A 72,089-nucleotide genomic window follows, 5' to 3' on the forward strand; every position below is an offset into this window, starting at 1 on the left:
ACAGTAAACACACGGCAACCGGGCACTCTTCCTAGCAACACTGTCCAAAATCCAAAGAATGATGCACACTGTATTGCAATCACTACTCGGGGTGGTAAGGAAACCATTGACCCACCGATGCCATTTTCTGAGGAAAATGTGAGAAAGAATAATGATAATGTGGAGAAGGGTAGTGGTGAAGCAGAGGAAAGTAATGGAAAAGAGGCAGAATTACCTAAGAAGGTAACCCCCATGCCTAGGCCACCACCACGTTTCCCTCAGAGATTAGTGAAAAAGACCGAGGATGGTAAATACCGGCGTTTCATAACAATGTTGAAGCAGCTTTCTATCAATGTCCCTTTGGTAGAAGCTTTAGAACAAATGCCCGGTTACGCCAAATTTATGAAAGATCTGGTCACCAAGAAAAGATCGGTTACTTTTGAGGATGATGATAGATTACAGCATTGCAGTGCTATTGCTACAAGATCCCTAGTACAAAAGAAAGAAGATCCGGGTGCATTCACTATACCTTGTACAGTTGGGTCATTATATTTTGCGAAAGCATTATGTGATCTGGGGGCAAGCATAAATCTCACGCCCTTCTCAATTTACAAGAAGTTGGGTTTGGGGGATCCAAAACCCACTGCGATGCGGCTACTGATGGCTGATCGGACAGTTAAACGACCTATAGGGATACTCCATGATGTGCTAGTAAAAGTGGAGTCATTCATCTTTCCGGGTGATTTTGTTATTCTTGATTGCGAGGTCGATTTTGAAGTGTCTATCATTCTTGGGAGGCCATTCCTTGCTACAGGTAGAGCCTTAGTTGATATGGAGAAGGGACAGATGACATTTCGGTTGAATAATGAAGAAGACACCTTCAACATTTGTAGGACCATGAGACAGAGTGGTGAGCTCCAATCGGTATCTGCCATATCCCATAAGGAAAATATGAAGAAGGAGACTGAACAAAAAAATGCAAAACAAGAGTTTATGGTTGGGGATTTGGTGCTTGTAGACAGTTCTGGGGTGCCTTGTCTTCCGGGCAAGCTCAAGTCCAAATGGACTAGCCCTTACTTGATTACCCAAGTATTCCCTCATGGGGTCGTTGAGTTAAAAGCCAAAGAGGGAGTGCGGTTTAAGAGGAATAGAGATAGAATAAAACTTTATTTTGGGCATAAAGCATCGGGGAATAAACTGATCGAGTCATACCATCTTGATGAAGTCTGAGTAATCAAGTGGCCCCAGTCGTGCCGCGACGTTAAATCTGGCGCTTGTTGGGAGGCAACCCAATACTTATCGTCTTTTTAATAATGGCAGCATTTTTCTATAAATGGGTTTTAAATTTGCAGGCACATCAGCAGGAAATTCTGCAGAAAACTACTCCGCAGTAGCCACTGACGGATACAACGACGGACCGTTGCGACTGAAATGTACCGTCGTATGCATCCGTCACACCAGGTACGCATTTCTGTCATTTTTGAAATTAGGGCACACACGACGGAACCCACGACGGGGCGTCGCATGTGCGACGGACCGTCGTCGGGGAACCGTCGCGCGATTAATGAAATTAACCCGACTCGACCCGGCTGGACCCCTTTTCAAAATTTGACCGTTTATACTCCCCACCCCTCCATATTCCACCCCATTACTTCCAACTTCCTCTCATCTCCCCTCTCTTTTCCACTTCCACACTTCCCCCACTGATCATTACTCCCACAATCTCCCCAAACCTTATCACTATCATCTACTTGTCGGTGTTGCTGCTTTCGGTATCTACCTTGCCACCTGAATCATTCCCCACTTGTGTTTTCTCCATTTCCAAGGTATGTGTCTCTAAATTTATACTCATTTCTCTTGTATTTTTGTTTATTAGTTAGTATTAGATTCGTTCTTAGACGTATCTTGTTTCCTTTATATGATTATGCCTAGACCTAGGCTCTAAATGTTTGAATTTGCCATGTTAATAACCCTAGACATAGGTGATTTCACATTAATAGTTTCCTAGGTAGTTGGGATAGACACATATAGATCCACAACACTACAAGACCATGTGGGTTCATTGGGGTTGCTTAGGGTACCTACAGTTCTGTCTCTGATATTCAGAACGAGACCCCGATGATGGTCCGTCGTATACACGACGGACCGTCGTAGGGTCCGTCGCATAAGCCCTAGCACCCTCCCCAACGACGCCTGTGACGGACCGTTGTCTTCACGACGGTTCGTCCTGCACGACTGTCGTGATGGTCAGAGACCCCTCTGAAAAGGGTCTCCAAAAATTTTCCAAGTGTCCAATGACGGACACTTACGACGGACCGTCACACCCACGACGGTCCGTCCTGCACGACCGTCATGATGGTCAGAGACCCCTCTGATAAGGGTCTCCAAAAATTTTCCAAGTGTCCAACGACGGACACTTACGACGGACCGTAACACCCACGACGGTCTGTCCTGCACGACCGTCATGATAGTCAGAGACCCCTCTTCTAAGGGTCTTCCATCATTTTCAAAGTGTCCTACGACGGACTCTTACGACGGACCGTCATACCCCAATGGTCCATCCTGCTTTACCGTCATGATGGTCAGAGACCCCTCCTTCAGGGTTCCTTATATATATATATACCAAGTATAACACGACGGACCTCATGACGGTCCGTCATAGTCACGACGAGCCGTCATAGGCCCCGTCGTGTGATACAGTTTCAATATTACTAACACACTATTTTCAAAGTTTAATGTCATATGAGCTTGCCTGTTTTGATTGCCACTACTCATACTAATATTGCCCCTTTACAGGTACTATCGACTATGGCACCCAAGCAAGACCGCACTTATGCACGCGGGCGATCTAAGTCTGTCGCCCCGTCTGCCCGCATGGTCATCGGCTCTGATGATGAGCAGGACCCTGAATACATGCCCCCAGGCACCTCCGCCCCTTCCCGTGCTACACGTGCCCCCAGAGCCACACCCAAGACGGTGGCGTCCGGCGTAGTCACTGCCTCCCAGTCTGATGAGGAGCGCACACTGACCGGCACACCCTCTGGGTCGGCCACAAACGAGGAAGAAGCGTCTGGCTCCTTAGGAGTATCCTGGTCCGAGGAAGCTTCAGGGTCTGCTGAGGTTCCCGCACCCGCCACTGCTGCAGCGTCGTCCTCGTCTGATGAGGCTGACAGTTCAGACTCTACATCCGGCGCACCAGCCCAGGTCCCCACCCCAGCCTCTGACCAGCCAAACCGGTGGTGCATTGAAGGCCAGTTTCAAGTTTACTCCAACGCGAAGTTCTTGACCGATAAAGGAGTAATGACTCGAACACTCACCCTGGAGTAGCGACTCTCCGATCACAGATCGACAGGCGGGCTGCTCCCGCTAAATAGGCCCCATTGGAGCGTGTTCTAGTCCGGGGCGGGTGCAGGTTGACGTTTCCCTGCCTTCCATCCGCCGGTTCCTATACGGTGAGAGTGCAGATGCTACTCGGACCCCCATCACTGTCGAGTTTGACTACCGCTGGCAGATAGTGAAGGATGGACAGTTCCTGCGAGAGCCAGCACTGAGGGAGACCACCAAGCGGTGGATGGCCCTGCACTTATCAGTCGATGGAGGGGGTGTCGATTGGGTCACCGAGCCGAAGGGGGCCATCAAGAAGGCCAACCTCACTGCTTTTCCCCACAGCTGCTGATAACATAGTCACCTGGGATCGAGCAGGGCTGATGGCGGCGATGATAGCCGGCTTTGAGGTGGACTATGCATGGCTTCTTCTGGCAGTCATGCACGAGAGGGCATTCAAGGTCACTACCACCTACCCGTTTCCGTGCATGATCTTTGCCCTTTGCAGGTCTGCAGGTGTGCCCATATGGCACATAGATCAGTTGAGGACCCCACCGGGTACCGTTGACGTCAGCCTCATCAGAGACGAGGCCAATGAGTTGGCCCCACGTCGAGGGCCCCGTCCAGAGTTGCCACCACTATCTGATGATCTTGCGGACACGGTGTCCCAGGCCCGCACAGCTACACAGGCATCCACGGACACTACATTGGTCGAGTCTATCTCGGGTAGTAGCACAGCCCCTCTACCAACACCGGCCCCGCTTGCTCGAGTCCAAAAACTGGAGGCACAAATGGCCACTCTTCTGCGTCATATCAAGTCGTGGATGCAGAAGTCTATTGCTGAGTCTGAGGCGCGTATGGAGAGGCAGATGCAGCGGAAGATTGTTGAGGTTAACCAGCGCCAAGATGCCTTTGAATTGAGAGTATTAGCTCGACCAGCCCCTCCGGTAGATGTGTCGACTCTTCAGGCTGCAGTCGACAGTCTTCGTGCAGACATTGACACGATCCTAGGGGCAAGAGTGCTGGAGTCTGTCGAGCCTGCTGAGGATACTGTATTGGCGGCCCTGTTTCCTACTCCAGACATTCCCCCATCTTCCCCTCGAAAGAGTGCCAAGAGGCGTAGGGGTCGATCAGAGGATGAGGCGCGAGCAAGGAAGAAAGAGCGCCGAGAGATGGAGGCCGCGAGGAGAGCCTCACTTGCTGAGGCGGAGGCACACCAGATCAGAGCATCGCAGATAGCGGCTGGGGTGTCTAGCTCCCGCACTGTAGAGACAGCAGGAGGCACTACTGAGGGTGCGGTTGTTGCTGAGGACATCACTGAGGGTGTCCAGATTGCAGAGGGTGTGGGTTCTAGGAAACCAGACCCACCAGCTTGTTGATCGACGGCGCTATGCGCCACAGGTTTGCTTCACCTACCCCTCTAATCTTTAGATTTTTTTTATGCATTGAGTACAATTGCATGCTTTTTTGTTGGGGGTGGGGTAAATGGAAAGTGAGTGTTAGGGTGAAGTCTGAGTAGCCCAACTCACTATCCTCTTTTGGGGTTTTCTTGCCTGTGTTCTTTTTCCCCAAAAGACTGATTACTTTTTCTGTTGAACCGGCACGTTATATCTTTTGTACATAGTTTAACTCTGAAGCATGATGGCTAAAATGATATCCCGATAAAACTGGAAAAGTTTGCATAAAAAGGCGTAGTAACTGATAATTGTGTGGATCTAAACATGAAATAGAGTTACACCATTGCACTACCCTAAATCTTCAAGCCGAACTAGGTGTCTAATAATCTGGTATAGTGATGAGATGTCAAGTGAGTGTGAGGAAAGTTGAATAGTCCACTACTGATACTGAGCTAGAACTTGCCTGGTTAGTCCTGCTAAAAGTAAGCTGTAACAGACAATTAGGAAAGGATCATAGGCCCTTATTAGATATAGCCCATTTCTAGCCTAAATAAAAGAAACCAAATGAAAGTTATCCTTCTTTGATCCAAATAATTTGAGCTTAAAATTAGACCTTTCTTTTTCATCCCAACTGATCTTTTCTGGGAACAATATGTTGGCCCTGGTCCCTCCTTGGACATGTGCACCTCAGCTTATGCCAAAAGCATAAGTTGAGGGTGGCTAATGTATAAACAACCTTCGTTATGGCCCTGACCCGACTTTGGGTATTGTGTACCTTGACTCATGGCAAAGCCATGAGTTGAGGGTGGCTGTTTTGAGGAATGCTCTGGAAAGTGGAGTTGAAAGAACAAAGAGAGAGAAAGAACAAAAGTAAAGTAACTCAAGAACTCTTTTAAAAAAATAGAAATATTCAAGAATTACAAACGAGAAAAGAAAAGAGTTACTTACACAAATGAAGAAAGAAGGAAAACAGCAAGGTGAAAGAATAGGAGAAACTGGGTGAGATAAAGTGATAGAAAGTGGAAGGTTTTAGCCGATATGTCAAGGAGGGCAAAAAGTCACTAAAGTATACCTAAATATACCCTACCTGACTCTGAGCCTACGTTACAAGCTAAAAAAGTCCTATCGTGATCCTAAGGGTTGTATAGCGAACTTAAGGCAGTGAAAATAAGGGCAAGCTTATGGCAATAGGTATGAATGAGTGTGACTTTGTTCTGAGAGCGAGTGTTGAAATGTAATCCTTATACTCAAACTGAAATCATTGTGTGAAAAATGAGGATTTTGTTCTAAAGTGAGGACACTAGTTGCTATACCGGAATTGTTAGCCTCTCGGTGAGAAATTGAAGAGAATAGTGTTAGTGCATGTTGAGTCTGTGTCATGTTCGAATCCCACAAAATTCAAGCCTAATAGTGATAGCATGCATAGATTTGATGAGATTAATCGGGATTGGTAGCCAAATGATTGCAAAGGATAAAAACATGAATACTATTGTACAAAGATTGTATAGTGAGTCATAGTGCGTCGCTTGAGGACAAACAACGAATTTAAGTTGAGGGTGTTGATATACCGTGGTTTCACGGTATAATTAATACTTTTTCCTTAAGTTTAGTGTGTCCGAAAGCCCTTTTTGTGCTAATTTTGATATAAGTTTCTCTTTGTTTTGCAGGAAATCTGTCTAAAGCTGAATGCGGAGATTTTGAGAGAAAAAATGCAGAAGAGACCACCTACGGAGCTTATGACGGTCCGTCGTGCCTGTGACGGTCCGTAGGTGGCAGCGTAGAGAAGCTGCTGAAGGAAGATGGGGAAGTCTGACCAAGTGTGGGATTATGAAGCTTGTGACGGTCCGTCATGGCTATGACGGTCCGTCCTGCAGGTTCGTCGTGGAGATAGAAGAGGTGATCCAGTACCCAGATTCCAAGAGTTGAAGTATTTTGAAACGAGACCCTCGATGGACCGTTGTGCTTATGACGGTCCGTCACACTTGCCGTCGAGGGGAATGAAGAAAGCAGCAGAAGAATTGCACCAAGTATGGGACGACGGAGTCCACGGCGGTCCGTCATGACCACGACGGTCCGTCGCGTGGTCCGTCGACCCAGCCGCGTTTTGGTAGATTTCTAGTAATTAGAATCCTTGTTTAATTAGGTTTTTATTTTTTTATAAATAGTTCGAAAAACCTCGTTTTTGAGGTTAGACTCTGTGATATTAAACATTATATTGTGAGACTTTGTGTTTTCAGTGTTTGATTGTTAGAGATTCTTACAAGTGATTTTTGGTGATTAATCAAGCAAATTTTCAGACTTTATTCTTTCTCATTGAAGTAAGTACATGAATTCTTGTTTACCATATTTGAATATTGTGTTTATGGCTATGAGGAACTAAACTCCATACCTAGGGTTGTGGGAACCATACGCAAATAATGAGATAAACCCTAGCTAAAATAACAATTCTAGAATCGTGTCTTGCATGTATTAATAATTCTTTCGCTTAGAAGTCTTTTTAACGGATGATCAACATTAGAACTCGCCTTAATGCTACTTGCCGGACCAAGGAGGTAGATAACAGGAAAAGAATTATTAACATAGATTTAGTGTATACTATCTAATAGGCTAGTATTGATTGGTACGAGGTAATAACTTAGTCAAATATCGAATACGATGCTTAATATGAGGTAAGGATAAGGGTTAGGAAAGCAACACACGTAGCCGGACCAAGGTGAGGAGTGAGATTTTCTAGATGCCGGACCAAGAATTTAGAAATACATAACTTATCACTTTACATGCAAGATACTAGGAAAGAATTGTTATAGTTAGAATTATCAAGTTATGAACCTGTGGGGAACACGTAAACCAGTTACTTTGATTACTTGATCAAAACTCAACATTAAAAGCTGTTAAGTGTCTCTTTCAAGTTCGTTAGTTATTTTTGCTCATTAGGAAATACAAACTCCCCGTTTATGCTTTTAGTTTCTAAGGAAGTCATCAACCGAACAATAGTAATAACAAGTTGAAGTTAAGTCTAGACTATTTTCCTCGTGGGAACGATCCCAACCTCACTAGTTGGGTTATTTACTTGACACGACCGCTTTACTTCTCATTTGAGAAGTAAGTTTGAGCGTATCAAGCGTCATGTACAACGGGAAGTCTCGTCATATACGACGGAGACATAACACTGTAAGATAACTAAATTCTAGTGTAATTATCACAATTTACTATGTAAAGTCAAGCGATAATGTGTCAGATCCACTAACGAAAAGCCTAGTGAGAGAGACAGTTGAAAGATCATCTAAGGGAATGGGTTTGAGGCTTAGGACAAGTCAGCATGATGGTAACTCTATCTAGAAGACTGGAGATCCCAAGAGCTAGATTCAAGGAGAAAAATAAAGTTGTGGCTGACGGTTCGACATTGTCAATTAACTCAATCCATTCTCATGATGAAGACAGTGTTCAGGAACAAGGTTAAGACTTTAAGGCTTGTTAATGACTTAATAAGCTTAAAGTTTGTAATGATTTACTAAGTTTGGCAGATTTGACCAAATAGTGTATCTATGAGATGAAACAGTTAGAAATCACCTATGTGAGTGTGAAGTAAAAGTCGTTTCAAAGAGATTTTTTTTGTCAAAAGCCTATTCTCTATACACTCATGAAACAAGGAGATGTTCATGGCTGAAACGAACACTACCGTAAGAATCATAAATAGTAAAGGATTAATTGTGTGACATATGTTTCTCTAGGTATACACCAAAGCTCGACGGTTCAAAGATATCACATCTACCAATTGACCGAGTATATCTGACATATGTTCACTACGGAAAGTTCAAGGGGAAACCTACTTATCCAGATGCAATTAATGCTTGCCTGTAAAGTACATAATTATTCATCCATTCCTATGTTATAAACATTCCCCATCAATATGGGATATTGTTGGGTATGTAGCAAGAATTGATGGGAAATAGAGGGAAAGATAGGAACTTGAAAGAGTTAGGAACTTTAAAAGGTCTCTTATGCTTTAATGAAAAGGCATTTGTCCCTAATCGGTGGTGGAAAGAAAAATAGGTGAGTTTAAATATAGAAACACTCCTATTAATTTTTAAGAGGGTTGGAAAGAGGGACCCCCTTGCGCCATCGTTGTCGTCGCTTAGTCGGCTTCGGCTTCGACTTTGTATTTGGATTTTGCTTTGGATTTGAATATTACTTTGGAAAATGATCGATAGAGAGATTATTTTTTTGGACAAAGTTTGTTTTAATTATTTGATTAATTATTTATTTAATTAATTAATTAATTAAATAGCGAAAGTGTTTTCAATTAATTAGTTGGTAACAGAAATGTTTTCAATTAATTAGTTGGTAACAGAAATGTTTTCAGTTTCAACTTTTTAGTTGATTAACCCGACCCGACTCGGATCCGTACGCGACCCATTTCATTTAAAAAACTTTCTCGTTTTATTTAAATTTCCCACCATGACTGTTCTGGAAGGTTGCAACTTTCAGGAACAATCAGTATCATTTGAAAGGTTGCAAACTTTATTAATGGTCGTGTGGATTCTGAAAGGGTTGCAACCTATCGGAGCCTGTTCCTATTGCCTATAAATACCATTCACTCTTTAGAATTTTTCCTTAGAAATTTTTCTGATCTCTTCTTCTTCTGCACAAAAAATTAGTTCGTATATTTTACTGTAATTGACTGGTTCGCTGACACCAGAGTTTTTGGTATCTATACTCTAGTGTTGAGATCATTTTACCCTGGGAGGTCATATTCCAAATAAAACCTCGGATACTATAGGGAAATAATTTCCTTAAGGGGGCATTGTGAGTTCAGTGGACTTGATATTTATCTGTTCAAACTTTTCCAAATTCTGGTACATTACAAATTTTAAGTTTTTTCTTAATTAATTTCTACTCATGTCTTGTACTGTAGTAAACTTTGGTTACTTCGTGTTTGTGCAAAGTCTTATCAGAATTAGTAATTTTGTTTTCAAACACAGATTGGCAACATCCCATACCACTAACTAAACTTCATAGAACTTCTCTAATGCTAATAGTTATCCCACATGATAAGAATAGGCAATAACAGACATTGACCATGGTAGCAAAGCATGGAATCAGGAGTTGTAACCTAATCCGATGGAGGGTGTTCTACTTGCCAATGGTAGAAGTTGGACACATCCCATGTAGGTACATGGTTAAGGAATATGAAGGGCTTACTTTGTATTCTAGCCTCATACTTTAACTAGTACTAATTCTTACCATACTCACTCGGTGCTAGCCTTTGTTCTCATAGAGTAATTCACATTAAAGGTTCATGCAAAGCGGTTTCATATCAAGTTCATTACCCAATGACATTTATCCTACAAAAAAAGTCCCCTAGGTCTGCCTTACAATGGCGACAAGAAGCTCATAATGACTTTCCTATAGATTGATATGATGTCGTTCCAGCCAATCAACCTTAAGTCCACCATTCATTACAAGAAGGATACCATGACGGCTTTCGACTTCAAGGTCCATAACCTTACCACCAGGTTCAAGGTTTCACATAAAGGACCCTCTTAACATCATTCAAGGTCTCATGTCATTCATACATACAATACTAAGAGGCTTTAGCATCCTAAGTCAAGACATCTCATATTCACATTCATATATGCATCAAGTAAGGGACACAAATCTACCAAGACAAGTCACAACATACTTTATTACATATAGAATATCATTCTTTGAAGCACTTAAAAATGACATTTATCATATTTATTTCATCTTATTCATTACTATAACATCATCAATATAACCACTATAGACTCATATAGTCAAATAGGAACAACCATGCATCAACTCTAAGACTACACGCATGAACACATAGTCATAGTCTAACTTGATCACCTAACAACTTCAATAGAAGAAGCCACATACTTTCACATTACTTCACATGTAGGTAGATATGATCATACTTCACATAATCAACTACATAAATCATCATATTACTTCAAGTAGTTGGCGACAAGTGATATACCGTGGTTTCACGGTATTTTTAATGTTTTTTCCTTAAGTTTAGTATCTGTCCAAAAGCCTTTTTGTATTGAATTTTATGTAAGTTTCTCTTTATTTGCAGGAAATCAGTCCAAAGATGAACGCGGAAGTTTTTGAGCAAGAAATGTAGAAAAGTTATCACCCACGGATCTTATGACGGTCCATCGAGCTTGTGACGATCCGTAGGTGGCGTCGTAGTGAAGCTGCTGAAGGAAGATGGGGAAGTCTGACCTAAGTGTGGGATTATGGAAGTTTATGACGGACTGTCATAGCCACGACGGTCCGTCCTGCTGGTTCGTCGCAATGATCAGAGAGTAGTCCCAGTACCTAATTTCCAAGAAGTTTAAGTGTTATGAAACGGAGACCCTCGACTGACCGTCGTGCTTGGAACGGTCCGTCATACCTGCCATCGAGGGTAATGAAGAGAGCAGCAGAAGAATTTGTAAAGTATGGGACGATGGAGGCCATGACGACCCGTCATAACCACGACGGTCCATCACGAGGTCCGTCGACCTAGCCGCGTTTTGACAGATTTCAGTAATTAGAGTCCTTCTTTTATTAGGTTTTTGTTTTTTTATAAATAGTTTAAAAAACCTCATTTTTGGGGTTAGACTTTTGGTTGTTAGACTTTTTGGTGTTAGACTCTTTGTTAGTAGACTCTTTGTTATTAGACTTTTTGATTGTTAGACTTTTGGAGAATCCTTAGTCCTCGATTAATTTCAGTAATTGAGACACTTTTTCTGGAATTGATTGTTGGTGCATTTTTTATTAATCAAGTGAACTTCTAGATTTTATTCTTTATCATTGAAGTAAGTGCATGAATTCTTATATTATATATATATATATATATATATATATATATATATATATATATATATATATATATATATATATATATTTGCATACATATATATATATATACACATATATATATATATATATATATATATATATGAATATTGTGATTATGACTATGGGTAACTAAACTCCATAACTAGGGTTGTGGGAACCATGAGTGAATAATGAGGTAAAATCTAACTAAAATAACAATTCTAGAATAGTGTCATGCATGTATTGATAATTCTTTCGTTTAGAAGTCTTTTTAATGGATGGCCAACGTTAGAACTCGCCTTAATGCTACTTGCCGGACCAAGGAGGTAGATAATAGGAAAAGAATTATCAACATAGATTTAGTGTATACTATCTAATAAGCTAGTGTTGATTGGTACGAGGTAATAACTTAGTCAAATATCAAATACAATGCTTAATATGAGGTAAAGGTAAGGGTTAGTATAGCAACACCCGTAGCCGGACCAAGGTGTGGAGTGAAATTTTTTAGATGCCAGACCAAGAATTTAGAGATACATAACTTATCACTTTGCATGCAAGATACTAGGAAAGAATTGCTATAGTTAGAATTATCAAGTTAGGAACCTGTGGGGAACACTTAAACCCTAGTTACTTTTATTAATTGATTAAACTCCAATATTTGAATCTGTTAGTTGTTTACTTTAATTTAGTTAGTTATTCTCATTCATTTAGAAATAAAACCCCCCTTTTTATTGTCTTTTGTTTTATAAGGAAATAATTGACTAAATAATAGTAATAATAGATTAAAGTTAAGTCTGAACTATTTTCCTCCTGGGAACGATCCCAACCTCATTAGTTGGGTTCTTTGCTTGATACGACCGCTTTACTTCTTATCTGAGAAGTAAGTTTGAGTGTATCAACAAGGTCTTATCATCATAATACATAATAATAACGCCGACAAGGCTACATTAATCACATCACACAACCACTATAATTGGACCATATCAATGACAACATAATTAAAGTCTAATTAACATAAATTAAAGAGAATTAGGTCAGTGTACCACCAATCCATTCTCTCCACTTCAATCCATGTCTAATTCATCCAATTCAATACCATAAGGCCCTTACGCATGGACATGAACATCAATTCAATACATAAATCATAATACTCAATGAAACTAGGTTATATATTTATCAATCTAATACAACCTATACATCAATTCTTACATCATTCAATAGCCAATAGAAAACTACACTAGAATTCATAAGCATTAAGACAACATCACTTAACCCATAAAGTAGTCAAAAACTAAGGTTCATCAATTACATGAGTTCATAGTTAATTAAGTTAAAATCATCTAATTTACAACAATTCAATCAATATACAATGCTTAAAAACCTTAAATGTAAGAACCCATGGATTGATCATAAAATTGGACAAGTTCATATTTGAAAACATTAGAAAACTTCTTTGAATTTGGGTTCCTTGATGAATAGAGTGTCATGGATCAAAAACCATAACTCAATGATGTTAATCCTCCAATTTGCTGAAGAATAACCACTCAAATCTCCAATCCAAGTTCTTCCTTGACTTTTGGCTTCAATGGAGTTCTAAGGGATTTTTGGTTTTGATTTTGAAGAATGAATTTTTCTAAGTGTTAAAGACTTATATACATGTTTAAAATACCCAAAGACACTTAAATAAATGCCAAAATTATAATATGAGCGTGGTATGAATTTACAATTTCACCCCTAACATTACAGTGAAATGCGCAGGAAGGCAGTCCTCACAGACAAATGGTCATCGACGGCCCGTTCATTAACCAACGGACCGTCCTGTTGGTCCGTGGTTTGGGAATGAGGCTGGTATTTGGATTGGCCTCTACCAAGACTAAGTGTCCACCTACACCCCCTCACCTACGGGGCATCGACTGACCCACAGGGGGTCGACTGCCTCCGTAGGTTGGGCTGGTTTTTGACAGCTTGGCCACTCTTGAAGGGTCCTTCCTCAAGGATTCTTGAATGGTCCTTAGGGATGTTTGCCCGGACGTTTCCAACCTAAATATGTTCGTATACGAGTTTAGGAACTCTCACATGAATTTCACCCAAATAGAACACGTAAAACTTGACGATACATGCTTAGACACATAAGGTCATTTCAAGGTAAACATTTCGAACGTCATGGACGTTCTTGGATGTTTGGCCTCCAAACTTCACGAGCTTGACATAATACCTATATACATCATAATAAATCTTTTAATGACCTTATAACCTCATGAATCACACATAAAAACACCAAACCACATATGAGGAATATAGGTGAGTTAGTCGTCGAACGTCTTAGTTGTCCCTTGACGTTTGACTTTCAATGTACCTATACTCTTAGAGACTGACTCTATACCACATTATAGAAAAATTTAGGACCTTAAACCATCATAACAACCATGTTAGGCTCTAGTCCACCTAAGTCATTTTTGGGATCTTACAGATAATGTTGGTTGGTTTAGCGGAAATTGTGTGCCTCTAATTATAGCTAGATCATTTATTATGATAACAAATATGTAAAATAAAATTTGGTATGATACAAATTTATTTTACATGTATGCATCAAACCAACAAGGTTCTCCCAACACAATTGGTTCAAGGTCAGGAACCAAATAATTTCCATCTAAAAGTTTGATATGTGCACATATTATTTAATTGTTCCACCACGCATAAATATGGATCCCCAAATGAGGTTGAGGGTGAATGTTAGATTTCTTAACATTAGGGGGAGATATGTGTAGCAGCTGAAAATTATGAGTGAGTGAATTATCTAGACCCTCGTTATAAAAAATGTGAACTTTAAGTTCAAGAGATAATTCATTTCCAAAATTTTGCAAGAAATTTGGCTGACGTATTTGGTAACCCAATATTTTAATTAAGATGCAAATGATCCAATAAATAATCCTTGAAGGACATAGTGTATGGTACACTAAAAACGTAATAGACTAATCGATTCCACACATGAAACTACTTGGGAAAGGAGAGGAGCAAATTATCAAAATGGTCATGATAATGAGGTAAGTGCTTTAAAAGAGCACTATGACATAACACTTGATAAAACCTTTGCAAAGGTTCATATACCTGAAAAAGATTGAAAAATGAAGAGATCTTGATAAGTTATTTCATATTGGAATTGATATCAAAATTACCACCGACGATATATTTGATACTTAAATTTGAATTTGGCATTAGTGTTGACAGATAAAGGATTAGCCAAATAAAATGCACTATTCAAGTATATTTTGTTTCACTTAGAAAAGTGTATTTTTTAACTTATAGTTCATAGATCAAAATATTTGTCAGTGGGGTACAAATGAATCATTATGCAAAAGTATAATCGAAAGACATAAAGTACGATTTGTGCCTCGTGAACACAAAAGGGTTTTCGCAAAAATCCTGACATTATTAAATGGAGATATACTCTCTAGTGGTGTATGCAATAAGACATGTTTCAGTCTGGCAATAGATGGAATACATGAATATACATAATGAACTATTAATATGTCTAACTTGACGATGAAGGTTTAATGAAAATTTTTGAAGGATTTAAAAGGTGTTAAAGAAATTTCATTGAGTACCTAATGGTTTTGAGACTGCTTAACACAGAGTAAGAATCTTTTTGATCTCATGAAAATGAGTTAAAATGTCATGTATTAGTGTAATTGGTGCACTTATATATTTTTGGTTATGCAAATGCTAGAAGATTATTTGATATACATAACGAAAGTTATTTAAAAATATTGTCATAGTATCATTCAAGTTATGACAAGAAACTAACAAAGCTAGTGACTCAACACATAGAAGATGTGTGATTTTTTTTCAGAAGAAAAGACGAGTTTTAATAAAATTAAAATGATCAATTTCCAATTCAAAAATAATTTGATTATATTGATGCAGAATATTTGTTTGATCTGCATAAAGCTCGATTGCAAATGGACTAATATTTACATATGGAGACACAATAATTCAAAGAATCACACTAGTAACCACTTCTTCAAATCATGCAGAAATAATATTGAGCTATAAAGTAAGTCAGGAGTGTGTTTGGTTGGAATCATGATCTATCATATTCAACCAATATGTAATTTTCCTTTGGCAAATGATATTCCAGCAACTATATACGAAAATAATATTGAATGGAGGATACAATCAAATGAGATCAGAACCAAGTATATTTCATTTAAAATCTTTTTCACACATGATCTTCAATAAAATGGTGGTCAGATAGACGTTGAAGATCCATTCAAGTGATAATTTAGTAAACTTATTCACTAAAGATTGTCAACAACAATATTTGAGAAGTTGTAATACAAGATTGGAATGCATTGTTCTTGAGATATCAAGTAAAGTTTTTATCAGGGGGAGAAAATACGTGTTGTAATATTTTCCTTAACTATGATTTTATCCCAAATAAATTTTCCTGGAAAGGTTTTTAACGAGACAATATTCAAAGCGTATTAAAATATATGTGTACTCTTTTTCCTTCCATAGGATTTTTTCCCATGAGGTTTTTTCCTAGTATGGTTTAACGAGACATATTATCTATGGACATCCAATGGGAGTGTTATAAAATAATATATTGTGGATGTCCACTACATCAAGAAGTTACTCCATTTCTTTCCTCCATTATGAAGATAATCAAAACCTCTATAACCTCCATCTTTATAACCATTATTCTTGTAATCATTCACTTTCATAACCTCCACATTATAGTCATATTAATGTCATGTTTATGACTAACTTTTTGTATGCCTCTGTGTGACAATATAAATAGAGGCATAGACTTCATGTTCTACACTCTTGAAGATTTGGTGAAAACTTGAAAGAAAGAAAATTATTTCATATTGTTCCTCTTGTGTCATTTTTTTTTCATCTTTATATTATTCTTTTGTTCTTAAGTTTTGCAACGGGCTATTAATAATTGAAAGAAGTTGTTTTCAATGGAGACACATACATACCTTACCTTTTATTTAAGTAGGGATAAATGTCAAAAACACATCTAAACTATCATTATTTTTTAGTTTCATACATAAACTATTGAAAGTATGAGTTTCATTCATAACCTGTTGATTATTAGTTTGAGAAACATACTTTTTTCTTTTATTACTCTCTTTATGGTGTGTGTACGTACTACATTCTCTCTTTTACTTAAAAAAAATTGTCGATCACACTCCACATGAACAAAATATTCCACCTTCACAAAATTAAATATATTATTAGTATTAATTAAAATTAAAAAATGAAGAACTATTATTCCAAAAATATATTTTTAAATAAAATGCAAAATATTTTTCTAACTCACTCCATCATTTCCTCTTCGTTGTACCCCTACCCCATTTTTGCGTTCTTTCGTTCAAATTTCTTTTTATGTGTATTTAATTTTTTTTTTTACTTTATCGACCCAACCCCACCCCCTTCAAATAATAATTTAGATTTTATTTATTTTCTTTTAAGAAATAATTCTACCCCACTCTATCTATCCCACTGTTTCCAATTTGTTTTCTCATTTTATATTAGATACATACGAACCTTTTTAGGAAAGTATTTTTTTTATTCTCCGCAAGAATTTCTTTAAAATATTTTTTTTATTTATGTTATATCCGTTACACAAGTAGAAAAAAATTAAAAGAATATGTACATGTCTAACACAAAATGAGAAAAATGTAAATGTAAAAATAAAAATAAATTAGGAGTAGAGTATTAGATAAGGTGGGGTAAATTATTTTTTTTTAAAATAAAATAATATCATTTTGGGGTGGGGGGGATGAGTTGGTGGTTTGAGGGTGGGGGTGGGGGAGGGAGGGGGAAGGGGAAGTACGAATTGTTTAAAAAATATTTTATAAATATATAAAGGAAGGAGATTGTCCTGGGGTTGGGGTGGTGAAGTTTGGTAACAAAAATAATTTATTTATTTTTAAATATTATTTTTGGGATAGTAATACTTTAAATTTTTAATTTTTAATTAATAATAATAGTTTATTATTTTATTTTTGTTAAGGTGAAATTTTTTTTTGTCTATGTGAAAATGCAATGTGTAAGTTCTTTTTTTCAAATAATAGAAAGAGTGTTTTATATGCAATAGTAATATGTGTTTTTTAAAATAAAAAAAATGATAGTTTAGATATGAATGAGTTTGTTTTTTATATTTATGAAATTTTAATTTAATGAAGTCTGTCTATAAAGGGTATTTAAGACATTTAGTGATGAGAAAGAGCAGGTGACCAAAATGGGCCGTTGAAAAGGGGAAACTGAAACCCTGGCATCACAACGGTCGAATTTACCCCCAAACGCTTCGCTGTCTGCAGAGTTTCACAGAGAGAGAGAGAGAGATGGGGAAACGGAAGGAGCAGAAGAAAGTTTGTCATCGTGATGATGAGGATAAAGAAGTAGAAGGAAGCAGGTTCTTTGCCTGTTACTTGCTTACATCTATGTGCCCCAGATTCAAAGGCCACACTTACATCGGGTTCGTTTCTGGGTTCTATTTGTTTTTCCTTAATAGATAGATGTAACTGAAGCTACTTAGAATTATTATACTAAGAGATCTTTCTTTTTTCTCTGGATCCAATGATTATATTGGTTTTGGCTTCGCTAATCAATTCGCAATTGTTTGTTTGGACAGATTTACAGTAAATCCTCGCCGTAGAATTCGACAGCACAATGGAGAGGTAAGGATGGGTGCATTGAGGACTAAGAGGAAGCGTCCCTGGGAGATGATTTTATGCATATATGGCTTCCCTACCAATGTATCAGCCCTCCAGGTAATCTTAATCTACTATTTCCAAATGCAGAGGGAGGGAGGGAGGGTATTTGTATTTTTGCCATCCAAACATTCCAGTTTACCACATCCAACTCCAAGAGAAACCAATCCAAACGCCATATACTGTTTTTCTGGTCACTTAATGCACTGCTATTTGTTGCCTTAATTTTCATGTAAAATTTATTCACTTCAGTTGATGCTTGCTAATCTGAAACCTGAATTTGCTACACATGTCAATTTTTTCTCCTCTTTATTGCAGTTTGAATGGGCCTGGCAGCATCCAGTAGAATCCCGTGCAGTTAGACAGGCTGCAGCATCATTCAAAACTCTTGGAGGAGTTGCTAATAAGATAAAATTGGCATATACAATGCTTACTCTCCCTGAGTGGCAAAGGTATGTAATTTGTTTTGCCTGACCAGTCTGATTGGAATTTTTTCTCATTAAGTTATGTCTTCTATGTTCAGCCTGAACCTCACGGTAAATTTCTTCTCCACAAAATATAAGATGCATTCAGCTGGTTGTCCCAGTCTTCCAGAGCACATGAGAGTCCATATTTGTGCACTGGATGAACTTCCCTGTTATACAGGAATTGACAGGGATGAGTGGGAAAATATTTGTGCACTGGATGAACTTCCCAGTTATACAGGAATTGACAGGGATGAGTGGGAAAATAGGGAAGAATGTGAGAGCAGTGAAGAATTAACAGATGAAATATCCACAAATTCTAACAGTTCTTTTAGTAATCAAGACAAAGACGATGAACAAACTGATTGGAGAGAGCTTGATGAACGTGCTGGAGAAAATAGCACTCGTGGTAGAGAGCATTCATATATTATCATCGACTCTCCAGCAGAAAGGTTATGTTCAATTCAAGGTGATTTCTTTCACATAGCAGACAAGAAAGAGAGACATCAGTTGGATGATGAATTTGGTGAGAACCAGGCCAACAAGATGTATGATTCATTAGCAACCAAGAATGCTGGTTTGCCTTGTGACATTGAGGTTATTGATGTTTTTACTCCTCCAGTGCGTGCAGACAACAAAAGAAGAAGACTTTCGGCTAGTGTGCCTGAAATAATAGACTTGACAGACTCACCTGTTTATGTCTAATGTGATTAATCAGTCACCTGGTTTGTTTTTTTAATTGTCGTTCATCAAAATATAATGAGCTGAGCTAGCTAGAATGTTAGAATATGTAATAGTGATATTGTTGACTGATTCTTTCAGTGGCAGACTTCCATTTCCACCATGTCATGCATTTTGGATTGTTGTAAATAGTAAAGGGGACAATTACAGCCGAACAAAAAGACGCAAGTAATGTTGCAAAAGACTTTATTGATCTCAGTCACGATTCACAATTCACAACAAAGGGAAGTTGTAACCACAAAAGATCACTATTACGTTCACCCACTACTATTACAACAGTTAATCTGCTTTGGCAACTTACCCTGAGGATAAGTGGGGAGATAAGTGCATCTGACATTAGAAGAGGTACTTCACCTCTTTACTAGATGATGTTAGCCGGATCAAGTCCGTTCTGTTCCTTTACCTTCTTTAAGTCATGGTGGTAATTAGTGCCGGCAATTCAAGCCCAATTTTCGCAAACCCGTCCATTAAATATGGATAGAAACAATGATTTTAAAATATAGGTAATATTTGGGTTTATGCCCATATTTAACCCATCAATATATAAATATATATATATATATATATATATAGCATTTTCCTTCTTTTTTTATTTGCTTTTTAAAAAAAATAAATTATTATATCATAAAAAAATATTACTTAAATTTATTGCAAATGAATATTTTATTATTGGAGGATCATTTATAATAAAAACTCTTCGTATTTTTTAATCTATTTATCTCACTTATAATAAAAGAGGAAACATAATTTATTTATTTTTGACTTTTTTTTATTTAAATTAATTATTTTATTGTAAAAATATATTACTTTATTTATACAAATAAATATTTATCAATGTAGGAACATTTACAATAAATAACTCTCTATATTTTTTTTTCTATTTGCTTGTCTCACTTCTAATCATGAAATCATAATAAAATTTTTTTATATTTTAAGTATTTTTATTTTTTAATTTATTCACTAGGAGTTACAACAAATGACTTGCCCCTCTTTAATTTTTACTACTATCCTCCAAATTAAATTTGAAAGTTTGATGTCTTACGACATTTCTTTATTTTGCCTATAAATCATATTAGTTTCATGAAGTTTACATCCACAATTATCCTTTATTTTTTAATCATTATTAGTTTAGTTTGTATCAAAAAAGAAGTACATGAAGGCAAATAATATTTCATTGCAAATTTATATTTTTTATTTCCTCTATTTTCGTCTATATAAATTCATATTTGGTTTGTGAATGAAACTAACAAGTAACGAAAAAAAGCACATGAAGTTAATAAATATATCATTCTCAAGTCCTTATTTTTTCATTTCCTTCATTTTGTCTATATAAATTCATATTTATTCTCATGAAGATTCACATACAAAGTTATAATTTCTCTTCTTCATCATACTTGTTTGTGAATTAACTAACATGTAACAAAAAAAAGTATATGAAGGTAAGATATATTTCATTTAAAGTCTTTCTTTTTATTTTTATGTACTTAAATATGCTTTCTTAATATATTTTTTTTTACATATTATTATTAATCAAGTAAGCATGATTAAAAGAATATCTATAATTCTTAACAATGTGTTGTTTGTATGCAATTGCTCTTTCTAATAGTTAGTTTTTCAGATATAATATAGTTTGATTATAATATTTGTTAGATTTCAAGGAATAATTATTATTTAGTATTGTTAGCACTATTGGAAAGATAATATACAAATATATTAGGCTTAAGTCATCTACAACCACCTAAAGTTGTCCGCATTATTCACTTAGACACTTTAACTAAGGCTATTACCTATTAGACACCTAAAATATACAAAATGTTAACCTATTAAACACAAAACGTGACTTTGGCAATAAATGTGGATCTCACGTATGTTAAGCGCGTGAATAGATCCAAATAAATTTTTTTAATTATTTTTTCTTATTAAAAACTTGGACATTTTTTCTTTTATTGAAACTTGAAAATAATGATTATTTTTTTTAGTTTAAAAATGATTTCTTAATGAGCACAAGAAAGTAATTATAGTTTTCTTCTCCATTTTCTTTTTGAGTCAAACTTCTGTACTTCTTTCCTCTGCTTCTATTCTTTTTCTCCATTTTTTGTCTCAAACTTTTGTGTTTTTTTTCATTCTTTATATGAAGAAAATCTGAATCTATGGATTAACTTTGTAAGAAGAAAGAAGATTTCGACATTGGAGTTTAAAAAGTTAGTCGACGTCCGTCTGTTTTCTATATCTGGTCCTTATAAGTAAACATCACCACTCAAAACCCATTAAATTTATTCAAGTGATATTAGAGAAATTCTACAGAAATAACTTGAGTACTCTGGATTCTCTACGCCATCGTTCACTAACATTAATTTATTTTCCATAAACGTCACTTCGCTAAACTACACATACGTTATAATATTCTACTATTTATATCATGCTTAATCCCATAGTTTATAATAAGAAAAAAATGGATCTTGCTGGAAGAGGTGAGAACAGAGTGACAGTGGTGAGAACCAAGAAGAAACACCAAAGGTTTAATGGTTGAAATTGTTTTTTATTTCTTAAATTTGAAAATTCATTTTTATGATTAAATTGGACCCACGTACCACATGTCATAGTTTTATTTGTGTCTTTTTTAAGACACAGCGTGTGAACTACACGCACATTATTTTTAAAGTTGGTTTCGATTTTGTGTTCAATAGATACATATTATTAAAATTAAAGTGTCTAATAGGTACTAATCTTAGTTGAGGTGTCTAAGTGAATAATGCGGACAACTTTAGGTGGTCGTATATGATTTAAGCCAATATATTACATAGAGTTTATATTTCGTTCTTTCTTTTGACATAATTATTTTTAATTGGTATATGATTTCTTTTTATGCAGTTGGTTGCATATAGTGAAGAGTTTGACATATAGATCAAAACATGATGGTGATCTCTTTGCAAAGGAAGATGGTAGAAGAAAAAAAATGAAGCATATTTAGAGATTATTTTTTCACTTTGAATTGTATTAGCAACTTAGTTACTTTTGTAGAGCTTTAAATTTTGATTTATATAATTAATTCAGCTAAATATATTATATTGTCATTACTAATCATTTGATCCTTTAATACTCTACTTTCTCTTTGTTATGAAGAAAAATTAATATAATTATTTCATTTAACAACAACAACAAAATTTATGATGGTTAGGAGATTCCTTTTTATTATAATTATAAATAAAAAATTGAAAAAATAAAATATTGTTTTCGTGATGTCATTTTTTGTGTATGTAACAATCTGTCACCGTTCTTTTTGCTTTAAAGTGTATTTATAATTTTTAAGTAGCCACCAATTATTATATTTTATCTGTTTATTTTTTGTATTTTCACCCCTTATTTTTATTTATTTATTTTACAAATAAAATCAATACATAATTAGTATTTTAATGTCTAATAAAATTATACATTTGAATTATTTATAACTCATGTCTCTTCATCTTACTTTTAACGTTTAATATTAATATTATTCATAACTTTTATATGTTTCATTTTTCGTAAGTCTTATAAATATTTAATTAATTTTTAAAAAATTATAATAAGGAAATATAATAACAAGGAAATAATAAAAAAAATTAGTTTTGTTTTGACGAAATCAGAGTTTGAATAGAACATTAGTACTCATACAAAAGATAGAGAAAATTAAAACATATATAATATTTTCAACGTAATACAATATATTGCTATTTCAACATATTATCTCTTATTCCATTTACTTCAGCATGGTGAATATTTTGTTCTAATATATACATATGCAAACAAATAAATATTTTATATGTTTAAAAAAAATAAAAAAAAATATATAATATCACAGACGAGGAAAAATGTAAATAGTATCTATTTATTTGATACTAAACTACATATTACATATTTCATACTATTATCTTATAAATATTTCATATAGTCGCGCGAAGTGCGAATAATTTCACAACTTAAAATATAAGTTTGGGTTATAGTGAACACTAACCAACTTTTCTCCCAAGCTCTTAGAAAAAATTTTCAGCATCAAACATCATTGTTTCTTCCACGACCACAAAGACTTGCGAGTAACTTTCTTGACTTTCCGCTTGAAACCTTCTTCCTCATCTTCCCTCTTTTTCTTTGTTTGATATCTTAGAGCTATGATTTTTTATTAAATCCTCTGAAGCTTTTTTCCTGATTTCAAGGATTTTTTGAGGTAGAGGAATCTTTTTCTGATTTCAGAATTTTTTTTGTGCTAGAGGACTACTTCTTTATAATAATGTAAATATATGTTATATATAGTTTGGAAATTATAGAATCTTAGATTTCATGTTTTTGGATCTTTTTTTATGTTTTGTCTTTTATACATAAAAAAATTGTTTTCTATTTTAGAAAACGATGTCTACAAAGGCTAATGAGGACGTCTATGATGAATTTTGTGAGATTAGATCGTCGGTCCCTACAAAACGAGTAAAAAAGAATACTTCTGATGTTTGGAAAAGTTTAAAGGAATTGTTTCATGCAGCAAGTAATGAAATGTTAAAAGCTCAATGTAATGTTTATAAGAAAGCTTTTTCTAGGAGACTCATATAGACACACAAATTTTATTGAATTTAATTCATAAAGAAATTGGATTAAGTTCATGTTTATTTGGGCTAAATGATTAATTTGAGTTTTACAAATAAAGAAGTCTATCTTATTAAATTCAAATTCAAAGTCCATTTCACCTTGAAGCCCAAACACATGTCACATGTCACAATGCTAGGCAGTCAAGATCAACAAGGTGACACCACGTGTCCAAATGAGGTGGTAGTATCAATCAAATGCAAAAACCAATCACAATTCGCCAAGTGTCAAAATGACATCCTTTGGCCAATCATAAGCAACCTTGTCCACCACCTACAACTATAAATAGAGGATGGACATAACATTCTAGGTGGAAGCAAACTCTTTTACAAGCATTCTGCAATTGCAGAAAGCTACAACATCAACTACATAGAGTGATTAGCGGAGTTCTTTCTGGAGATCGACTTGCAACGACGAAGTGCTTCACGACGTTCTTGGAGATTAAATACATCTCAAGGAGGTCTACATATGCTACAACATAAACTACATAGCTCTTCAAGTGAGTGATGAACGAAGTTCTTCTCGGAGATCAACTTGCAACAACGAAATGCTTCCCGACGTTCCCGAAGATCAAATTCATCTCAAGGAGGTCTACGTCATCCTACATTCTAGAATTATGTTACTGAAGGTCCTCGAATCACGGAGAAACTTAGGAGAGAAGAACAAAGAGAACAACAGAATTGTTCTCACAGAGATTCATCAATAAAAACACATTTTCTTTCTTATTTATTTTGCTTTCAGTTTATTTTCAGCGCTTACGAAAATTTGTTGCTCACAACTCTATTTCTGGAACCTCAAATTTGAATGCCATATAAATCTACACTTAGATAAAATACAAGAGAAAATGGTTACACCAATTGATCAAACAATTTATCTTAAAAAATATATGTGACTGTTTTGAAGTATAATTATCCTTTCGGCTATGCCGAACATCAAGGAAATATAGATATCTATTTGTACTTAAATCCAATAATGAAACTTGTTTCAAGAAATACTGTCAAGTTTATTATTTTAAAGATGTATGATAGGAAAAAAATATTTACAGATGAGCTTGCAGTGATTCCTAGTAGAGTATGTTTGACTTTAGACATGTGGACTTCTTCAACGTCAATTTGGATTCTTAAAAAATGATTGTTGATTTTTTGTCATCTGCCCCCTCCACATTCTGGTGCAGTTTTGGGTCATTTACTAATTGAGTTCATCAATAAATTTGGGTATTGAAAAAAAGGTCACTCTTACTTTGGATAATGCTACTTATAATAGGGGTCTGGTAACTAATTAAAAATACTACTTATCTTTGATGCATGAACTAGTTTGTGATGAAAAGTTCTTTCATTTTTGTTGGGGAAATCATATCTTGAATTTAATTGTAAAGGTAGATTTAGAGAAAGTCAATGAGGCTATTGTAAAGATCAGAGAAGATGTTAATCATATTAAAAATTTGGAAGAAAGAATTTAAAAGCTTGTGGAATGTATCAAAATTCTTGAATTACCGCGTGCTATAATAAAGTTTTGCCAAGAGATGGCAATTGGATGGAGTTCCACTTAATTGATTCTTGAAAGTGTGATTCTCTACCAACAAGATTATATTCAATATTAATTGATTAATACTTATTTTAAGCATATTCTTTTTGAGGTGGAATGGAAAAGGGTAGACATGATTGCTCAATTTTGGAAGACATTTTATAACATTACTACATTGTTTTTTGGAAGCAAATATCAAACTGTTAATTTATATCTACATAACGTGAGGAAAATCCAGAAGTTATTAGAGGAAGAAATTTTTTTTATCATTTAGTGATTAGTGAGATGGTTATATCAATGTTAACAAAGTTCAAAAATATTGAAAGTCTTAAATATGATTACTAGCCATTGTTTTCGACCCACAATATAAGCTCAAATTTGTGAAATTTATGTTTTCTAAAATTGATCTTGAGACTATTTAAGTAAAGGAAAAGTCATTAGAGATCATTTGCATTTGTTATTCAAAGAATATTATGTAACTTCAACCTCAATTTCTTTGTTGGGGGACACTAGTAATAAAATGAGGGACGTACTTGAGGAGTTTGATAATCAATCAGGGTGTGGTAAAAATAAACCACAACTACATTTATACTTGGAGGATCCTAATCTTGACCATAAAGTAAACTCACATTTAGATGTACTTGTTATTGAAAAGAAAAATAGACTAAGGTATCCCAAACTCTCGGCAAGAGACGTCTTGAGCATAGTTATTACCATACTAGTGTCTGGATCTTCCTTTAGCATTAGAGGTCGTACTCTTGAAAAATTTAAGAGTTCTGTTTTACCTGCAAATGCAAAGTCGAAGTTGTGTACAAGAGTTTGGCTTCGTGGACAAAAAGGTAAATCATTTCATGCCTATTACATATTTGCTTTGTTTTGTTTGAAATTGCAATGGTTTTCTAGTAAATAATTTTACCTTTCTTTATTTGGTTCACTTTGTGGGAATCCAAGGTGGTATTCAGCGATTCATCGAACATGAAAGTTTGAATCGATCAAGTTCGTCAACTGAGGTTCAAACACCTAAAGCCTCGAGTATCACAAGACTAGCTGAGGATAGAAGGGCGGTTCACCGAGCAAAATAGGAGAGCCCGATTAATGTTGCCAAGTCAGTCGTAATGTGGATTTTGTTATTTTGGAAAATATATGTCACAATCGAAATCTAGACTCAGAGGAGACCAGCGTCGTTGACCTCTCAAAGGTCGCAGACAAGCCTACATACGTCGTCTTTACTTCATCTAGGTTAATTTTTGCGAAGAATTTGAACTTTTTGTTATTTAACATTCGTATAAGACATTCTACTTAAACTCATAAATGTTCACAATCAACAATCTAATATTAAGATCATCAAATAAAAGAAATAGTTCATAGCTGCATTAAATGTGTACTTGTCAAAGATAACAATACAAAATCTGAAATGAAGTGGGAAATGAAACATTAGTGGAACATGATCCACTAGCTAAGGCCTACATCTAAGCTAGATAATAACAGTAGACAACCTCAAAAGCATGAGGGCCTATCAAGTTCGGATGAAATCTCCACGTCCGGATAGTTGTACCGTTGTACCGTACGATCTAACGTCCACCTGTGCCTGCACCTAAAAATAGATAATTGTATGGAATTAGTACACACTTGTACTAAGTATGGGTATATGCAAGCACACACCAAGGACATGCATGAGAAAGAATAGCTCTTTCCTAACAACATGATTTATGGAAAGTCAAGTCAGTGGACTTGTCAAATTTGGATTAGGAAAGTAAATGGACCTGCCAAATTGAATTTGGAAAGTCATGTCATGAGTGTAACATGCATCATCAAACTTATCATTTTGCAAACATCACATAACATATTTTATATATCAATATCATTCTTTCATATGCCATGAGACCTTGGGATCATGGACTTGACGTTAGGACTTCCTAAAATGAGGGCTCGACGTATGGGACCTCAACTAGGGAGCCTTCTTTAGCAAACACAGAGTCTGCTGCATTCATTCATACGTACTTCTTTTTTCATTCTTTCATATACTATTGCAATCACTAGTCATACCTAGGATGTAGTTTAAGACTCTCATCGGGTTTGCTGTGCAATGACCAAGAATAACCTAGTGTCATTACTTAAGTCTAGTTCACCTCTTGATTATCCTATCCTTACACCTTTGGTATCGTTCATTTCATTATATGCATCATTTGAGGTTGTTCTCATTCATTCTTTGGGAACTTTAACTTTAACCGACATAGATCATGTGAGCATCATGAAATCCAGTGTCTCCCTCACACTGAAAAGAGGTGGAATCACCGGCCAAAGTGACCCAAAACATGCTAGCGTACATGGGAATTGAACTCTGTTGAATCCCTATATTGGCAGTATAGGTTCGAAGACTAGGAGATATAAGGAGACCCATACCCGGCATTCCAGACGCTCTCATCTCATGAGAGTTACGTGAACCTCCGCCCTTCCGGAAAGAAGGCATCACCGCTCATAGCTAGCCTATCAGTGCTCAGTATAAAGTTCCATTATGTTCAACTCATACATCATGGAAGCTTGATTCTAGTATGAAGACATCATAGATCATTAGATGATTTCTCATCTTGTCATTAGTATTAAGTATGCATTAACTTTAATACTTTCATTAAAGTGTTCATAGAGACGGGTCTCTTCATTAACTTTATACTCTCATAGGTGAGTACGTTTTGATAACATTTACTTATGCTCATCTGAGATTGCTCTCATTTTTCACACTAGCCTCTTATCATGTTGTCACCATATTCATTAACTTCATCATATTTGCTCTTCGTAATTACTCACCCCTTTACGTGGATGTTCATTTCATTATATGTCAATGCACTTGGCCACTCAGTGTGTTTCACACTCTTACTTAACTCTTCTAGGTTTACATCATTTAATCATACATATCTTAGATTTACTTACTTTTAAACGTACGCTAGACTTACGAGTCCACGCATACAAGCCATGAGGCTTCATTCATGGTTTGTCTAAGTGATTCATGTTTACCTAAGATTATGTGGTACAAGACTTATGTATCTTGTAGATATCCAAGATATTGATTTTGATATTTAGAGGCAACATTCATTAAGTATTTACTTATTTATGCCTTATATGTCAATACAGAATTGGGCAAAGGAACCCGACTTCGAATCTCTTGCACAACACTTAGTTAATTTTCTTTCACCTAATTTTGGATTTACATTTCGGCTTGGGGAACCCGATTTTGAATCCTCTCACTAACATTATTTTTCATTTCTTTTTCCCTTCCCTCACTTCACCTAAGGCGTTTTAAGCACTAGGGGATCCGGGATCGAACCCCCATAGCAACATTCATTTATTTCTCTTTTTCCTAAGTTTTTCTATGTTGGTCGAGAGGAGGTGGGTTCGAATCCAACTCCTCTCATTATTATTATTTTTTAATTTCTCTCCTTGTGTCCTCCTTCAGCCACGAGGTGGTGGGTTCGAATCCCACTCCTCCCATTATTTCTATTAATTTAAAATTTCCCTTTTTCTCTCTTGTTTGGCCGAGAGGTTGTGGGTTCGAATCTCACACCTCTTTTTTTTCCAGCTTTCATGTAGTAAGGTCTTGGGTTCAATACCCACTGATCTCACATGTTTTAAATTTATTTTTAAATTTCTCAAACTTCAAGTATTCTGGCCGAAAACTCCATCACCAAGTGCTGGAAATTTTATTAAATTTTTCTAGCCTTTTTTAAACAACATTCATATGTTCATTTTGTGGTATTTTCACAATTAATTTAACGCGTTTTTAAGTGTAGATTCATTGTTGTTTTAGCTTAGATTTTTCCACTTAAGATCAATCACCTTACACTTCATTTAAACATCACAATTTACACACCTTATGCACAATAATTCCAATCATCAAACAAGCCATTTTAAGACTTCAAAATGGAGAACAACAAAGATTTTACACATTGCACCACGTCATTTTTGGTTGACATCATTGAAAAAAATCACAAAGAACATCATATTTCACACTTAGCTACCAGCAACCATATCAACAACATGATTTTTAACCTAATTTAGATTGAAATCGGAAGGAGACTTGGGACAAGGAATTTGACAATAGAGGGGACAATCCTAGTTTCATACGTTGAATTTTGTAGAAAGAAATTTCCCTTGGAGGTGCTGCCCAAATCCTCCGCTAAACCTTCAACACAATCCCGTCGAGAAGATGATGTAAAATTTTCGTTTCTTAAGTTAGCTTGCTTGTTTGTATATTTTTTTTATAAGTTCTTTGAGTGTAGAGAACTTTTGATTGTTTTCTAATGTTTTGTTTTTTGTTTTCGCAGCCAAGAAAGCAAAATGGAAGAGAGAGAGAGAGGGGTTTAGGCATGTGAGAGAGTTTGTGTGAGATAGTGCCCCTTAAAACTAGGATAGTTGGCAAGGCTTAGTCAATTTAAGTTAATAAGTAATAATCAACAACTAAAAATCTAATTTCCCCTTTTTTTGATCAGTCATTAGTTAAATAATATTAATTAATTACATTAATTTATCCACTTAAATAAAAATAATTTAATTCATTGCTTCCACCTAGGTTCGAACCCGAGTGGAGCAAGACTTTACTCTTAGAACCCATTTTCGGCCCTCTCTTCCCAAAATGCCCCACCACCTTATTAATTAAATAATTAAATATATATTTAGGGTAATTATGATATTACCCTTAGCCTGGAAAAAGGTCATTTTACCCCTAGACCCTCCAAACTTAAGATTTCTCCTTTTTAAGTTCGATAAAGACTCATCCGGGTAAATCTTCATATTCGGGAGCCCTACATGTCTGGACCCAATCTTTCCTAGCTCAACTAAATCCCCAATTTATTTGTCTTGTCTGTTGCAAGGGTTCAGAGGCCTGGTTCTACGCGCATCAATCCGTGTGAATCCGATCTAATCGTAGAAATTCTAGACACATTATGCATTACTTATCTTATACATTTTTAGGGTTGTTACAGTATAAATAGCCAAATGATACATAGAGTTTCGTTTTGAGTTCCAAAAGTTCTCTTTGGAAAATAAGGTTGAGAGTTTGAGAACACTTTACCTTTAAAGAACACTTTTCTAGTTTTGGAGGTTTTACAACTTGGTGCTTAATGTTGATAAATTGAAGTTGAACCTAAAGTGAGTTTACTCTTAATTGCTTAATTTCAAGTTATCCATGACTGCTTTCATGGAATGCATACATTCTTTATATTTTGTGATGATTGGTCAAAACCCCAAGATCTAGGAGTGCTCAAATGGAGTTGAGTGTTGATTTAATGTGCAGAGTATTGTTTTATGCTCTGTTTTGTTGTTGTTCATACAAGAATTTGATCTAATTACCATAGGTTTAACTTGAAGGTTAAGGCTGCAAACTTAATTCCTACATCTGATCTCTGGTTGATGCTCGAAAGAGATTGAAGTGGGTAATTAGTTTAATACTAGCAATTTAGGTTTGATGTTTGTAACTTGCTTGAAAAAAGGTTATGAGTTGGATCTATTTCTTTGTTCTTGAAAGAAAGAATAGAGTAGGGTATTGAGTTGTTTAAATTGACATTTAGATGAGTCCGAAAGAAGATTCTATGCATAGATGCTTTGAGATCAAAGATAATTAACGTCAATGAAGATGACTTAGCATATTCATGAATTTTCATCTCTATAAAGCAGCACAATCACCCATTCCAATCCCCGCATCCCTACATTGCTTGTTAACTCTTGGATTCATCTATATTTTAGTTCAATTTCAATAATTGATAACCTAAGCTTTATATTAAGTTGATTGTATTATCCACCCTATTGTTCTTACTATTACAAATGTGTTAAATTAAACTCCAAATTTCTTGATAAGGAATTCTCCACTATATATCATTCCATGTGGGATTCTATCCGTACTTTTCGCTAAGTTTTACTGATAGTGATTTGAGCGTTATCAGTCAACTGCTGCTACTATTGATTAGTGACTCTTCATAGTTCGAGGGCTAGGTCATCACTGGCTTTATCGTTTCTAATCTTTTCAATTTTTAGATATTATTCGTGGCGTAGAAGTTCATGTTCTAGTCACATTATGATTAATAGAGGACTTGTCAAACATAGACAATGTTCCATGTATTCCCTTATGTACTATGTTGGTATCTTTTATGCCATTGGTAGATTTACAACTTATATTGATTATATCTTTTGGATTGTCTTTATTATGTCATACTCATGTCAAGTAGTTTAATTTGTTTATAGCCTCTTGGTGTTTCATTCGCCATGTCGCGCCTAGGGATACTTTGCATCGTGACAATTTTATTTATTTTCTTGATTTTTCTTTTATATGTGTACTCATAATTTTATTTAATTAAATTAGCTTATAAATTTAATTTATTTAGAAAGAGTTGTTTGTTACTAAATAAATTCAATACAAGTCAATGCAATATTTAAAAATGTTAGTTGTTTAACATTTACTAATTGAAAAAACAAATATATCATCACATGACATTTTTGATCTTAGTTGTATGTATTATTTGTTGATATATATATTTTCTTATTATTTTGTTGATTAATTTATAAAACTACATACATATAACGAGTTTTTGGCCAAAAACATATTTTTATGTGTAAACTACTTTGGTTTATACAATTTTAATATCGTTTATCGATTTACAAATATAACAATTCATTGGTGTTGAAATGCGGCAAATGACAAATAATATTATGTTGACCCAATTACAAGATAATAAACCTATGTTATTCCAAAAAAACAAACAAACCTTTATTATTCAACTTGTACCCCCTCAGACCCCTATCCTCTTCTTCTTCTTCCTAGTTCCAAACTCCGGACGACTTGGTTAAACCCTACTTGAACATCAACTAGTTATTAGAAGAGGTAGTAGATATGAACCCATCATCACTTCTCCTCCCTATCAATCAACCTCCTCCTGTCAACACTTTCCGCTCTCAATTTCTCAATCCTACACCTCTCCGTCTTACCCCTAAATTCTACCTAAAACGCCGCATTCAGTCCACCGTCATTTCATCTTCATCTGCCTCTCTTCAGCACAAACCTACTTCCGTCAACCCAGATGTCTTTGGAGGTAAAAAGGAACTTTCTCCTATTCAATCCCTTGTTGATGCCATGTCACCCCCCATAAGAATAGCCAGCTCCGCTTTGATATTTGCTGCTGCTATTGCTGCTGGATACGGTCTTGGTCTTCGTTTTGGTGGATCCCGGAATGCTGGGCTTGGTGGTGCTATTGCTTTTGGTGCTGCTGGTGCCGGCGCTGCTTATGCATTGAATTCTTGCGCTCCTCAAGTTGCTGCTATTAATTTGCATAACTATGTCGCTGATTTTGACAACCCTGCTGCCTTGAACAAGGAAGATATTGAATCAATTGCCAATAAGTTTGTCCACTATGCACATTTGGCTTTTTTTTTTTTAAAAAAAAAATATATATATGTGTTATCAGTGACTAATTAAATTAGATACCAAGTGTGAGCAAGTTATTCTCTACTGCAGAATCTTGGACTATTTAGCTACATTATGAGCTCTCACACCCAACTTTCTCATACTTATTTTTCTACGTCTTTTCCTTACCAATTTACTGCTTTTTATCTTTAAGGTATGGTGTCAGCAAACAGAATGAGGCATTCAATGCGGAGCTGCGAGATATATATTGCCGGTGAGTGCAAAATCAAGTACTGATTTCTTAAAAACTCTTACGGCTGACACGAAACTTGCATTTATTACAATTTTTCAATGTTATATGATAATCTCTTTTTTTTCATTTTTGGTTTCTTCTCCCTGACTCTCGAATGACAAATTTTTCTTTTTATGAATTGCTTGCTTGGATATAAATAACTAAATTTTACCCTTTGAAGCACTTTGTAGGATAAAGTATGGCTTTTGCACTTTGTAGAATAAATTTATTGTTCTTCCATTCCCAAGATGTGTCCCAAAGTGTGTCAAGTTTTGCAAATCAAAAAAAGAAGGAAAATACTGTCACCTTTCTGGAATTACAACTTCTTCCACATACTTTTCTAGTTTTCTATAATATTTTAGTTCTTTATGACCCAGAAAGTGTCAAATTTTCTAACCTTGTCTTGACATATTGACCCAGTTACATTTGAATGGAAAACTGTCCATCCTGTTGTGATACTTGTCTTGGACACCTAAAGGGAATCAAGCATAGTGTTTCTCTGATCCATTTATAATGTTTATCTTGAAATTTGAATGTTTTTGACTATTTTATCTACCAATGACAAGGAATGACTAACTTGGTAGTTTAAACATTGTCAGCTTATCTACCGTCACATATGCATCCAATTTTGTTTGTGTTCAGGTATATATCTGCTGTCCTTCCTGCTAGTACTGAAGAACTTAGAGGCGATGAAGTTGATACAATAATCAAATTTAAAAATGCATTGGGAATTGATGATCCAGATGCAGCAGATATGCATATGGAGGTAACTTGAAGTATCCATCTGATTCTGTACCTAAGAGTTGTAAAACTTCTAGCTGTGGTTGGCTCAAAGTTAAAATGTTATGTTATCAAATAATTTACCAAGTATTAAGAAACTCTTACATGTTGATCTCTCAGATTGGTAGGCGAATCTTCAGGCAAAGACTTGAAACGGGAGATCGTGATGGAGATATGGAGCAACGTCGGGTGGGTCATCTCTTCAAAAAGCTTCAGTTTCCAAAGACTACTGCCTTAAGTTATCGAATAACAACAAATGGAACTTGATCATTTTTGACTTCTCCAGGCATTTCAGAAGTTGATATATGTCTCAACTCTTGTATTTGGAGAATCATCTGCTTTCCTTTTACCTTGGAAACGTGTTTTCAAGGTTACTGATGCCCAGGTAGCGGATTATTTATCACTCTCTCCCTCTTTGTGGAGTATTCAGATTGTGCAGTGGCATGTCCTGCTTGTGTGGTTTTAACATTTCTGTATTTTGATTTGAGGTTCCTGTCATTTGTCTCTTTCCCTGCCCCCTTCATTTATGTAATATTAGATTTCTATATAGTGCGACCCCCTGTGTCCTTTTACTCGTTTTAACATTTTTGCCATTAGGTTGATGTTGCTGTCAGGGACAATGCACAACGGTTGTATGCCTCCAAGCTTAAGTCTGTTGGGCGAGGTAAGTTTTCTCTATTGATGCCTTTGAAGGCACTTTTACTTCTAACGTAACCTATTCATAGGAAACCATTTTACTAGTTTTCTTTTGCATACCTAATTAAACTAATGCTCTTCCAAACTACTTGTCGATATTCTTGGGTATGTTTTCTAAAATTTTCGATCTCTATTAAACTGATTCTAATAAATCTGTATATGTGCTTAAATTTGGCTTTTTTGTGGTATGTGGTGCTTAATCCTGAACAAAGATGAATCATACCATGAGGCTCCACATATGTGGCATGGGTTTAGTATGTTCTATTCATGCACTGAGTAGAGACTTTTTTGAAGTCTTTCTGTCGCTTCAAATTTCTTTGCATTTTAGTGATATATCCTATTGGTTTATGGGTTTTGAGAGCCTTCTGACGATAGCTCTTGAATCTGGACATCTCGTTATTGCTTAGAGTAGAGGGAGTCTTTGTATGATTCCACCAATCTTATATGGAAAATGCTAATTCTTTCATTATCTTCACGAACTCCACTCTTAGTAGCATCTACCTTGAAATTCTATGTTATGGACTTGTGGCGGTGTCAGGGTGATATCACTTGTTTCTTTTCATGATTTAATTCCTGCACTGCACTTCAGTGGTTTTGCATGGTTAATTTAATTACTTTACCTGTTCCAGATATTGATGTGAACCAGCTGATCAGTTTGAGAGAAGCACAGCTTGCATATCGATTGTCCGATGAGGTAGTGCCTAAAAAAATTATCATAATTCTGCTTCATATCCCTGTAGAAATACCTTTTTCTCCTCGAAAAAGGAGATAAGATTGCTATGAATTTGTTGCACAATATTCATGATTGAATTTACTTTGTCCATGTATTCTGTCATCAAATATATGCACAATCATGTCCATTTCTTTCTGTTTGCAGCTTGCACATGAGATGCTTAAGGAGCATGCAAGAAAGCTTGTTGAGGAAATCATATCAACTGCTGTTGGCATATTGAAGTCAAGGACAAGAGCAACGTAAGGTCTTTTAAGTATATTTAACCTCTTAAAAGGGAACTTCCATTTTACTGGATAAATTTTTTACCAAGCAATTCTAGTTAATAGAAATGGGACTGCTCCTATAATTTCTAGCAAGACAGAATGTATCATATTCTTTGCTTGTATCATTTGTTTAATTCAAACTGATTGGGTTTGTTTAGCAGGGAACCCACGCGTGTCATTGAGGAACTTGATAAGGTATTGTCATATAATAATTTGCTAATCTCATTGAAGAACCATGCTGATGCTAGTCGCTTTGCTCCTGGCATTGGGCCAGTTTCCTTAGTAGGTATGTACGTCGATGATCTTGTCTGACTCTTTTTATAGAACTTGTTAGAAGTTGCGGGTTTCTATCAAGTCTCAAGTGAAATCCTTTCATGGAGCTCTTTCTTTCAGCTGTTTTTATCTCAGTTTTTTAGCTGAAGTTAGTTTTCCCTTTTCTTCATTCTTTTTCTTCCTGCTCCTTCAGGAGGGGAGTATGATGGTGATAGGAAGATGGATGACCTAAAACTTCTTTACAGAGCATATGTTACAGATTCTTTGTCAAGTGGTCGGATGGAAGAAGACAAGGTAGGTGGTTTTAATTTCTCTCTGCTTCATTTCTTCTGCTTTTTCAGGTTTTTTGGAATTATTATTTTCTACTTGTTTGCCAAAATGGCCGGAAAATTTGAATCTCTCGTGCATTTGTCAAACTAAAGTTATGTTAAACATATATATGAATGGACTGGAAGTTAAAGGAACATACTCCTTTTCTCTTATCCTGCTTCAATATGTTATTCTGGTATGGTAGGACAATAATGGGTATACTAGTAGATTTGTTTGCCAATGGAAAATGGCTTGTGCCCACCCACTTTTGTCGATAACTGGACAGGAGTAGACACATATTCTTTTCTCTTTTCCAGCTGTTCTGTGGTTGAAATGCTGATATAGAAAGCCAGGATGTCCCTACATTTTACTCCCGTATTTTGTATTTTCTGTCCTCCTGTAATGACCCCTCTATGTTCTATGATGAACTAGAAGCAAAAAATGGATGATGTGGAGAAAAAGCAGAATATTGTGGTTTTGGACCAAAATTACAAGTTGTTGAATCAAGAGTATTGATATGACCTTAATGTTTTGGACACTAGAAAGAGAGTACACTGTGCAAGCTGGTTTAAAGTAAGCTTTGACATTGCCAACTGAGGTTCTTTTATTAATGTGCTCAATGAAATGGCTCTCAAGAGAAAATGGACTAGATGGTTCTTTTTTTTTCCTGAAGTAAGATATGTTAACAAGGCATCAGGTGGATGCAGAGTAGTTGCATAAGAGAGTCATGGTTAACTATGAGAACAAAAACTTCTTTTCTAAGTCAGGGAGTTAACCAGAAAACAAAACCATGATCTCTAAACCATAGTAAGGGAGCTGATGAAATCTAAAAGGAAATTATACCATTTAAAGGGGATAGATTGAGGACAAGATGGATTTATTTTTGCATAAGCACATTTAGTCTTTTTTGGTCAAAACCTTAAATATTTCGTTATGCCCAAAGTATCGAACTTTACAAAACTGCCAACACATTAGACTCAAGTCGGCTCGGCTCCCTTGTACTCTTTCAATACAAACGACTATAAGCAGAACAATTATTTAACAATGTAAAATTAACTTTGAACAATTATCTATAAGCTATTCTGGGAAGTGTTAAGCTGTTCTTACTTTGCTAACCATATGCTGTGTCTTTGTCCCTCTATGTGCACCTGGACTGCTATTTCTCGAAGCCTTCGTGTACAACAGAATCCAAACATTCCTGCTTGCGGTCTGCTATTGCTTTCCTGATTCCAGTCGCCAATAGACCTAGTGTGGTCCAACCATTTCACAAGAAATGGCCTTATGAATGCCGAGTATGGGCAATCAAAAAATAGGTGCTCAGGTGTCTCCTCCACTTGATCATTGCATAGTAAACAATCAGTGGACCCTACTTTTCCCCATTTCTGCACTCTATCCACTGTTGACAGTTTTCTATGTAAAGCCACCATAGAATGAACTACTGCCTTGGGATCTGACCTTGAACCAACACCAATTTACTCCATATGACTTTAAGGTGTTGTGCCATCATTGGCACATACCTTTTCTTTATACTATACTCCTTTGAGTCAATAAGTACTTATAGCTTATTATGTAAGGTACTATAATAAGCAACTCCTGGCATGAAAAATTTCCTCAATTAAGCAGGCCTGTTTAGGAGTTTTCATTCTCTCCAAGTGGCTTTTATATAGAATGTATGTGCCCACAACACCCATTGTTTGTCCTTCTGCTCTACTTGCTAGAGGAGCTTACATATTGCTGCCTTGTTCCATGTAAGTATATCAATCACATTCAGACCCCCTGCTGTCTTGGGCTTACAGTCCGTCTCCCATGCAACCAAGGTATCTTTTGAGAAGTCATTGCTCCCTTCCATGAGAAAGTTTTACTCACTGTTGTAAGCATCGTAATGATCTTCTTTTGTAACAAGAATATTTGGGACCAATATGTTTGCATTTGAAACAACACTCTTCACTAGCTGTAATCTACCACGGTAGGACAACAACTTGGAGGACCAACATTTGATTCTTGCTCATTTTTTCAACTATGGGCAGACACTATTGAATTGAGAGCTTTCTGTTTGAATCTGAGATTGGGACTCCCAAATACTTGAGCGGGAGCCCTCCTAATGATAAGTTCAACTCACAATAATTCTCTCCTTAAATTTAGGAGGGACATCTTAAATATATAAAGAACTTTTCTCCATATTGGCATGCAGGCCTGAGACCTCAGAGAATTGTTTGAAGGTATTAAGCAGTAGCTTAATGGAGTCTTCATTTGACTTACAACTGATTGATATATCATCAGCAAAACATACATGAATAATACCCAACTTACCACATCTTCGATGGTAGTTGAACTGAAGTTGTGCTTCAGCTGTTGAAGTGTTTTGTGCAGATACTCCATGGCTAATACAAACACATATGGTTACATGGGGTCCTCTTGTCTCAACCTTTTGTTGCTTGGAATTGTTGAGTCAGACCACCATTAATCAGCAAGCAATACTATCCTGAGCAATGGCCATCTATTGAGTCATATGCTGTTCTAATGTTCACACTTATAGTATATCTAGGCTAAGTTGCTCGGACTCGAGTGCGGTTATCCGAAACGGATGCGAATTCGATTCTCGGATTCGACTAAATTCAAATTTTAAGATTCGTGGGTGCGAATCCGATTATGGATACGGGTGCGGGGACAACTAATTTTTTTTTAATATTGTAAAAATATAGTTTTATATATACTAAACAAATATATAAATACACAAATACACACACTAAACAACTGCATAAATATAATTTATTTTATAAAAAAGTACACTTATTTCGGGAAAACCTTCGTTTTTAAATAAAAAAGTACACTTATTTCGGGAAAACCTTCGTTTCTGTCGCTTGGAGTTCTTTTTTAAGAAAAAGTGAAAAGACCCAGTACTTTTCTCTGTATTTACTTCGCTTTTTCAAGAAAAAAATTTCTTTCTTCTCTTCTATTCTCTGTATTTCTCAAGCTGGAAACTTATTTTCTCTACTTCCACCTTTTCTCTATACTTTTTCAACGATCGATCGAATCTGACACGCATCCCGCACCCGCGCGTGCACCAGTGTTGCGTTGAGATGGGTTTGCCTGCAAATATGAAGAGTCAGCGCGCTTTTACGTACTGATTTCGAAAATTGAAGGTTTCGAAGCGGATTTCACAACTTTGGCAATTTTTATTAAAATTGTTTTTTGGAAAAACATGTAATTTCAGGAGTCGCCACTTAATTTTTAGAAAAATTAGGAAGACCGTTTTAGAAGGAATTATTTAAAAGAAAACGTTTAAATAAAATCAGTGTTTTGGGTACGGTTCAACTAATTCTCTAAGGAATGGTTTAGGCACCTTAGAGAATCCGCTAACACGCGGTTGACCGACGGATTTTAAAATTGGCTAATTTTAAAAAAAAAACTTAAGAATACTTGAAAAATCTTATTTATTTATTTATTTCAAAGTACTCAAAAATTCTTGTTGAAAACTTAGATAGATATCTTTTGATACTTCTAAAAGTCTCAAGATTTATCTTTAACTTTTGTCCATAGTCATATTTTGAACCATACAAATAATTCAACACATAAACATGAATTATAAGACTTTGTTTAACAACTATGAAAGATCCTTAAGTCATTCATACAAAGTTCTAAGTTAAATTAAAAGACAACTAATTTAGTTTAAGAAACTTAACTATTTTATCCTATTCAAAAATTTGAACTAAATAGTTAGTTCAAACTTGTAAACATGGATTCAAATCTTTTTAATAACTATGAAAGAACATAATAGATTCTTAAGTTATTCTAATAAGCTTAAGCTGTCTAACTTAAAATGAGTCAATGAGTGATAAGAAACAAGAAACGATTTAAAAAATAACATTGATAACTCTAGGGAGGATTCATCTAGTTCAAAGGCGAAACAAACCAAAAAAAAGTTAGTATGATAATAAAAACACCATATAAAAAAAAAGTTAAATGTAAATGAGAATAAAATATGAGCTTCCAGGCCCTTAATCCACTCCTTGTTTGCTGCTGCGCATTTTTCAGTGGACTTTTGAGAGTCCAAAATTATCATTTTCAGCCTTTTCAAGGCTACTGCTGCTGCTGGTTTACTTGGGTTTTTACCCAATAATACTAGTTTCCTTTTATCGACTCAGATGAGGTTAATTCAAAGAGAGGAAAGTGCAGGAAAGGGGGAGTTCCAATCGGACTCAAATCAGGAGAAGTCATGCAAAGAAAACGAAAAATAAAAAAATAAAAATTAGCAAGTGATTTAATAAGACTTATGAACTACAAACCTTAAAGACATATTCAACATCAATAAAGATAACGCATAGGAGTTAGATGATGTCCAACAAATTACTCTCTAATCGAATGCACCTCTTATTTTCCTAATGATCGAACAAGTGCCCATTAAGTTAACCACATAACTAGTTTTCTATTAATCACAATTCAACTTATCAATATAAAAGATTAGAAATGATGATTCGCTTTAAACAAAAGCTAAAAAATGGTTGGATTTGAAAAAGAATGACTAACAGTAAAAGTTGCATCTGACTTAACAGATAAATAATGAAAACAAATCAATACCAACAACTTCAATAAAAGAGTTGGGGAAGAAATCGATATTTGTCATTTTCTCAAAGATATGAATCCCAACAGTAAGTTTATCATGCAACTAAAAAATGAAGGATATTACTCAAATTGAGTCAAAACCTAAGAATTGAAGAAGCAAATATTTAGAGCAAAACTAAAGGCAACATTAAAAGAGCCAACACAAATTAACATTTCCATGAAATCAGATTGTAAGGCCAAGATTAGTGGCATAACCGAGCTTGGCTCTCTCCAAGAAGATTTGAAACTAAAATAGCTCGAATTCTTGTAACTTGATAGGTAATCCAAAGAAAATCCCAAACAAGGATATTATAGCCTTCAGATTTGAACTAAAATCAGAAATTTTAAACCAAAACAAATGACAACTTGGCTATTGGGGGTACAAGTAGTTTGCTGTCACAGGAAAAACAAAAGGAATATAGTAAATACAAAGAGATGCATTCATTTTTTGTAGGAGTAAAAGAAGTATCCAAATCAAGTACCAATCTGTTCTGATAATACAAAGACTAAACCCTTGGAGAGCTTTAACATCCATGGCTAAAAAATGAACAATTAGAATGATATGATTTCACAAGGTAAAACTACTAGACATAACAAGGAAGTAACTCTCTTTTTTAAAGCATACTACGGCTAATGTAAAACAAACGAAACCTTAAGACCACAGATTCATGAAACAGAGCACATCAAGTTGATTTTGAAGAGAAGAGATAAAATAATTGCAAAGATATATGGCAAACGCTTCAGACTCAAACGGATATATGGTCCTAAAGGAAGCAACACTTCAAGAAGATTTAAACTAAAAAAATGTAACACATCTTTCATGAATCTGGAACCATATATAGAAGACAAATGAGACAGAGAACAATCATGCATAAAAATGATACAGTGAAGTCGTCTACTACATATTAGAAAACACACTAACGAATGAAAACTCAAACCATTGCCAAAACGAGTTAACTACTATTTCAATCCCATTTCATATATCACGAGATGAACTAACACTTAACAAAACGAAAGCACAATCACTTCATCAAATGGATTGTGAACCAAAGTAAAGTAAGGGAAGACAGAAAATTACCCTTTCCGGAGCAGCGAACTTGACGAAATGATGAGCAGAGGGCAACAAGCTTTCACCACTAAAACCCGAACTAGACAACGGACGAGAAGCCTAGGCAACAACTAAAACTCGAACCAACTTAAAGAACTACGATGATCGAGCTAGGACGGAAACTACCTCTTCCTTATCTCTTTCAAGTGTATTTCTTATATATCTTATAGCTAATTTGTTGTATCATTCTCTTTCTCTGTTTTGAATTCCCAACCCTTCTCTCAGTGAAGGATCTCCAACCCGAAATGAATAAGAAAGAAGGTATTTATAGGAGGAAATAGGGCAGACTTGGGGGGAAACATATGAGGGTAGAATCGGGCTAAAAAAGAAGGGCCAAAATTTGAATTTCCAAATGGAAATCTATCCAGAGCAAAAGCATATTCCCAATGATTCTTGCAATTTCAACAGATTGAAGGCGAGATTGAGGGGTAAGATCAACCCATCGTCCTTCGAATGCTACGTGGCTCGATCTTGAGGCCACAAGGACGAATTTGCAGCTGGAATCGGCGCTGGAACTGTACTAAGCGTACTGTATGTTGAGGGAAAGGAAGAAGATGACAAGAAAATAATACTGGGTACCGTTGTACGCGTCTGTCGATTGACACCATGTAATCCCCGTCTGTTGGCTGTGAAGACGTTAATAATTCGCTGTCTTGCTACCGTGTACTATTCCGTTTGGCTTGACGCCTTATAGTTGGTGCTTTCGATGGGATTAGAAGGGAAAAGGGAATTGGGTTGGGTCAAAAGGAGTGGGCTGGGATTTCTGGGTTTTGAAATTGATAACATGGGGGTGAGGATTTAGAAAGGATGAGAATTGTTGTTGGAAAAGGGGAATAAATGAATAGGGTCATTTTGAGTATTGGGCTGCAAAATAAAGGCCCTAAAGAGTGACAAAGCTATATTAAATAACTTGAAAAATATTTTGAATTTTACAAAGTTGGTTATTTCAAATAGTTTGGAATTTAAGAAAATCGAAAGTCAATTCCTATCATGGAGGGTCAAAATTAGGTGTCAACAAACGCAACATAACATCTAGGTGACATTCCTTTCTAAGAGTAGCCCTTGACCATCTCACGTGCAGTCAGTACATTATCTAAGATGTTTCTACCCTGGATGAAAGCTGACAAAGGACTAACAATATAGTCCACTACAGTTTTTAGTTTTGGCAGTCAGTATCTTGGCTATAAGCTTATACAGGGTAGTGCAACAATCTATTGGCATTTACTACATATGATGGTGCAGTTACCTTAGGCACAAGTGTGACTGTGGTTGTGTTTACACCTTTTAACTATTTACAATTTTCAAAGAACCGTTTCCTCCCCCTTATTATTTCTCAGAAGTTTTTTAAAATTCTGCAATATAACCATCAATACATGGGCTCTTGTTCACTGGCTTGTCCTTCAAGGCTTTCACCACATCCTGAGTAATCACGGGTTGCAGTAGCTGTTGTTGTTGTTCAACTGTAAGGCAGGGGTCATCTCGAGCTGTGCATGAGTATACAAGGCATGGTTGATGCATCTGGCCCCAACAAAGTTTGAAAGAACGGGAGAAACTCCTGTTGTATCTGTTCTGGATCAGTCAGCTTAGTCCCCTGTTCTGTGTAAATAGAGGATATTTTGTTCGTTGCTCGCCTAGCTTTCAGGTGGACAGATAAGTACTTGTAGTTCCTTCTGCATTAATACCCTTTCGTAAAGACTTCCCCATTTCTCAAAGGTCTGCACTGGTTTCCTCTCTCCATTGATCAAGTCTTGGTTGAGGAGGTGTGTTGCCATTTCAACCTGCCCCTCCTCCATTTCCTCCTGCACTTTCTGGAGTCTTTGCCTCAATTGGATCAATTTCTTTTCTTTTGTCGAAAATTTCCTGGCCTACCTGAAGATGGAGTAAGCTGAAGATCCGTCATATCTGGGCTAATCACTTCTTCCCAGTACTTCAGCCTACCTCTGCCTTTCCTCGTCCCCACTATATCCAACCTCACACATCTCCTCACTGAGGCACTTGTACATCTCCTCTTCACATGCCCAAACCATCTCAGCTTCCCTTCCCTCATCCCACACACCCATCTCAACATTCTCATTTTCGCCACTTGCATTTTCTGTACATGAGAGTTCGACTAGCCAACACTTTCCCCTTACAATAACGCCAGTCTGACCACTACTCTATAGAACTTTTACCTTTAAGTTTCAGTGGTACATTCTTATCGCACAAGACAACGGACGCAAGCCTCCTCTGCATCTATATTCCACCGATACGATGTGTGACATCATCGTTGATATCCCCATTTCCTTGGATCAGAGACCCAAGATACTTAAATCTCTGTTTGGGACAACTTGCATATCAAGTCTCACTTTTATGGCTGCCTCATGCGTCACATCACCCTTTGAACTATTGTGATCTTAAACATGCCATATCATTCCTAAAAATGGAGTGTCATTAAGGGTATAACTGTAATATTGAAATTTAGAACTTATGAAATATAGAAGCAATTTTCTTTTTCATATAGACTAAAAAAAAGAGTAAAACATGTATAAATGAAACAGAGAAATTAACTGATGTGGAGTAATTCAACCTTGTGGAATCTTGGTTTCTGGGTGAAGGCTGGTATAACTACAGATAACAATATCTGGTAATGCGATAATAGAATTCGTTGAATAGCTGCAAGCAGATCAGTTTATGTTCTTCTAAGGCTCTTTGCTTGCAAACCAGTCTATGTTCTTCATTATCACATTAAGGATTACCTTTAGCTTGTTTGGGGGAACAGATTTCTTATTGATGATGAGATGGTTTGTGGGTCTGTTTGGTCTTTAGACCGATACACTCGTAAGGTTTGATCATATGAATCCTTTCCTTTTTAATGAATATGCTCAATTGTTTTGCTTCCTAATGAGTTTTCACTTATGTTACATGCCATGGAATCATCCAGATGCTATAGTATTCTCTTGCATCTTTTCTCGAGGCCATTTGATTTGTTATTCTGTTTATCTTTAGTTATATCCTCTTAACCACAACTTTTCTTCCTCTTTTAGCTTGCTGCTTTGAACCAATTGAGAAATATATTTGGTTTGGGGAAACGAGAAGCAGATACAATCACATTGGATGTAACCTCAAAGGTATACCGTAAACGACTAGCTCAAGCTGTTACCAGTGGTGAATTAGAAGCGTTCGAAAGCAAAGCAGCCTATCTTCAAAACCTTTGTGAAGAATTAATTTTTGATCCACAAAAGGCTCTTGAGATTCATCAAGGTAATACGTGATGACAATGTGATTCGTTTTCTAATGTATTTTGAGTGACATTTCATACTTAATTGTTTTATCTGGAGAGGGAAGACATGGAAGTAGTCGAGTTTTCAGTTGCACACGAGGGAGTGCTAACAAGAACCTGTTGAGAATATCTGCTTGTTTTAGTTGGTTCCTCAGAGAGGAACAATACAAGTGAGGTTTTCAAGTACAAAATAACGACTCCAAATTTTGTTTTCTTCTGTATTACTAAAACCTCATCCTCTAGCAGTTCTTGAAATTTGAGGTTTTTTCGTTTTAAGCGTAGTTGCATAGAGTTGTTAGTTGCTCTCCTTTTGATAAACCCAGCAATTAGCTTTGCCATGAAGCTGGAGTGACAATAGGAGTGTTGTTTATAGCACCTTCAATGTCATCAGTTTGCTTATTGGCTAATAGTAATTTGATTTTATAATTGAACTTCCTAAAGCTAGTTCTGTTGGGTTGAGCTCCCTGAGGTCTCAGATTCAGTTGCCAGCAGAGACAAAACGTAAGGTGATTTTTCCATCTGTTCTAGCTTTGGTGGACAGAGTTACTTGGTAGCCATTGCTGGTGGGAGGTGTCTAGTATCCATAGAGTTAGTCGAGGTGCGCGCACACTGCTGCGGACACACCAGTTATCAAAAATAATAATAGTGTTTTCTTTGGAGTGTTGCAAGTGAGGATGCAAAGCCTTAAGAGTGAGTGTAAGTTATAGAACGCTTAAGGGCAACAACCAAACAGTTAAGCCTGTGGAGGAAATCAGGGAATTGTCGAATGTCAATCCTCTTGGCATGTGAACATCAGTGACCGCTTATATGTATCTTGGATTCTGTGCTCCAGTTTAGTCGACGTATTTTTACAGTGAACATGCCTTGTGCCATCTCGGTAATGCCTTGATGTGTCATCTTATGAACTTATTTTTTTTTCCGGATCACATAAATAGGCAACATGAACTTTACTATGTGCCTCACGCACTTCTAAGGACAGCGGAAAGAAAAATCGTGATCTGTTGTGTTATACTGAAAAGCTTGTCTTTGCCTTTCATTTTCAGAAATCTACAGGCAAAAGCTTCAGCTGCTTGTCACTGATGGAGAACTTAGTGATGAGGACATGAAGGCATTGGAGCGCCTGCAGGTAATGCTTTGCGTTCCCAAGCAAACAGTTGAAGCTGCTCATGCAGATATCTGTGGCAGTTTGTTTGAGAAGGTAATTGTTACTCCTTTCTCTATAGATATTGCGTCATTCAGTTCATCTTATTATATGCAGCTGATTGTGCTGTAAAAAAATGAGGCAAATGATGGTGTGGATTAACAAAATAGCTCGTAGATAGTCTTTTCTCCTCTGTTAAATTGCTAAGTGGAGTTCGATATTTTGAGTGCTTGCAGTTGCCTTTAGGAATTTGCTGCCAATTCCATTTTAGTTACTACATGTACCTCTCCTTTACATTATGATAAATTACAATAAATTCCAATATTGTTTAGAACATTGATAAAGAGACCTGCTTTTTGTCATTAAAAAAAAAGGCGACCTGCTTTGTGCTAGCTTTTAATTGAGGAGATATTTGCAAGTGCTTCTGTCATCCACAAAGTTACATTTTATTCCCCCGATCCTTTTATCACATGTGCTTCATAGCGCGTGAGTACTGAATAAATTGGGCCATAAATAATGGGAAAAAGTAGTTAGGACGAAAGACTACTGCTTGTACCTTCTTTTTTTTTACTCCATAGGATCTCCCACGTTTTTGTCCCTTATTAAAGTTGAAGGTTGCTTACCATCTGAGCAGGCCCCTCTTGTCTGCTTGCTTGTACCTTGCTTATCTTCTGCCTCATAATTTTTATTCGCTCTGACCTTCAAATTTGCCCTCTGTCAAATGCATTTCTTGTATTCATCTATTTTAGAAAATCCTTGACCTTTTTATGTGGAATTACTTTAGATCTAGATAATTATGTTCTAATTTTTTGTTGTAAAATATTATGATACTTGATCCAAGTAGGGCTTGACCAAAGTGCAGTTTGACCGCTGAAAGCCAAATATGAAAAAAGATTACTGGATCTTTCTCTGATTAATATCAACACGTAATAAGCAGTATGACACTCCGCTGATGTCATGTAAATTGTTTCTCCGTTTTCAGAGAAGTGTGTTCTTCACTTCTCCTTTTCACTTCAAGCCTCTTGGACCTAGTCACTTCTGTTGAACAGTAATCACATTGTAAATAGCCACTTGAGAGATTTTGTATTTTAGGTTGGGAGTTATAATTTTTAATATTAAGGTGGAGTGGTCTCTTTCAACTTCTTATGGTGCACAAGGTATTGGTTTTAGTCTGACCCTTCCTCTCGATCAATACAAATATTGTTGGCAGGTGGTTAAGGAAGCAATTGCTTGTGGAATAGATGGTTATGATACTGAAACGAAGAATGCTGTGAGGAAGGCAGCATATGGTTTACGATTAACCAGGGATGTTGCCATGACTATTGCTAGTAAGGCAGTAAGTATCAGGATGCTAATTCTGGTTTTTTGGGTTGTAAAAGTTCTTTGATCCACTACGAGACGTACCTCCATATGTTTCTAATTACATTCAATGGCTTCACAAACACAGGTCAGAAAGATTTTCATCACTTACATTCAGAGGGTCCGAGGAGCTGGAAGCCGCACTGAATCAGCCAAAGAACTGAAAAAAATGATAGCCTTTAATAGTTTTGTTGCGTCTCAACTAGTTGCAGACATCAAGGGTGAATCATCTGATACACCGGCAGAAGAGACTCAACAAGAACAGATTCAACAAAACGAAGAGGAGGATGAGGAGTGGGAGTCCTTACAATCACTAAGAAAAGTAAAACCCAGCAAGAAGAATTTGAGAAAGGATATCCAGACCGAGATTACTCTCAAGGACGATCTTCCGGAAAGAGAGAGAACAGAACTTTACAAGACATACTTGCTCTTCTGTCTAACTGGGCAAGTTACTAAAATTCCTTTTGGGGTCCAGATCACCACAAAGAAGGATGACTCTGAATATGTTTTTCTAAGTCAACTTGGTAGCATCCTTGGGTTGACCGATAGTGAGATTGTTGGAGTGCACCAAGGTTTAGCTGAGCAGGCTTTTAGGCAACAAGCAGAGGTGATCTTAGCTGATGGACAGATAACGAAGGCCAAAATGGTACAGCTGAATGAGTTGCAGAAGAATGTTGGCTTGCCGCCACATTATGCTCAGAATATAATAAAGAGCATCACAACAACAAAACTGGCGGCAGCCCTCGAGACTGCTGTTGGTCAGGGAAGGCTTAGCATTAAGGAGATTAGAGAATTGAAAGAGTCTTCAGTAGACATAAATACCATGATATCCGAAAGTTTACGTGAGAATCTTTTCAAAAAGACTCTGGCTGATATCTTCTCATCTGGTACTGGAGAGTTTGACGAAGAAGAGGTATATGAAAATGTCCCAAAAGATCTTAATATAAATGTTGAGAAGGCCAAAAAAGTTGTTCATGAACTAGCTCGTAGCCGATTATCAAACTCACTTATTCAGGCCGTGTCACTTTTAAGGCAGAGAAATCATAAAGCATTGGTATGAATTTTATCTTAAGACGGCTGTTGGTTTTGCTTGAATCATGCCATATATGTTTGTTGAAGTTTAAATGCTACTACTTCTGTCTGTTTTGTAGGTTTATTCTCTCAATGATCTGTTAGCTTGTGACAAGGCCGTTCCTGCAATCCCATTATCTTGGGAGGTACCAGAAGAACTGTCTGATCTGTTCATCGTATATTTGAAGAGTGATCCCCCACCAGAAAAGTTGTCCAGGTTACAGTATCTGTTAGGTATAAGTGATTCAACAGCGGAGACATTGAGAACTGTGAAGGATAGAGAACTACCAAATGGGGCAGGGGAAGAGGAGTTTGTATTTTAATTCTGTTATAGCTGCTACTGATAAATGTTTGTCAGTTGTAGATGGGGAGAGGAGAGACGGTTGCAGGTATTTTTTGTTAATTAATGCAAGTGAGGTGTATCTTTTTGCAGTGCTTTTAAGATGTGAGCTAGAAACATTGGGGTCTCATAGTGTTTTTAGTTACTACCCGTGCGGGGTTAAGTACCATATTAAGCATACGGAGATACCAATCAGTAATATTCATTTTCCCTTTTGATCTTGAACATCAATGAGTCTTCAGTTTTTCGATATTTTGTCTATTTTAATTATAACAGTTTTAGCTACTACATATGTGAAGAATTACAGAAATATTTGTGGATATAGAGAGTTTGTTTTGATGCTTATTCCAAAATGAAGGATAGTTTATCCGTGGGTGAACAGCTCTTATAAGCTTTAGGTTGAGGTAATGGCATTACAAATTTACAGTAAATTAAAGCACTAATAAACTAGACTTGCGTAAAGTGAAGTGGAGCAGTAAACTCATTACTGATCATAGATATGTTGTCTTTTCCTTAGTCATTTTGAATAGCAATTTATTTGTGACGAAATTACTGCAGGTGTCAAATAGTAGCAACACAATTAGTAAGTGGGTAGTTGATTACATTGTCTATTGATGGCACAAAGATCAGATGATGAAAATAGTTGTAAAAGGGATCTATGGGTAGTTGTTCAGGAATTAAAGATTAGCCTTTTGTCTAGGGAGGCAACACATCAATTATAAAAGGAATTTAAGGTGTAGTTATAGGTTCTCTAAAGTGTGTTGATTTTTTTATTTTTTTTTAAAAACAAAACTGACTTTTAAAATTGGAATGAGAAAATAGATAAATGGTCATTTTGATCTAAGATATGTGCCCCAACATCCAAGTTCGAGGGAAGGGGTAAACTCAACGATAACTTTATATGCTTTGAAGCAGATATACTATATAAGCAATTTTTCTCAGAAGTTTCAGTAGATGCTAGACGTGTAATCAAGTACAACTACAAGGGGTGGGTCAGCTGAGAAGGATTTCCAAAGATAATCAAGAGAACCTTGTTAGAATATACTACTAACCATACATTGTAATACAATAATAATATTGTTATTATTATTATTGTTATTATTATTATTATTATTATTGAACAATTGTTTATCTATTTATTTATTCAATTCAATAAAACACTACATTAAATAGATTAATTTGCCATATATGTGTCTTTAACTTATATCGTAGGTGATTTAGTGTATAGAGTTTAAGTTTATACACAGAAGATTAATCACCGGTTCTTATAAGTTAGAAGTTACAGTTCAAAATCGTAGATGAAAATTTGGACAAACCATCAGAAAGATTGTAGCACGAGATTAAATGTGATTTATCTTGATTATAAGAATGGTATAGTTCTAGCTTCTCATGCTAGTGTATTTTGTATGTATCGAACGGGATCAAGTAGAGAAAGATGTTTCAGATTGATTGATAAAAACATATTCTCTAAACTGTACTTGTATTTTTAATCTTGACATAACGATTATGATTTGTATATATTAATTATTATTTTTTGATTTATTAAAAGGTGAGATTCTGAGATCAGTCAATATGCTCGATAGATTGAATGATAATAATATATATTGATGAAATAATTAGTTAGTTGATGGAATCCATATCTCAATATTAGAGATTGATGATACACCTTTTTATGATAAACTTATAATGTATAAACTCGATCGATAGATTTATGAATCTGACAGATGAAATAAGTTAAATAATGCTCTAAAGGAAATTAATTATTGTATTAAATTCGTCAGTAATTTGATTTATTGATTAGAACTTATAAACTTAACATGTGAAATTACATTAATGTTTAATGGAGAATTTTGAAATATAAATAGAAGAGTGCAATTACAAATTTCTAGTGTCATGACTTGCAATTTAGTATGGTAAGAATAATTCAAATTAATTAATTAGAATTATTACTATAATAGGAAGTCTCAATAAATAATTTGTGGTTCCTCTAGTTCCCAATTTAACTAGAACCAGGATCCTACAATCTAGGAAAAAGAAAACATGTGTTTCTCTTTCTTGATGAAAAATGACTCATTTTTAGTATGGGAAGAAATCTCTTTAAATAGATATGTTTTAACCTAGAAAGACAATTTAGTTTTTATGCGATTTTGCCACCCAAGTATTGAGAGAGCTCAGTTGTTAATTTGAAATCACTGTAGAAGACCAAAGAGGTGGAGTTGTTGGAATCATTGTAAAAGGCTGTATAGGTGGAGTTGATTTTACTTCAAGATATCTGCACAAGTAAGGTAATCTTAAGTTAATTTTCAACAACGTATGTATTTGTAATTGTTGTCTATATTCAATATAAGATGTATGACTCAAATGTTTTCGCTTTGTATGCTATTTTTTAACATTAATATCAAAGTCATACTTGTATCTTTATGGATTATCAAAAATATGCTTATGCAAAATTGTGTATATGTTTTTTTTTGAATTTACTGAGCCAAATGGAAATCATTACAAACCATTCATTATTCTATTTAATGAAACAAAAGAAAAGATAAAAGATTCAGACGGCGGCAACTAATGTGCAAAAGTGCGCTTAATTTTTTTTGCATGCACATGGATATTGTTGACAGTTGGTACTTTATTATTTTGTATTATTAATTGATAAAGAAAAAATTTAGGGAAAAAGGGTGGCGGCTAAGCTACAGAACAAGAATTTTTCCTTTCTGTTTTTTGTGCAAAATATATATTAAAGTTGAGTGGTTTATTTGGTTAATGAAGGTTGTGAGCGACTTTTGCACTTGTTCCAAAACTGTTTTATTATTAAAATATATTTTTTTGGTTTAAAAGTAATGAACCGAAGGTGCAAGTTTATTATTTTGAATTTTTGCTCCTTGCTACAGTGAAATATAGTACTGAACATATGCATGTAATTGTTTATGTTAGGTAGTGTTCTTCAGTAAATTGTAAGTCTTTGTGTTTTATCACTAAAAATATTTTGGTATTCCATGATAAGCAAGATAAAATAGTAATTAAGTATTAAGTTTATGTATTGGATTAGACCTTTCTTCCCATCAGATAAATTTAATACAAGTCACTACGTATTTAATCGCTAGTTTGATGATATGTATTAACTCTCCTAAACTAAGTAATATATGATTGGATCAATGTAACTAGGATTTGATTTTCACTTGAGTTAGATCAACAGTAGACTCTCCATCTAAGTTAGGTCTGTATAAGTTTATAGAGTAAATAATCGACCATTATGTATGTATATTGTATGAGTAGTTCTTCAATCCCATTGATTAGCTATTTAAGATCCATGAATCTATATGTATGTGATGAGTTTGAATGTAACTATTCAATTTTTATATGATGTTTGATTTATCTATTGCAACTATTTCTTTAATCTCAGATTCAATATGCCTCTTTTTTATCCCGTTAATATTATTTTTGGTGAAAATAAACTTGTGTGTTCTAACTGTGTTAACTGAAGGTGAAAATTGACATCTTGTTAACTACTGAAGAGTATAAATTTGTACTCTATGAGGAATGCCCATCGAAACCAGATGTACAGTCTAGTGATGAAGATAAGGTAGCTTATCAAAATGACACAAAACCAATGAGATAACGTGGTGTTACATTATGGGTTGAATGTCAAATGTGCTGCAACATCATCATCAAGCTATGTCATCTACTTTTGAAATTCTGGAGAATCTCACACAAATGTTTGGAGACCAGGGTCAATCGGCTAAACAGAATGTCATAGTATCTCTCATGAACACTAAGATGGTTGAAGGCATTCCTGTTAGAGGCCATGTTTTGAATATGACAGGTCTTCTGAATGAACTAGAGGTCTTGGGGTCTGAAATTGACAATGACTCCCAAATTGAGATGATATTGTAGTTTTCTGCCTGACAATTTTCAACAATTTTGCCTAAATTATAATATGAATAAGATGAGTCTATCTTTGGCACAATTGTTGAATGAGCCGCAGGCGGCAGAGGCACTTTTCAAAAAACAAGCACCATCAATGGCACTAAATGTTGAGAATGATTCTATTTCTAAACCGCAAGGTGGATAGAAGAAGAAAAAGTCTGACAAAGCTAACACAGTTGCACCTCCAACTGGGAGGCCTGACCTATGGGCAAGTGTTTTTATTGCAAGATGTCAGACTATTTGAAGACATATTGTCCAGTTTTATTAGCCAAGAAGAAAAACAACCTAGGAAACTCACTTTAACTTGTCGTTGAAACATTTTAAGCGGTTGTTCTACCACTTCATGGTGTGTAGACTTAGGAGCCACTGATCATATCTGCACTACTTTGCAGGGGTTACAAGAAATGCACAAGATGATTAGAGGTGAAGTTAGCGATTTTCAAGCGATGGTTCAACAACTCTAGTTTTAGCATTAAGAAATATTATTTTTTTCGTTTGATGGTGGTAGTTTTAATTCTAAAATATGTTCTATATGCACCTGTTGTTAGAAGAAATTTAATTTCAGTTCTAAAGTTTTGAGAGATGGTTATGATATTAATTTTTCTTATAACGATTGCGTTATTAGATATAATAAACATTTTGTCTCTGCTGAAACATGTATTGATGGTTTTTTTATTATTAATGTCTCTCTAAAACTATAACAAATTGTAGAATTGAATAGTGTTAACCTCTCAAGTAAAAGCAAACGTTCTTATGATTTTAATGAGACTTATCTATGATACTTGCATCTATGTCATACAAATCTAGATAGGATTTCAAGGTTGGTTCGAGATGGACCTTTTGGTTCATTAAAGCTGGAGGCACTACCTACATGTGAATCTTGTTTAGAAGGAAAAATGACTAAGAGACATTTACCCTCAAAAGAAAACAGAGTCAATGATGAACTAAAGTAAATGTATATGAACATTCAAGCGAGATGTGGGTATGAGTGCTTTGTGACTTTCATTGATGACTACTCCTAATATAGAAATATTTGTTTGTTGCGCCGTAAGTCTGGATGCTTTGAGAAATTCAAAGAGCTTAAGGCTGAATCAGAGAAAGAACATGGAAAATATATCAATTAATTGCAATCTGATCATGGTGGAGAATACCTCTCCAATGAGTTCATTACTTACTTATTAGAGTGATGAATTACATCTCAAACGTGTGCACCTATAATGCTAATGATTCGACGATTTGGACTCATTTAGGGCTTTATTTAAATAGATTTCGTGTCCGCAAATGCTAGTTTTGTGTCAATACCTGATGTAAAACCCTTGATAGGTGTTTGGATTGAGTAACAAAGCATGAAACTAATTTGCAAAAAGAACGAAGTGAGCTGAAAGAACGAAGAAATAAAAGGGTTGGTGATTAGACGAGTTGTTTTATGGCCTTTTGACCGCCTAAAGTTCTAGTGTTCCAAGCGCCGAAGGAGAAAATCAACTTGGCGATAGAAATCAGCAGCCAATGAGTCACCGTGGTTACGTGATGCAATTTTGGATCGCCTAAACTTACAGAACATGAGGATGATGAAGGCCTAATAGAAAAGTCATGAAACTGACCAAAGGGCGGTCACCAAGCTGATCAACGATTCTGACTTACTACGCTGAATGATCCTTTGCAACATATTTTTTGGTGACTATAAATACATTTCAAACATTATTTTTAGCATCAAATTTTATTCTGAACATTCATTAGAGTAATTTATGACTATAAATTGAGACTAAGTTTTCCTTAGCTTTGAAGAATTGAAGTTTTCCATTTTTGAGAAATTGGAAGTGGGTCTTTGAAATTCTTCAATTTAGAACCTTGTAAAGAAAAAAGGAATCTTACCCATTTGATGGAAACACAATTTGTTAACGATTTATTTCTGTTTATGATGTCTAGCTAAAACCCCAATTCTTGGGGTGTGTGATTATGTGATTATAGATTGATTTAGTTGATGTGTATTGCTAATTGTTTTTTAAAATGTTGTATAGAAGTAATTTGAATCATTAATTGTTGGTTATAATTAAAGGACTGTAGTTGTAAATGCAATCCTACCTTCGTGTTTTTGGGTTGCTCAAGAGAGAGTTTTTAAAACCAAGATAATTAAATTGATGGTTTGTGGGTATTGGGAGTTCAACTTGAGAGAGTGAATGGAATAAGGCGTAGGACGTTCTTATTTGCTTGCTTTTTTGTGTTCAAGAGAATTGACTTGATTCAGGTTAAATTGTTCGAGAGAAAATTTACATCCTTTATAGTCTAGCGTACTCACTAATTTACAGCTATTTACTAACAATTGCAATCACCCATTTGTCTACATTAGTCCATAATCAAATCACATCCCAAGAACCCGTGTCATTATTGTTATCATAATACTTGATGCTGTAGTAGTTGATAGTTGAAATCAAAACCCCTATATTATTTGACATTCTTGTCACGCCTTATTTGAGTTATGTTTTTATTCGGTAATGTCTATTCCTATGATTGACTTGAGCATATTCATACTTTCTTATTGATTCTTAAAAACGTACCATTTCCTGTGGAATTCGACCACAAATCATTAGTTGAATTATATCATTAACCAACAATCGTTAATACTTAAAATTGTATAAAACGTCCTGATACGTGAAATCAATATGGCACCGCTGCCACTGAGTGATGTTGCTTGATAATGTTTATTTAAGTTGAATTTCGATCCTATTAGTTATAGTTGAGTTTACTTACTTTTAGTTGTGATTCATGTCTTGTAGAAACAATGACTAAATAGACCTCTCTCTTTTGATGATGATGATTATTAGGGATAATATCCTAAGTATCAGACAATTGGAGGGCGAGGCAATCCACGAGTTGTGAGTTCAAGGCCATATTGCAGCAGTGCCCAACCTATGAAATTCCCGATAAGATGCTTCTCGAATGCTTCTACAGGGGTCTTGTCACCAGAAATAGAATAGTGGTTGACCAAATTTTTCCGAATGGTCTCATCCGTCTACCTTATGCAATAGCATTCCAAATCCTTCATGATATGGACAAGACCAACAAGGAGACAGAAAAGGACCAAGACTTGGACAAATTGTTAAGTAGTTGGAAATCTTGAGCAACAAGGTCAAGGAACTGGAAGTAATGTACCAAAGAAAAGGCAGGTATATTCTCCCTCATGAGCATCGAAAGACAAATGAGCATGTGGGTAGACAAATAAATGAGGTAATCACATTCATACTTCATAATGTTGGAGAAACGACAAAGTGTTGAGAGATAAGAGAGAATGTCTTGATTCTAAACGACAAGATGAGGTGACAAATATTGAGATCACTCCCTTCTAATCCAAAGATATCAGGTGTATAAAGTCCGAAAGGAGGAGAGCAACTCCGGTAGATACATCTCGTGAGACGTACATTGCCTCTATACCTATTGAGGCATCTTTTCCTACTTAGGCCTTCGGGACTTCGAGTATCACTTATGACTTTGCGCAGCCCACCAGGATCAGTCAAGCAATGATCCTGAAGATGAGGCACTTGACCTATTCAGCTGATGTGTAGGCTACCCGTCTATAGGCATCCATCCCACGGATGATTGAGAGTGACATCCTTGCTGCACTGAAACCCCTCCTGACTTCCATTGACACCCTCACTGCGAGAGTTGAGGCTTGTGGGAGCATACAAGAGGAGACTTTTGAGATTACGACTTTAAAAGTCAACATTGCGGATCTGAGGAAAGATATAGACTATCTTGAGTCTACAAACTTCACTTCCCTATTGGAGGTAGCTGATGATGTGCATACGTAGAGACTTTTGAGATTTATCCGGCCACCATTCGATGATGCGGCAACTGATGAGTCAGAGGCAAAGATCGTTAAGGAGTATATAGATATGAGAGAGGCTGAGGTTTATGACGATTTGGCTGACCTTGAAGATGTTATGTTCGAGACTGTACGCCAGACCTCTTTAAGAGAAACCACCATGGTTGGGTCTAATGCAGCTGGTGGTGCTATTGAGGTGACTTCAGGCACTGATGCCCAGGTGCAGAGTGTTACAGCGGGCACTGATGCCTCGACACACAGAATGAATATTTAGATAGGATTCCTTTTGACCTCTCTCTCTCTATTACTTTTATTGGATTTTGAATATTGTGCTTGCATTTAAGGAAAAATAGCTTTTGTTTTGTGGTGGGGTAAGGACCACCTTTTGTGACTATTGTTCTATTTATATACTTGGTTTTTGTGCTATTGATTGTGTTTAGGCGCTGTATTATGTGGATGCTTAAGCTTGTGGCTCCTTATTTTGAATGTAAATGATTATTGACCCTTTTTGAAAAGTTTTGTGCCACATCATGTTTGTGTTTGAATGTTGTTGTTCTATTTCAAATTCAAGTATCGGCCTTAATCAATACCAATGACTTGAATATCGCTCATAATTGAACAAAAAATGAATGTGCAACTACGAAGAGGCCAAATGAAGTTGCATATGCAATATGTGAACTGTTTACATCTCGATATGACTAGCCAATTATCAAATTGAGTCTGGTGATGAACATTAAACACTATCAAAAATGTAGTTTTGTTTGACATTGATGTCAATGCCTTGTATGATGAATTCACTGTGAACCATTAGAATTTGCCCCGTTGGTCCGGTTGAACAAGTGATTCAAGATCTTGAAATGATGTTAGGCAATAATTTTAAAGAGTGGAACAATTTGAAATAATACCTCTTTTGTGGCGTACCTTGTGAGCGTGTGAACTTCCCTTGAACACTTTTGAGCCTTAGCCTTTCCTTGGAAGAAACTTGATAAAATTGTGACCTTTCTTTATCCTTCACCCTTAATCCACACGAGATGTGGTTTGCATGAATAGCCAAATTAGTTGAAAATCCTAAGTTTGGGGTGTGGTGAAAAGAGAAGGTAAATCAAGAAGTGCAAAGAAGTCCCCTATACCCATTGTTTTGAAAAAAGATGGAACCCCTCCATATAAAAAAAGAAAGATAAAAGAAAAAGAATTAAAAAGAAAAATAATGAAAAAGAAAAAGAATAAAAAAGTTTGGAATAAAGTTGTGAAAGTGCAAAGAAAATGGGGTACCTAGTATTCCATTGAAAGTGATTAATGGGGTGACCTATGAGCATAAATGAGAATTATGAGGAGAAGTAAAGGAAGTGTTATTTATACCTTTACACTCAACCCCATCACAAGACTTGAAAAAACCTTTTTGATCTTGAGTGAATTTAAACAAGTGTTGACTGGAAAATGAGGGCAACCTATGGTGAAATCATGCATTGTATTCATTTTTGTGAGTGCGAGCGTTGATTGTGATTTTGAAGCTTTAAATTGCTGAACCATTGTGTGTGAATATGAAATCATTATTTGTGTTAGGGCATTTGAGTACCTTTGTTGAGCTTGAACTTGCATTTGAAGCAAGTATTGTGAATTTGAGAACCTTTGATAATGGTGAGTCTAAACTTGAATCTTTGAGTGCACAATTGATCCCTGCATGAGTAAGTTGAGTCTTTTTTTGTGTATTCATGATTGAGTCTTCTATAGCACTGTTTGATACATCCTTCTTGAAATGTTATAACTTGAATTTTACTTGAGAACAAGCAAAAGTTTAAGTTGGGGGATAGTTTTATGTCAAATGCTTGTTTTGTGGAAATACATGATATAAAGATTTCCAGGTGTTTGGATTAAGGAACAAATCATGGACACTTATTTACAAAAATGAACAAAGTGAGCTGAAAGAATGAATAAATGAAGTCCTGGTGATCGGCTAATCCATTAGGCGAGTCTCATAGTGTCTTTTTGACCGCCTAAATTTCTAGTGTGCCAATACCTTAAGGAGAAAATCAATTTGGCAATAGGAAGGAGCAATCGACGAGTCGTCTAGTGGTTCCGCGATGCATTGTTGGATCATCCAAAGTTACAGAACTTAAGGATGCTAATGGCGAAGCTGAAAGGCGATGGAGCTGACCAAAGGGCGGATCACCGATCTAATCGGGGATCCCGACTTACTACGCTGAATTGTCCTTCACATCATATTTTTGACAACTATAAATACTTTTTCAAACATTATATGTAGTATCAAATTTTATTCTTAACTTTTATTAGAGTGATTTCATAGTATCGAGACTAAGTTTTCCTAGCTCTGAAGAATTGAAGTTTTCCATTTTTGAGAAATTGGAAGTGGGCTTTTGAGATTCTTAAATTTTGACCTTTGTACAGAATGAATTAATTTTACCCAATTGATGGAAACAAAATTTGGTAACGATCTTTATCTTTTTATGATGTCTATCTAAAACCCCAATTCTTGGGGTGTGATTCTGGGTTGATTTAGTTGTTGGGTATTGCTAATTGTTAGTTTAAATGCTGTATAGAAGTGATTTCAATCATTACTAACTTTGTGTTTTTTGCTTTCTCGAGCGAGAGATTTTAAAAGTAGATTATTGAATTGATGGTCTATGGGTATTGGGTTGTCATGGGTTCAACTCGAGAGAGTGAATGAACTAGGTGTTGGCTGTTCTTATTTGCTTGCTTGTTAGTGTTCGTGATGAATCAAATTGATTCGGGGTAAATTGTTCGAGAGAAAGTTTACCTCCTTTATAGTCTAGACTACTCACTAATTTACAATTCTTTACTAATAGTTGCAATTACCCTTTTTTCTACATCAGTCCATAATCGAATCACATCCCAAAATCCCGTCTCATTATTGTTACTTCATAATATTTGTTGCTGTAGTGCTTGATAGTTAAAATCAAAACCCCCATATTACTTTACATTCTTGTCACCCTTGATTTGAATTCTTTTTTTATTCAATAGTTTCTATCCCCATGATTAATTTGAACATATTCGCACTTTCTTATTGATTCTTAAACACGTACCAGTCCATGTGGGATTTGACCCCAACTCATTTAGTTGGATTATATTACTTACTAACGATTACACTTAGAATTGGATGAACTGTCTAGACACATTAAAACACACGCCTAATAAAATGGTGTAGAAGAAAGAAGAAACAAAACTCTTTTAGAGATGGTTAGATCAATGATGAGTTACTCTAATTTGCTTATTTGTTTTTGGGATATACATTAGAAGCTGCAAATTACATTATGAACTTAGTTCCTTCTAAATTTGTTCCTTAACTCCCATTGAATTATGGGTTATTGGGCACAAACCTAAATTGAAACATGTCAAGTTTGGAGATATCGAGTACATGTGCTGAAAGGGAAGACAAAAAAATTGGAACCTAAAATAGAAGTATATGTTTTATTGGATACCCTAAAGAACGAAAGGAAGCATGCTTTATAATCCTAAATAAAATAAGGTCATTGTGACTACCAATTCCGAGTTTCTGGAAAAGGATATTTGAACTAATCATATTCCTTGAAGTAAACTAGTTTTGCAGGAATAAAGAAAAATGATAACAATCAGACTACTTAAAATAACGGAAACATACTTACAACTCCATATGTTAGAGTTAAAATACCATTGCATTATATTAGTGGTGAGATGTTAATAAATATATAATTCCACAAGTACAAGTTCCTAAAAATTCATTGCATCAAGGTAGTGGGAGTAATAGTGCGCAGATTGTGTTATGGGAAGAAGTTGTTGATATCTCTGCACCACAAGGTGCTGAAGATAACATGGGCACTGATGATCCTACAAATTATTTGGTTCCACCACAAGATCATAATAATGTAAATTTCTTTGAACCTGCCCAAACATTAATAATTTCTCATTGTAGTGGGAGAGTGATAAGAAAATAAGTTTGGTATGCAATCTTGGGAGAGTTTTTTACTTGACTCCCTGAAGATTCGAATACCAAACCTGTGAATTATGATGAAGAACTTCAAGATAAAGATGTAGAAAAATTGATCGTTGCTATGAAATCAATAATGGAGTCCATATACTCGAATAAAGCCAGTAATCTTGTGAAACCACTCGTAGATGGTCAAACTCATTGGATGTAAGTGGATCTATACTAAAAAAAGAGGACTCGATGAAAAAGTGCAAACTTACAAAGCTAGACTTGTTACAAAAGGGTTTACTCAAAAAGAAGAGATCGATTATGAGGAAACATTTTTTCACTAGTCATGCTTAAGTCTATTAGAATTATCTTATTCATTCTTACTAATTATGATTATGAAATTTGGAAAATGGACATCAAGAGAGATTTTTTCTTAATGAAAGTCTTGATGAAAGCATATTTATGCGACAACTAGACGATTTCATAGAAGGCAAAGAAAACATGTTGTTCAAGCTTAAAAGATCTATTTATGGATTAATGAAATCTTTAAGGGCATGGAACACTTGCTTCGGCAATGCAGTCAAGACTTTTAATTTTGAGCAATGTCTTGATGAGTCATGTGTGTACAAAAAGCGGAATAGGGATAAAGTGATAGTTTTGTTATTATATGTAGATGATATGTTGATAATAGAAAATTATGTAGGCTTGATGAATTCAATTATAAATTGTTGTCCACTAATTTTGATGAGAAGGATTTTGGAGAAAATATCACATCCTTGGGATCAAAATTCTACGTGATTGCAAGAAAAAGATGTTAGGTTTATCTCAAGCTCTTTATATTGATATAATTCTTACCAGGTTTAGCATGCATGATTCCAAGAAAGGGTTTATTCCTATCACACATGTAGTTTCTAGATCTAAGGATAAATTTCCTAATACAACTGAGGAAATAGAAAGCATGAAGACAACTCCTTATGCATCAGCGGTAGAAAGCATCATGTATGTGATGTTGTGCGCTAAACTTGATATCTATATTGTCGTAGGTATAGTTAACATAGATCAATATAATCTTGGCCGAGAACACTATACATAGGTAAGCACCTGAAAAGGACTAGGGATTACATGCTTGACCATTAGTCGGATGAGTTGGTGTCCACAGGGTACATCGATTCAAATTTCTAGTTTGATATGGACTCTAGTAAGTTGACCTTAGAAAATGTGTTTTACTTTTGGAGGTGGAGCCATTGTTTGGAGAAACATCAAGCAAACCTTTGTTGTTGATTATATCATGGAACCGAATATTTAGTATCTTGTCAGTTTGTTATTTCATCTTTAGTTTTGGAGAACTTCACTTATATAACCTTGCTATGATAGAGAAGATTGTGACAAATCTATTTTTACTAAGAAGAATTTAGTCTATCTATTTTAATATATTAATTATTCGCCTAAAGTGATTTGTTTGTTGATGGTTAAATAGATCTACATTCTTTCCATCAACTTTGGCTGATGAGATTTCCTCCCCATGTTAGAGTTTTGCCCTGATTTTCTATCTCATTTAAAGTTTATTTTTTCCTAAATAAAAGAAAAAATATTACCATAAATATTTTTTATTTTTATGAAAGAAGAATATATGTTTCTTCCATATTTAGTTTATTCCTTTCTTAGAGGAGAAACTTGGAACTCTATAACTTAGAGACCCCTCTTCTCTATAAAAAATAAGAACATCCACAATATACTCGCTTAGAGTTTTTTTATTTATGCGGAGATTTTCCCCCCTACAATTTTAATATTTTATTGATTTTTAATATGTAGGACAATTGTCCAAATTCCATATAATAATATTTTGATTTTTAGTATAAGTTTTTTTTCATATGATTTATCAACCATCTGATTTGCAATTGTAAGCTTTCGCATGATACCCTAATGGCCTTCATAACCCAACAAGTTGTATCAGAACACATAGTTTAATGATCCAATGGTTCAACAAGATTGAATAAAGGTTCAAATGTTTTCAAATTAATTTGCAACAAATTTGATGACAATGAAAATTTGTGTGCTACCATATGTAGAGAAAATTTTCAAACATATTTTCAATCATTCCGCTGCACTATCCTTACAAACAAAATCAACTTTCAACCCAAGAAAACTTTTAATACTCGGTCTCCACTTTTAACTCATGCATCTTAATTTTAATGCACGAGCTCCTTTTTTTCTCATGCATCTTACTTTTAACGCATGAGATTTACTTTCAACTCATGCATATTATTTTTAATACATTAGCTCCATTTTCAACCATGCTCATAGTTTTAGTGTAGGGATCCAATTTTTAACCCATATGAACTTTCAACCATGCTAAGCAACACTGGTACATGAAGATTATATGAAGAAAGATGCTTTAGAAAATTCAATTAAAAAGGGGAAATTTGTTAGGGTTTTGTCCTGGTTTACTTACCTTATTTGAAGTTTATTTTTTTCTAAAAGAAAATACAAAATATTACCATAATTTTTTTTACTATTCATGAAAGGAAAAATATATATTTCTTTCATATTCAGTTCATTTCTTCCTTAGAGGTGAAACTTGAAACTCTACAAATTGAAAATCCCTATTCTCATATAAAAAACAAGAACATCCACAATATAGTCATATAGAGTCTTTTATTTTATGGTAGATTTTTTCTCTATAATTTTAATACTTCTATTAGTTTTTAATACACATGCCAATCAACCAATTCCATATAACAATATTTTTATTTTTAGTATAGGTTTTTGTGATATGATTTATCAACGATGTGATTGAAACTATAAGCATACACATGACGCCCTAATCACATTCATAATCCAACACCCCCTTATTTTAGTATCACATATGACATTCAGTGTTAATTTAAATGAGTAGGGTGGAAAATTATTTTCCTCTATCACTGAACATTAATAAAGTTACAAATATATATTTATGAGTTCATGATTTTGACTCATATAGGGCTTTATTTGGATAGATTTTTTTACGACCGGGAGTAGCCCCTAGATGACACCAGTATCGTCAAACTCGAAGAGGTCTTAGATAAACCCTTAGCATTCATTATATCATCATGGAAAGCAGATAATTAAAACTTTTCATTTAAAGTTCAACTTGACTTCATATATCAAAAATAGAAACTAATTTGTCTCACATTTTCATCTAAACATAAGATTTTGAAAATGGGGACTTCGCCCATAAATCAACAACAAGTCTCAAAATGCGAATTACATTATAGTCTTTCAATAGGGAAAGTGGAACAGAATTTGAATCAATTATCTCCATCCTCAGACTTGAGCACTCACCAACTTGGGAATATTAATTAAAGTTTCTTCAAAAAAGGAGTAGAATCACCTCAATGACCCGAACCTATACCTAGTGTAGAAAATAGAAGAAACATGGGTTAGTACGAACACATGTACTCAGTATGGAAACATATGCAAGCAAAACATTTGAATACATGCACAAAGGGACATTTTGTTATAAGCATGCTAAGTTCACTTTAAAAGTTTTTATGCACGTTTTAATGATCATATATAAGTCCATAACACAACAATAAGAAGACATATTTCTATTCATGTTCAAGAGTAACATCATAATAGAACCATAGTCAACATTTCATATATAGTGTCCATTTGATCAATACATCACAATCCCTTACTCATAAACCCAATTCAAATCTGCTAGTGCAATGTGTATGTGAAGCCCCAAAACCCCACATAACCCAAGCAAACTAACAAACGGATCACAATTATTGTCTTTTACCTCATACATCATCATAAAAAAATGTAGTCCATACCATGCATACCAATTTAGACCATTATCATGAATATCAAGTGAAACCAACATCATACATATCATATGAGACCAACATTATGCTTATCTTTCATAACATATATACTTAAAGAACTCACCCTAGAATTCCCCTCAATGTCCACTTGTGCAATGTATAGGTAAAGTCCCATACCCTTAAGTAGACTAAGAAACACCTCTAAAGTATTCCTAGTTAGTGTTCATCTTCTTACTTTCATTCATTCATTTTAACATTTGAGAAACTTTGCCATAACCGATATAGACCATGTGAGCTACATGGAATTCGGTGTCAAACCCTCACATCAAAAAGAGGGCATCCTACTTGCCAAGGTAGGACATCAACATTCATAATAATATCTAGGTGGATACATTAGCTACATCCTATGTGGGCTTTATAATTAAGATATATGTATATTGTTACTAGAAACCATCTTTATGCTAGGTAGAATTGTAGTTTCTATCTCATGAGAACATCGGGGAACATCCGAGAAGGCTTCCTCATGAAGAGACACCTCTCATGTATGTACTCTCGGTACTAATCTAAATTCCTCTTTTGATGTGTCTTTAGGTATTTCTGAAACATCAATTCATAACATAGGTCTTAGAAGTTTAACACCTCATATAACATGTCCATAGCTCATAGTTTTAGGATGAGACAGTCCTTTCATCATAACCCAATATTAAGTGAGAACATTACTTCATAACATAGTTATAAGATGTACATGGGAATTACCTTTAATCTCTCACATTATCACACCTATCATCATCCCACAAACAACACATTCACAAAATTATCATACATTTATACTTCAATTAATCAACATTACCAGATAAATCAACAACACTACAATAGAATGTTCATGACCTTGAAGATGTTACCACTGGCCTCCAAGAAACTCTTTCAAGAATTCATCCTAAATCCATGATAATTATCAATCAAATAAATTATAGTCATCATAAAATAGTCAATTACAAAAGCACATACTCAATTACATCACCTCTAATCATCAATCAACATAATTCAAGAGTTAGGGTTAAAAGAAGAGGGACATTCATGGGTCTTTAAGAAATTAGGTCAAAAACCTAAGGTAATACATCAAAAAGTTCATAAATATTCATAAACCATCATTATTAATCAAATCTAGACCAAATAATCCAAGTTTAAATGTAACTTATGAATTGGAGTGAAATCCAGAAATTTGGAAGAACATTGCAAATCAATTTGAAGAACATCTTTGGGAAAGGAGTATTAAGAGTGAAGAGTTACCATACCGTGTCAATCCTTAAGTATTAGTGAATAAAATACTTTTTCTTTATCCCTACTTGATGCTTTGACTTTGTTCTTCAATAGAGTCTTTGGGGTGGTGAGAGAAACTAGAGAGAGGTGGGAGCTTTTGGGTTTTGGGATTTTGAGGTGGAAAAAATTATTTTATGTGTTATAATCCTTTATATACCCAAAAAATAATTAAAAACGTCCCTTTATATAAATGTACAAGGGTGGAATTTACCAAACCACCCTTGGCTTGGCCGTGTCTTGCACTAGTGTGCAAATCCAATCGACGCCCATGATTGACACGCCATCAACCCATGAATAGACCATCCTGACACTCAGTCATTTGATTTAGAGAGTGCTCAAATGGAGACAAGGATCCATAATTCTAAGTAAGGACTCACGACCTCCATTGACGGGATGTGAGTCCATTGATGGGGCGTCAATTGCACTCATTGGTTGGCTTAATGCTTTTTGACAGCTTTTGGGTCAATTTTTTGGGTCCTCCTCAAGTACCCTTAGCGTGGTCGTTGGGGATTAGTACCTGAACGTTTTGAACCTAAACACGTACTAATATATATTCTAAGTATTTTTTTACTATTCGAACCCCTTGCAAGACCTAAAGTCACACTAGATCATTTTCACTAGTCTCCATACGTCATGGTCGTTCCTTGAAACATACACTTTAATACCTCCTCACCAAATTAATTATACTCGGTTTGGTCTAGAAACACCATTTTAATCCTCTTTATGTTATTAGACTCCATTTAAAGCTCTATATTAGGTCATTAGATTTTTGAAGTGCAACAAATTTAGTGTCCTCAAATGCTTATTTTGGGCCAATAACTGATTTTAAATCCTTGATTTCATAGTATTAGGATTGAGGAACAAAAAATGGACACTAATGAGCAAAATGGAACAAGACAACTGAAAGAACGAAGAAAATAAGGCATGTTGATTGCCTAATCCATAAAGCGAGTCACGAATGACTATTAGCTTACCTAAAGTTCTAGTTTGCCAAGCCCTGAAGGAGAAATTTAATTTGTAATATAAAAGAGAAGTCGGCGTGTCACCGAGTGGTTCCTGATGCAGTGATTGGATCGCCTAAAGTTACAAAACTTGAACGTGCTGAAGGACAAAGCAAAAAGGCTATAAAACATCCCAAAGGGCAAATCGCCGATTCGGCGATCCCGACTTATTGAAGAAAATGGTCCTTCGCATAATATTTTTGGCAACTATAAATATATTTTCATACATTATGTTTTGTAGTAAATCTTTTAATCTTAGAATCATATTTTTAAAATTTGAGTTTTGAACACTGAGTATTGAGACTCAACTTTTCCTTTGCTTTGAAGAATTGAAATTTTCTATTTTTGAAAAATTGGAAGTGGGTCTTTGAGATTCTTCAGTTTGGAACTTTGTAAAAACAAAATAATCTCACCTTGTTGATGGTAACACAATTTGGTAGTGATTTCTATATATTTTGTGTTTTCTAGATAAAACTCCAATTCTTAGGGTGTGATTATTTGATTATGGGCTGATCTAGCTTGTAGGTATTGTTAATTGTTAGTGTGAATGCTATTTAAAAGTGATTTCAGTCAGTAATTGTGGTTCAATTTATAGGGTTGTAGTTGCAAATGTAAGTCTACCTTCCTATTTTTGGCTTACTAGAGAGAGATTTTAAAACAAAGATTAGTAAATTGATGGTATGTGGGTATTGAGTTGTAATGGGTCTAGATCGAGAGAGTGATTCCTAAATCCTTTTCCAAACATTCAACTCAAGAGAGTGAATTGTCTAAAACATAGGCTGGTTCTATTTACATGTTTTTTAGTGTTAGAGAGAAACCAACTTAATTCGGGTAAATTATTTGAGAGAAATTTTATCCCCACTAAAGTCTAGCCTATTCACTAATTTATAAGTATTACTAACAAGTGCAATCACCACCTGTCTAACTTAGCCTAGAATTAAATTACATATGAAGAACTCGTCTCATTCTTATTATTTTTGTTTTGTATCCTGTTGTTGTAGCTGATAGTTTCAATAAAGAACCCCCTATTATTTGACACCTATGTCACCTCCTAACTTGAATTATGCTTTTATTCGTAGGGTTATATGTTGGCTAACAATCATTTACTCTTGTAACTTGATTAAGTGTCTTTAATATCGATATTCAATCAAAATGACGTTGCTGCCTGGGAGTGGTGTTGGTTAAGATTCCTTATTAAGTTGATTGTTGTAGTTTAATCTAATTATTTTTAGTTTTGGTTTGTGTGTTGCTGTGTTAAGCGGAGAATTGGAGCATATCTGGGGGCAACAATAACCAAATGGAAGACAATCTTAAATTTCAAGCAATTTGAGGGTGATTCCATTTATGAGTTGTGGCAAAGATTTAACACCATATTGCAACAGTGACCAACTCATAGATTTGGAGATAAGATAATTTTGGAATGATACTACATGGGTCTTGGCCTCGAAAATAGAATAATGGCTAACCAAATTTCTCCAGTTGGTCTCATCTGACTACCTTATGCAATGCCAGTCCAACTCCTTGATCACATAACCAAGAATTGGCCACATTATTAACTCAGCTGGATGTCTTGGCCAAAAAAGTCATGGAATTAGAGGTAATGTCCAAAACAAAGGATAGGTAATCCCCCCTTAGGAGCGTCAAAGGACGAAGAACCAAGAAGATGGGCGAATTGAAGAGGTCCTCTTACACATTCTACTCAAAGTTGAATAGCAGGATAGAGTGTTGGAGGAGATAAGAGAGAATCTCTTGATGCTAAATCTGATGACAACCTCTCATTCCATGTTCAATAAGCTACTAAAGTCCCAAATGGACCAAGTGTTGTCTAGTCTCTACCTAGAGCCAGAAGAGGGATTGCCTTATCAAAGTGAGGGAAACCTCACAAATAGAACTTAAGCAGGGACTTTCATTATGCCACGACATTAACTAAGGTGCTTCTTGGGGAATAAACCGAGGATTTATTTGATTTCTTTTAGAGTTCTAAATAATGGTGTGTTGATTGTGCAAGTCAAAGTGTGGGACATATTTTAAAAGTGCATTGGCGAGCTTAAAGTACAACCGTCACATCTCTGAAGAGGTCAGCGAGCCGGACTTGAACCGTCGTTTGACTTAATATATTATATTTAAAACTCGGTGAGCTTAGAAGTAACTTGGCAAATTGTTGACCAGGTTAGTGATGTTGACCTAGACTGCCATTTAAACCCCCACATTAACCAAAGGTCCTGTAAAATTTGTCGAGGTAAGTTCTTACTCATCTTGTCACCAAGTGTCTCAGTGAGCAAAACTTATGCCGTTGACTGGGTGACAACTGGACATTTTTAAAGGCAAAAGGTCTAAACTTTCAAACTCTTTCACTTTCCTTACTTTTAAACTTCCCATACTCACACCCGCCAAATATTTCCCATATTTTTTGTGTTTTAATATAATTTAGTTGTTGAGTTTGTGTTCAGAATTGGATTTCACTGCAACCTAGCTTTAGAACTTGATTATCAACATCAAAGGTTGTTTTTCTAAATTCTGAACCTATAATTAGCGATTTTTACTCTTATGGAATGATATTATCTTACTGGTATGTGCAGGGCCTCTCTAATCGTAATTGTTTATGTGTGTGCCTATTTTAATTTGAATATCATACATGTAATGATTATATTGTTCAACTCCTGAGATTTTTGTGCTTCAAAATTGATTTAAATTATGGGGTTGTGCTTGCATGTTGTTAGGTCTAGTCAGGTGAAGTCTAAGTAACTCGCATTTGTGCCAAATGATAGATTTTTCCTAATGATGGAGCGGCTAACGTCAATCCTAAGAGCAAAAGTTGTCAAATGGACAAATTTGGCCAAACTGGGAGAAGTTTGAGTATGTTGATGGCATAGGTGTAGTGGGTCTTAGTTTAAATGTAGGAGTGCATGCTTTAATTTTGTTTTTGGAGGTTGTGGGGTTGAATTTTGGAAGTTGGATTGAAAGTAGGCACATTTTGTCATTTGGCAAGCTCGGCTGAGCTTGTAGAATCATCGGAGGTTGACCGAATCGCCTTTAATTTCATGGTTAATATTTATTTGGATTTTGTATCTTTCAACAAGAATCGTGAATTCGTCGAGTGCACTCGGTGACTTATGAGAAGTCTTTCTTGATCACCCTTTGTCTGCGCCTTTAATCCCTAAAAGCACTGTAACTTTAGGAGGGCTAGTCCTTGCTTGTTGAAAGGCCTTTACCATCGCCGACATGCCAAAATATTTGGAGAATTTTCAATCAATCCTTTTGGCGAGCCTGATTTAGCTTGCCGAAGTGATTTGACGACTCACCAATCGGATCGGTGAGTCTATCTGCAACTATTTTCTTCTGTGCTTTTTCCTGAATTATTCCTAACTTTTGCTGATGATTCATAGATATTGAAAGGATTAAATATTAACATGCCTCCCCAAAAAAGAGCAGGGGGTATTTCTATAAATGAAGGAAGAGACAATCCTCCTAAAAAGGTAATACAAGACCCTCCAAAGGGAGGCAAGGGCAAAATGAAAAAGTCTTGTATCTGAGGCTCCGACACATAACTCCGATAGTGAGGGCTCTTGTCTTGCATTCTCTACACCGAATAAAGACCAACCCTATATTTTCCCTAATAATGAAGTAGGATGAACTAGAGCTTCACATGTGCTTTATGAATTGGTAACTTGTGAAAATGATAATAAATAATTTTTTATATTTTGTTTAAAGAGTTTTGAGGTAGAACGTCAAGGGACAACCAAGACGTTCGAAAACTAGTCGTCTGGGTACTAATGTGTTCTCTTTTTTTTGTCTTTTGATTAGAGTGTTGTTTGGAGTCTAAACCTTGTTAAGGATAACTTAGTACTTTTATGGTCATGTTTAGGGGTTAAAATGTTTGGGTACGATTCCCCAAGGACCACCCTAAGGGTCTTCGAGGAGGACCCATGGCTTAAACCCCAAGATGCCTATAAGTGTGACTTACGGAGGAGCCACTTATGTGCGGGTGAGTCCATTTACGCCTTGTAAGTTTCATCCGTAGGTCCACACATAGTCTTGGTGGCTTGACCACCATTTGATGAGTCTCTAACAAGACCTTTTTGCAACTTAGTATTTTCGACGCTTTTATAAATGAGTTTTCTTTTGTTGACTTTATTGAGAAAAGTTTTAATTCTGCACTATTTTTATGCCTATGTGATGAATGAATTCTAAGTGCTTGTATAAGACCTCTTCGAGGTTGAATACGCCGTGTTATGACTTGGGGGTGCTCTCAAGTCGTGACAAGCCCTTGCAGTTCTGGCGGGCTGAGATCCTTGCTAGATATCACCCTGACTAAGTTAGAGTCCCTTCAGCTTTCACCCAAACAAATTCAGTGCCATCTTTGGTACTCCCCATAACTCTTGTGGTCCCTCCTTCTAGGCTACTTAACAGATTAAAAGCTGAAATATTGCGGATTATCCTCGAGGATAAGGTCTTTTCTACATAGGGCCTTAAAAGCATATACTCCAAGGGGAGCGACACCCTTCATTACCACAGATTTGAGCAGTTCTCCAAGCACTGAGGCCCTTATATACCTAGATGTGTCTTGGAGTTTTACTCTGCATACGGTGACCTGGTTCCCAAAAGCATGAAGAAGGCCAATGAGTTTTGACCGGCGGGGTCCATTATGGTATGGGGGATAGTAGTGCACTATAGCCATGATCACACCAATGTGATACTTGATAGGGGGTCAGAAATTGACTAACCCAACCTAGCTACCATTACAACATCATTGGATGAGCTTAAAGTCTGGCTGACACCCCCATCTCTGACATCACCCCGAGTAGATAGAGGCAGAAGTACCAATCGAGAAAAGATATTTAAGTGTAGCTGCATGTTATTGTTTTGGATTCATCAGTATCTCTATTATGCCCTCCTAGAATGAGTCTGTTATACATCATTCTAAGACGGACTGCCATGGGTCGATTATTTCTAAGAATAATATTGACATGAGGCTTATTATGAGAAAGATAAAGTAGTGAGTGCTGATGAGTTCATGATTTGGACTCATTTAGGGAATGATTTTGACATAATTAGTGTCC

The 72,089-nt window shown here is 35.5% G+C and overlaps 2 protein-coding genes across 3 annotated transcripts; both read left to right on the forward strand.

Moving 5' to 3' along the window:
- The first annotated feature begins 17,842 nt into the window (after positions 1-17,842).
- LOC101267927 (GIY-YIG DNA endonuclease) lies at positions 17,843-19,582 on the forward strand. The gene is made up of 4 exons (NM_001356263.1): positions 17,843-18,039; positions 18,196-18,334; positions 18,593-18,726; positions 18,798-19,582. Exons 1-4 carry the CDS (start codon positions 17,906-17,908, stop codon positions 19,441-19,443), a joined length of 1,053 nt encoding a protein of 350 aa, NP_001343192.1. The 5' UTR covers positions 17,843-17,905; the 3' UTR covers positions 19,444-19,582.
- Positions 19,583-32,301: 12,719 nt separating this feature from the next.
- Positions 32,302-49,452, forward strand: LOC101267641 (protein TIC110, chloroplastic). Of its 2 annotated transcripts, none has more exons than XM_004246918.5 (15): positions 32,302-32,997; positions 33,216-33,275; positions 33,936-34,059; positions 34,194-34,262; positions 34,360-34,458; positions 34,671-34,737; positions 35,399-35,463; positions 35,647-35,741; positions 35,927-36,051; positions 36,232-36,332; positions 45,081-45,297; positions 46,360-46,514; positions 47,668-47,793; positions 47,905-48,870; positions 48,968-49,452. In XM_004246918.5, the coding sequence occupies exons 1-15, from the start codon at positions 32,492-32,494 to the stop codon at positions 49,208-49,210; spliced, it is 3,018 nt and encodes a 1,005-aa protein (XP_004246966.1). In that variant the 5' UTR covers positions 32,302-32,491; the 3' UTR covers positions 49,211-49,452. The 2 variants fall into 2 exon arrangements, with proteins under 2 accessions (XP_004246966.1, XP_010326200.1); XM_010327898.4 differs by having other exon boundaries at positions 32,348-32,997; positions 35,924-36,051.
- Positions 49,453-72,089: the final 22,637 nt, after the last annotated feature.

The sequence above is a fragment of the Solanum lycopersicum genome, chromosome 9 (genome assembly GCF_036512215.1).
Source record: "Solanum lycopersicum chromosome 9, SLM_r2.1".
Classification (NCBI taxonomy): Eukaryota; Viridiplantae; Streptophyta; class Magnoliopsida; order Solanales; family Solanaceae; genus Solanum; species Solanum lycopersicum.

What these genes read in the sequence shown, in the direction of transcription:
- LOC101267927 (NM_001356263.1), top strand. Translation starts at nt 17,906, where the DNA reads ATGGGGAAACGGAAGGAGCAGAAGAAAGTTTGTCATCGTGATGATGAG. An exon ending in AAAGGCCACACTTACATCGG is followed by an intron (nt 18,040 to 18,195) that starts GTTCGTTTCTGG and finishes TTGTTTGGACAG; the next exon opens with ATTTACAGTAAATCCTCGCC. An exon ending in CCAATGTATCAGCCCTCCAG is followed by an intron (nt 18,335 to 18,592) that starts GTAATCTTAATC and finishes TCTTTATTGCAG; the next exon opens with TTTGAATGGGCCTGGCAGCA.
- LOC101267641 (XM_010327898.4), top strand. Translation starts at nt 32,492, where the DNA reads ATGAACCCATCATCACTTCTCCTCCCTATCAATCAACCTCCTCCTGTC. An exon ending in CAGCAGATATGCATATGGAG is followed by an intron (nt 34,060 to 34,193) that starts GTAACTTGAAGT and finishes TTGATCTCTCAG; the next exon opens with ATTGGTAGGCGAATCTTCAG. An exon ending in GTCGGATGGAAGAAGACAAG is followed by an intron (nt 36,333 to 45,080) that starts GTAGGTGGTTTT and finishes TTCCTCTTTTAG; the next exon opens with CTTGCTGCTTTGAACCAATT.